This window comes from Chrysoperla carnea, chromosome 3 (assembly GCF_905475395.1).
Source record: "Chrysoperla carnea chromosome 3, inChrCarn1.1, whole genome shotgun sequence".
Classification (NCBI taxonomy): domain Eukaryota; kingdom Metazoa; phylum Arthropoda; class Insecta; order Neuroptera; family Chrysopidae; genus Chrysoperla; species Chrysoperla carnea.
The window spans coordinates 55,262,429-55,334,517 of NC_058339.1; the positions used below are offsets into that span (position 1 = coordinate 55,262,429).

Genomic DNA, 72,089 nt, shown 5'->3' on the forward strand with positions numbered 1-72,089 from the left:
TAACTCAAAACGATGAATCGAAAAATCGATTTTTATTTCTCATCAGATATTATTTTGTCCGTTTCAAATGATTTTGATAATGGAAAAAACTATATCTTTAATACTTTATATCTTCTCTTCTCTTTTATTATACCATGCATATGAAATATATAACAAGGTATACTAAGTTTAGTCCAAAGTTTGTAACGCTTAAAAATATTGATGTTATGCACAAAATTTTGGTATAGGTGTTCAAAAAATCTCCTAATTAGTCCATTTCCGGTTGTCTATCTGTCGTCTGTCCGTCTGTCATCACGATAACTCGAAAACAGAAAGAGATATCAAGCTGAAATTTATTAATTTATAGCATGCTGAGGACATAAAAAATGAGGTCGAGTTCGTAAATGAGCAACATAGGTCAATTAGGTCTTCGGTTCGTAGGACCCATCTTGTAAACCGTTAGAGATAGAACAAAAGTTTAAATGTAAAAAATGTTTCTAATAAAAAAATAAAAACTTTTGTTTGAAACATTTTTTCTTAAACATCACTGTTTACCCGTGAGAGCGCAAATTATGCGCAAATTGTATAGTATGTATTATATGGGAAAATCAATTATTTATGTGTGCCATGCATGTTTGTGTAATGTGACAGAGCATTCAACATTTTCTATACATGGTATTTCAACAATCAACTCAGTCATTTGTTTGCTTTCACTTGTTACTTCATATTAATTTCTAAATATCTCTATGAGCTAAAATCGTCGTGTGCTCTTCTTTTAATTGAATTATTTTATCAACCCCTATATTTTATTTTAATTCGTATTCAAACATGTCTTCTTACACAATATTTAAATGAATATATATTATGTACACATAATACATACGGAATGAACAAATCATGCTTTTTGTTCATATAAAAATTGTTTTCTTTTTGTAAAAATAAATATAAATAGTGAAACATAAATATGTATTATTTTAATAATAATTTATAATAATCCGTTTTATTTATAACTAGCTTTTATACATATGCAGCGATAGAAAGTTCTAACTTCAAAAATTATTAAATTATTTCCAAAATGAATGTTAATGAACGAATAATTGGTAAGATAAAACTTTAAATACAATAAACAACATTGTAACCTTCTTCGCGTAGAATATGCCCAGTTATATCTCTGAATCCACTTCTTTGATTTCATTACTATCTTTTCATCCTTATGAAGGCTTGTGTTTCCAGAGCTCGTTTTGCTTGTTATGCAATATTACATATGTAATACAAATCACATAATCGGACCCCGCACATGTTTTACTGATTCTCGAAAAAAGTCTTTTAAATGTGATGTCTGTGTGTGTGTGTGTGTGTGTGTGTGTGTGTGTGTGTGTGTGTGTGTGTGTGTGTGCGTAATCGCGTATTTAAGAACTGAAATTGATCGAAAAATTGACCGTTCCAGCATAAGCTACAGTACATGTGTGAAGAATAATCTATGAAGGCTAACAAGACCTTTTTTTTAATGTTTTTTCCCCTTTGGGAAGTTGGTCGTGTGGACTACAGAGGTCGCACTCACACGACTTCAGTACCAAACCGACTATGTACTGCTAATTTATTTTTATTTTTTATTCGATGATAAAAAATTTTCAGGAACCATGAAACAAGATATCCTTGTGAGCATTTTTTTTTCTGCATGTAAGTTTTTTAGGCTTGGGCTTTCAGACAATACGTGTTCCAATTATTCCGTGCAGAAAACGTAAGCTTACCTGAATTATTAATGATATTAAGTATTCTCATTATACTTTCGTTGCAATTATAGAAGAACAAACATATTGTTTTTTGTAATTATTGTTTTAAGAAAAGTCATAATATTTTTTTGTTTATACTTTAATGAGTTTATTTTTTCATTATATAATCAAAGTAAAAACGGAGTGGTGGACAAAACTGTTAAATCTTCAACCAAGCACTTTATATATTATTGTAAAATTTATTTTGTTCATGTGATAAATTTATTTCGGAAACTCACATTAATTAAATATATTTGATTTTGTGCATCAAAAAATTACTAAGCAATTCAAAATTTTCGCAGTTTCTAAATTTGGATTATCGAGAAATAGGAATATGCTGATTAGTAGTTTTTGAGATACACCCAACATACAATTTCGAGCAATATATATTTTTAAATTTTATGATTATCTATAAATCCTTCATGCCTTCATTTTTGACTCAAAAAATAACCAAATCGATATCACTAACTGACTGGATGCATTGTTTCAAATATAAATATCGTCCAAAATCCTTATGAAAAGTAATTTCGTCGACCGATCTCACGTCTTATCATTAAATTTCTGTAAATTGTTTGGCTTAAATGGAATTTTTTGGTCTTTAACTATGTTCTGATTTGATTCAAAGTCAAATCGAAATGTCAATCTATTGCGCTGCGAAAAATTGTTAAAAAGGCAGAATTTTTGTGGTTTTTTAAATATAATTTTCTAGGTTAATGAATTGACTTTCTTCCAGAAAATAAAAAATATGTTTCGTTCTTTAGGTTCAAAGTTTAAATATTAAAATTATGCAAATTAATGAATATACAAGGCATATTTTTTCATAATTAAAAAGATTCTCTTTTTCTTTGTCTATGAAAAAACATGACTTTTAATTATAAAAATTATTAGGATTATTGCTACTAAATTCCTTATAATTCTTGAATACAAATAACATAATCTCTTAGATAACATTAATGTAATGTAACACAACACGTTCAAATATTATTTGTAGTTAACTTTTTGATTTTTTTATTATCATATTTAATTCTTTTTAAATCAAAACAAGCCTTGGCTAGAACGATTCTATTTTTGGGCATAGAACATTAAAGTCATTAATTTTTTTGTGAGTAAAACATTAATAATATAATTAGCACTTTTGCTGTGATGGTTTCCTCTTAAATCAAATAGTTTCCTCTTAAATCAAATCAATAGTGGTTCAAAAAGTCATGCTTTAAATTTTGGCAAAATTAATTTCCACATTCAATTTTACTAAACTTTATGAATAAAAAAAATAAAATTCAAATTTTGGATCTCCTCTATTTATTTATATTCTTGTGCGTGCCCTAGTTTGAAATCTAACAACATTTACAACTTGTTAATCGCTCTTTTGTCAAAATTTGAAATTGATGGCATAGTTCTTATAAATATGTTTGTGAACAATCACTAGCTGCGCTAAACAGTCTGAGTTCTAGTTGCTTAAAATTGGTTTATTATTTTTTTAAAGTTTTTGGATGTATAACAATATTCGTTCAGCGTACATTTTTGAACGTAAGTTTTTAACAAGAATTTTTAATTTTATATTTGCATATTTACTTTTTCTTTTAGTTATTATTCTAAATGTTTATGACATTATTGAAAAATTAACTTATGTGAATAAAAAGAAAGCATTCACTGAATTTTTGTTGTTGTTGTAGGTACAAGATATATTGGCACAGCCGATATGAAACTTTTTCATAGTCAATTAATTATTTGTTTCTCCTACAGATCTTATCCAAGTAAAATATGTGAAAGAGAACTGTTTGAAAAGAATGCAATGCAGGTATTAAGCTTGCGTACATTTCTTAGACCCATTGGCTACATGTCGAAAATTTATGAGGGCAAGATAAATGCGCTTTCTGGGCTGTATTTCACTGCCCCAGCTGCATTATATTGCTGCATACTTTTGCTCAACAACCAACAAAGTTTCGAACGCTTTGTGTTGTTGCTTATTATATAGAAGTTGACAGTTACTGTCAGTTATAAAAATAGAGATATTCAATGGGCTATTGAATTGATTACTTCTAAATGACTACGTCCTCACTAAATGTTGAATAGTTACAAATGAGCCTTAAACCTAGAGGGAAGACTACTAGGGGGAATAAAATTTATCCATTTACCCTATGGATTTACTATCGATGAATATAGTTTAAAATGAGCAAATCATGAAATTGTTACAGAAAAATTAAATTTAGTGTAATAAAAATGCTCAGATAAATTTATACTTTTTCGCTCTTTTATATTAAAAAGAGTTCGTATTAAGAAAAGCCATTTTCATATATGTATAGGATATCGAACGAAAACGAAAATTTTTCTTTGAAAATTTCCATGGTCATTGCGGCTAAATGTCACAACTATTTTAATAGGCAGGTAAAAAGATATAACATAACAATTCTTCGTTTTGTGATATAGCTGCGATATAATAGAATTACGAATATTACAATAATATAGATTACATTTACCTGCTTTTAGTTGTCTAGAATTCTAGATCATAGCAAACAAACTTTTTTTGTTCGATTGGGATAAAATGTAATTTTTTTAAATATATGTATAGTCAATATATTCATTTACACTTCCATATGATCTGTTTCCTAATAATAAAATATTATCCTCCATTTTATTAGCAATTTTGCCGGAAAAATTAAATAAGATGAAATAAGAGCAAACTTAATATGTCTGGACATGAAATAAAATGAAACGAGACAAAATTTTAATTAACTAAAACCGGCGTGTTTTATTGCCAATAGTAACTGCGACCGTTATCATGCCATGAAAACGAATTATTTGTTTCCTGAAATTGAAGCCCTTCATTTCAGAAAATTTTGTATCAACAATATGGCTTTACTTGCCACACAGCACGTGAAACTATGGTTTTATTGTGAGAATTTCGTGAACAGTTAATTCCGTGCTTTGAGCCGGTGAGTTTTTCGCCACGATCTTTTGACAACAATCTTCTAGACTTTTTCCTTTTCTAGCTATATATCTGAAAGCCAGTATTGCTCTCAAAAAAAATAAATGTCAAGAATGTAATTATTCTTTTATTTAGTTTTGAAAAAAGTACCTCCCATTGAATCACTCATTTCTTTAAATCGTGTGACGTTTGAATATGGAAAAGTATATTAAGATGAAAGTAATGTGAGGTTTTCGATTAGTTCTTATAGAAAGATATGTTGCACACGGCTCAATTTATTAGTGGGCGGACAGAACTTACCAACGATAAAGTAGATACCTACTGAAGTTGACAATATTGTAAATATATATTCTAGAAGGCCATTAGATAGGTAATTTCAATACGGAAGTTTTCTGTATGAAAAGGTTACATGTTCTTTACTATAAAAACATTAAAAAAAATTTTTAATGAAAGATAATGTAAATGAGGTAACGAACGTATAAATAAAAGAAATAACTGTAAAACTTTTTAATTTTTAAAATATTCCCCCCATACACAGGGTAGATGATCATTTTAATATGTTATGTCTAATAGCTTTTTGTGTAGTTAACCAATCAAAAAACTATAAACAAAGGTTGGAAGGCTTGATGGAGCACCTCCTGTTCTGGCATATTATTGGACCTACTTCTCCGGGTTAAAAGTCAATTGCCTTAAAAGTCAATTTTGATTCGAAAAGGCAAGAATGATTGAAAAACACTTAACTAGAAAGTTGATCCTCATAAATAACTTTTTATTTTAATATTTTTTCGAAAACCACTATCAATCGAATGAAAACACGCTGACTAAAAACGCGTTAACTAAAAGTTGTCAAGGACAATAGAGGGCATTCACCTGTGTCAATAACTTTCACCTATCGATAAACTTATACGCGTTTTCTTTCTATTAAAGACAATATTGGCATAATTTTAGATCGAATTTCCTCCAAGTGCTAAGGATTTTCGAAAATGTATTTTTAATTAAAAAGTTTAATTATTTAATGAGGATTTTCTTTCTAATTTTAAGTGTTATTCTATCTCTCACCTTCTAAAGATCTAAATTGACTATTAAAGCAACAAAAAGATATAATCTATAATCTGATATCAGAACAGCTGTTAGAGACTCGCTTATAGTTCAAGAATGCTATAAAATACGTGATATAGTTTTGGAGAAATTCATTTCCCGACGGCTTCACATTCGTGCTAAAGATATAACGGTGCAATCAGAGTACCAAAGTCTTGTTGTTTTTAGTTCTCGGAGTGCATATATGCGTACTTTTACAAAGACTGTTTGCAAAGAAATTGTGTTGACTTTTATAACAACCTGTTTTTTAATTGATATTACTAATTTACTTGTTCTCAGTATTAAGAATACTTTAGATACCTAAAATAAAATATAATAAAAATATTTATTATTATTATTATTATTAAAGTGCAAATTTATTAAAGGGTTTACAGTTTTCCACAAAAAATGATATATTTTATAATGAGTTTTTTTCTAAACAATTTATGTCAAACGCTATTATAAAGTGCCTGTCCTGACTAAAAAAACGTAGATCCGGTGCTGTATCTAAATACAAAAGGGTTGGTTAATTTGATAAATTTCTGAGATTCTAAAAGCTAACAATAAAATTAATTTTAATAACTACTAAATTTCTATTAAATTTCTTCTTCATTATTTTTCAAACAAATTAAACAAAGAGCTTAAGCTCCTTATAAATAATGATTTTTACTTTAAAACAAACACATTGGAAAATTCTACGAAGTGAAATAATTTAACTGTGAGGGAATTTACCTAGAAAAACAATGAAGTTATTATTTTTTTTATACTAAAAATAAAAAAGATAAATACAAATATAATTTAATGAATCGTATTACAATCAATTGACCGGAACGAAGTAAAAAGAATACAAAAATAAATATCATAAAATTTTTCCAACTCATTTGTTGTAAATTAATTTTAAATAACAATTGTTTTTCGTTATCAAGTTAATCAAAAATATAAAAACGAAAATAAAATGGTTAGTTAGTTTTTCTCAACCTTACATCGGCATCTTTACCTATTGATATATACCTATACAAAAATAAAACCAATATGCTAGCACGGTGGTTTTACAGATAGAAAAGAAAAGCATATTGTTATTTTGTATGTTTGAGCTGTGTATATATACAACAATACAAGAAGCTTACTACAATCATGTAAGAAAATCATAGTCAATTTAACCACAAATACAGTAAAACATGTCTAAATTTATTTGAAACATTATCATTCAACTAAACGGAATTGATAAGTGAAATTTAAAAAAATTTAAAAACCCCCGACAAATGCGTTTTATTCCTTGTAAACCGATTTTTGGAAACTTAGCTATAAAATGTTCTCAATCGAGTCGGTTTGACTGTTTAGGGACCACGATGCCACTGAGAAACACACAGACACATACATTAACACTTTAAACTTATAACACTCTTTCTGAAATCAATATCAAAGTGATGGTCAAGGACATTACCTTTCAAATGAAACCAAAATAATTAAAATCGATTCATCCGTTTAGGCGCTACGATGACACAGACAGACAAACACACAGACACAAACACACATAGCGGCCAAACACCCCTTTTTTTAGTTCGGGGGTTAATAAAAATAAACTCTAACATAATAATTTATATACAAAATTTAGTAAACAATCATGAATAATAAATCATAACTTTTGCTCGAAGTTTTAGGTCATGAAATAGTAGATAGTGACGAAATAATAACAATTTCTCATGACAATTATAGCCGGGAAAGCATCCTTTCCTAGACACAGTATGAAAATTTTAGAAAAAGAGGATATTAATTTTAATATTGCCAAATCGCATGATTAAAAAAATTTAAAATTGGGAAAACAATGCCCGTTTTTTTAAAAAAAGGATGATGGCACACCCGCATATCTCTTCTGTTAATATTCGTAATTTATCACCATTGACCTTACATAATATAGGATCTTTATTTTTAAATGGACGATATTCTAGGTTGGTAATCATTTCGTTTTGATCAACCTAAACTTTTATTTTTCATTACTTTAATCTGAGAGCTTTTTTAGAAGAAATAGCCCATCAACATTTTTTTTTACTGTGCTATATTGATCAGAATTTGATTAAAACATAAAACTCGATCACCCGGATAACAAGAACAGTTTAAAGAGTTCCGGTGATGTTAAATTCGAAGCGTTAGGTTACACATTTCTAGTTTGTGAAATTTTCTCTATGTGGAAGTTTTTCTTGTTATAACTTTAGTATGCATCTGAGGTGACTTGGACTCATTAGATTTACCTCAAGAGTGATAAAAGAACACTAAGATAACAAAATCATGCTCAAAATAATTTTTGTTGAGATAAACAACTCGTTCAAGAGTTTGAAATAAAAATAAAAAAATAAAAGTTCGAAATAGAAATAATAATAAATTTAAAAAAATAATGACATTTCTATCGAGTTACTCCGCTAAAACTATTAAAACATGTAAGCTTTTGACTCCACCTTATGATTTAAGAGCATTCGAAGTATAGAGGTCTAGTTCATATTTAATGCAATCGAGTTTTTCGACTTTTCATTTTTTCAGCATGACTTATTATTTAAGAATAAAAATTGACTGTCATAATGTCATTATTAACTAAAATACATAGATTGTTTTATTTTATTGGATAAAACAAATCAAAGTCGATGGTCAAATAAAAAATCGATATCAAATTGTACATAAGCCTGGAGTTTCGTAGATAATTCTTTATTCCAGCTACATAAACAGCTTTTACTGTATTTACATAGGTATATTATTGCGCTCACAAAACATGTTTCTTATACAAATAAAATGTGTACATTTGTCGAATAACAAATAATTCTAATTACAATTTCCGTTTAAATTTTCGTTTTATTTGTGAAAATAAACGCAACAGTGCAAGAAGAAATCAGTAGAAAAATAGATATGTCAACAAAAATACTACAAATATTGTTGTATGTTAATATAATTTAGTATTTGTACTTAGTGTTCCCAAATTGGGTCATTTTGCAAGTAGTGCAGCATCCATTGAAAAACCAAAGCCATATAGTATTTATTGGTTCTGTAAGAATAAATATTTGTTTTAACTCAATTGAATTGTAAGTTGTTCAAGAAAATCATGAGGAGAATAATTTATAGTAATTGGTTCAGATTTTAGGTCGTTTTATTTTCAAAATACGTTTCGCTACAGTTTCATATACTAAGCGCTTTCCCTCGTAAGAATAATAAAAATTAAATTAACGGTAATTATAAATAAAAAAACATGAGTATTTTGTTTTTACAGATCTTTGAAAAAAACCAGTGAAAACAAACAATTGACGGTGTACATTGTTGAAATACAATGTACAGACAGTGATGATGATGCAATCGTTTGTTTTTGACGTCATGTAAGTAAAGAAAGATATCCACTCTTAGATACCCACAAATTCATTACTGTTATTCCTATATAATACTATAAAATTTGCAACTAATATGCATGCTCATGGGTAAACAGTAATGCTAACAAAAAATTGTTTTAACAAAAGTTGTTTATTTATTTATCGGTCACGGAACCCTAAACACGTAAAAACCTTCTCGATCAAATTATCTTTAAAAAAAAATAGGAATCGGTTCATCTATTTTTTAGGAGCTATGATGTCATAGACAGACGCACAGGTACATGGACAATTAAAATTATAAAGTTCTTTTAGTCGGAGGTTGAAAAGAAATAATTCGTTTATATCGGCACTAAAAAAGGTAGGCATATCAAAAAAATTTTTATTTAACTAAGTTTGTGAACTTTTTTGTTTATTTTAAAAATGAAAATGTTTTTCTTTTCACCACGATACAAAACAATAGTTTTTAACATGAAAATAATGCTTTGTAAATAAAAAGATTATTAAGGATAATTTCTTACTAAACGTTTTCAATTATATAAAAAACATTTAAGAAAGAGATATAATATAAATTTAAAAACGAATGTATAAAACTATACATAGCTAAATTCCAAAAGTTCGACTAAAAGACTTGAAGAAACTTTTACTACATCGATTAACATTGAAATATTTCGTGTAATAATAATAGTGCCTAATTGTTGACATAAATATTGCATATAACCCGAATCGAACTTGTTTGGTAATTTCTAGATAGAACACAATTAGATTAAAATCTATTCTATATATAGAACTTTTTGAACAATATCAATTTTATCAAATTGTCGATCATCTAATAAAATCTTATGTCTTTTAAAAAGTAACCGCTCTCTCAACAAAATTTTCGATATGGGAAATTGAATACTTTGTAGTACTGCCTGAACTTTGTTTTCAATTATTTAAGGTAGTACTATCGGTAATAGACTTTGCAGTCAGAATTTAATGAAAATTGGCATAGTTGTCCATTATTATATCATAATTAACCAGCTAAATTTTGAGGAGCCTTCAGAAAACTGAAAATCTGAACGTCCAGTTTTGTGAAATAAAATAAAATCTGTGATTTCCCATAAGGATCAATGTTAACATATCTTTAAAATATATTTTTTTCATTTCTCTGGAGGCCCCTAAAAATTTAACTGGTTAATATGATACAATAATGGACAACTCTGCCAAGTTTCATTAAATTCTGAATGCTAAGTCTATTACCGATAGTACTACCTTAACTCGGGGAAAAAGACAAAATTTTTAATGAAAAGTCACAAATTATAATTTTTTGCTTGAAATAGATATTTTTAATACTACCATTTTCAAGCAAAAAAAGAAAATAGTGAAAAATTGAGTAACAAGGAAAGCTAGTAGCGAAACAAACTATAAGAATGACATCGAGAACTTAAATTTAGACTTTTAAGAAAAAGAAAATTTAGAAAAGGTATGGAAAAATGAAAGCTGAATATCACAAATTTGAATGAATGTAAAACGAAAATGTAATATTTATAAAATGGTTGACTCGGCACTGAAAATCAATGAAATTTATGCCCCAATTTCCTAGATCAGTTTTTTGTATTTTATAAATACGTATTTCGACTACGAAGTAGTCATCATCAGTAAGAATTAGCTAGTCGTGATTACTCTTATTATGAAATTTATGAAAACACACAAATTAAAAATAAAAAGAGACCCACGACAGAAAATCAAATTGAACCGTTTCATTTGTGAAACGGTTCAATTTGATAGCTTCAAAACAAATGAACCAGTTTTGAGATTTGGGTTCTTAGCTATGTTTCAAGAAAATCTACTTATCCGTTTGAAGATCATGACCTCTTTTTTATTTGTTTTCGGACACGGAACCATAAACTCGAATTTGAAACATAGCTTAGAACACTCTTGATTAAATTACCTTTAAAAAAATATTCAGAGATGATCCGCAAAATTAATTCAGGGCAAATACCGAAATTTTTGGCGATTACAATACTTCCTTTACTTTGTACTAGAAAGTAAAAAATATTAATATAGACAATATAAATACCTACATTGTTATTAGAAAATAATTTATCTCAACTTTAATTAAAATAAAAATATTTACCTTTTCCCATATTTACCATATATTTTCAATACATGAAACTCTTCTCTTGGGTATAGTACAGCAGCTGACCGAGAAAATGTTCGTGTCTTGTTCTTTGCTAGCCAATTTTAAGAAGTGATGTAAAATTAACTAAGCCAATTTTATTTGATTTAAAAACTTTCGAGGAAAAATAAATTTAGCCCATTGTTTATAAAATGGTGTAAATTGGTTCATTTGTACTATTAATGAATGACAATAACATTGAATGGAGTTTTTTAACTGAAATTTGGAATCGGTCTTATATGAAGACAATGAGAACAAACTTTATCATTTTATCTAAAAAAATAACACTCGTATGTTGTGAATTGGAAATGGATTTTACCAAAAATATTGACAACCTCTTAGAAGTAATTTGTTAAAAGGCTTATAGTCCTTTTGGTTCTTTTATTTATACATTTTTTAAATAATTATAATGCCTTAAAGAGTGAAAACTAAGGGCGTGATATACGCCAGAGATCAAGCGCTTTAAGATCAATTTTTTTATTTCGACTAATTCCCTTGAGCTACCAAACTAATTACAGGCAAAATTCTATCCAATCATTAAATATATAATTGAATCAACCCATGCACACTATTTTTAACCTTTTCTTTGAAGTGTTTTAGTTCTCAAAAGAACAATTACTTTCCTCTCTGTGATAAACAAAATTTCAGCTATGTGTTTTTTTACCTGTTTCGAGGTCTAGATTTTTGCAATCTGTAGGCCTAGTTGACGAAAATCTAAACATGGTAAGTAAAAATAAACAAAGAAAATGAAAATTGAATATTACGGCAATTATACAGAGTGGTTCAAGTTATAGCAGCAGAATTGCCAAAACGGATGTAGAAAAATTGGAATAACGAAAACCAGCGGTAGATATATGCTTTATAATCTTTGGTCTAATAAAGAAAGCTTTCCCAGATATAAGTATATGGAGATATAATCGTTATAATATAATACCTGTTATAACTTGGACCACCTTACACAGGATGTGTTTTTTAAGTTGACAGTTAAATTAAATAAAAAAATAAATCAAAAACTTGTTTCTAACAAAAGTTTGATTAATTGAAAGCCTCCATCAATTCGAAATGCATGTACATTTTTAGGTGGATGGTTTCTAGTTTAAATGGTGGTCAACTTCATTTTTCCAATGGAACCCTATATTTTTTTTCTATTGTTTGAATCGCATTTTATGGGAGATTTTTTTTGTGAGCTGAGGAAAAATTAACTGGTATTTCTATCGATTTCTTATCCAACAACTATTGTTTTTTAAGAAAATTCGTACCTTCATACATTTTTTACAAATTTCAAGTTAAAAAAGACATCCTGCAGTTGGTCTATAGTAGTTAAATATAATTTACACCACTTTTAAACAGCGGCTGATAAAAAACAACATTTTCAGGCTGTTAGCAGCTGTACTATAAATATGATTGGTTGCTTTATAATAATAATAAATATAAAATGTACAAACTTTAGAGTAAGGAAAAATGAAAAAAAATAACGTTCACCAGCCAATCAACGTTTCGTACGTATCTATCGAGCTCCTCTTCAATATAATATATAAGCGAATTACCTATAAGTTGAGAAATTAAATAAAAAGCACGTATTAGGGATAACAGGCAATTAGGGAGACGATATACGTACCGTTCGCTACACCGTACGCTATTCCACAAAACGATACTTTAAGTTAAATTAATTGTATGTAACAAGAAGGTAAAGAAGAAAATGGTGGTGAGATATTTTCGAACCATCATCGATATTATCATCAAGCTCTCACCCCATTTACTATCCTGCCAACCCAACTGAACTTATGATCTTTACAATACATGGATTGTTATTAATATTATTCCTGAGAAATATGGTAGAAGGAAATTTTTTAGACCTTCCTTTTCCTGTTTTTTTTATACCATGTATCTATGAAATATATATAGGTATACTAAGTTAAGTCCCATGTTTTCAACACTTTTGCAATACGTGTTCATAAAATCACCTAACGAGTCCATTTCCGGCTGTGTGTCTGATTATCTGTCTATCTAACCGTCTATCTGTCCGTCTGTAAACATGATAACTCAAAAATGAAAAAATATATCGAGCTGAAATTTTATAGCGTACTTAGCACGTAAAAAGGGCTTTAGGTCCGTAGGATGTAAATCGTTAGAGATTGACCAAAATTTAAATGTAAAAATGTTCCGTATTAAAAAAAAAAAAAACTTGTGTTTCAAAACATTTTTAAGCAAACATGTTTACCCGTGAGGGCGCAAATTAGGCTAGAACAAATATAGTATGTATACATTTATTAAAGTATACATGCTTTGTATATATGTATATGTTTGTTTATTACGACGTTCACTGAGGAAGTGGGAAGAGATACATACTATTTAAACAATTAACTTAGTCAATTGTTTGTTTTCACTTGTTATTTTGTATTTTGTTTTAATTTCAAGTTATTTTTGCACCAACCTGTTATTTTCTTGTTTGTTTATTAATTTAATATAACTTGTTAGATAGATATGTGATGATCAGAAATACGTAAAGCAAGTACAATTTTTAGCTAAATTTTTAGGCTTTATTCAATATTCTCGAATTCTGACAAATTCGATAATAGACTAATTACATTATTTTTGCAAAACCCATATTAAATACTTTAAGAAATGTGATATGATATGAAATATGATTTCTTTCAAACAATAATTTTTATGCCGTGCTTTTGTTTTATAATTTATGATTTTTGCGTATAAAAAGAAGAATATTTAATAAAATTTTCTAATTTTATCAATGACGTAATATTAATAGGTAATACCCCTTCCATCAAACTTTTATTCATACATAAAAATTCTTTGTTTATTAAAACTTTCAATAAGATGAAAATAATTTTCTTATAATTTCTCAAAAAACTTCCATGATGTTAATTGTGAACATTATCATAATAAAAAAGAAGATTGGTAGATAAAAAACTAAAAATAGTAAAGCTATAATTGATATTTTACCACATTGGTATCTTTATCTTTTAGTGAAAGATGAACCATATGATTATATATTTTCAGGGCAAAACAAAAATTTTCGAAGGGATTTAGGTACCAAATAAGAGTTCAAATGCCCTAGCGGAAGAAATCTAGACCCGTTGAAAAGACTAATTCCATTAAAATTGCTTTTATGAAAGAACTTCTTTCAACTATCAGATTGGCAAATCCCCTTCCCCCCAACGCAGCTGGCAGAGATTTTATTACGTCCTAATTTTTTTTAACTAAAAAAACCGCGTTTTATTCTTGTTAATTGATCGTGCAAAAAAGGACATATCTCTGCAAGTTTATATATGACGGATTGTTTATAACATTCCCACATTAACGGCCAAATTTTTGGCCTTGTTACAATGCACACCTCATCAAAATCACCCTCAAAAAATATAAAAGATAAGTATAATATTTTATTTAATTCAACTATTGCTCCTCCAATAGGTGAAGCATGTCTTTGAAAATTATAACTTCTTTTTTGCTTACTAACTGTAATTACTGCTCTAAATATAACAATTTTTGCGTCCCTTGATTGGCCAAGCTTTTTTTGTAAAATTTTAATAACGAAAGTAAAAGCGAAATATAATAGAATAAAATAGAAATATTTCATAATAATATGGAAGTAAAAAAGTATTCTATGTAAGATTTATTATCGATATAAGTTAAATATGTCATAAAATATGTCATACTTAATATAAAAGATGCTTTCTTTACGAAAATTATTGCTATTAAATTATTTTTTCTATTAGTTAAGGAGCTGGCATGCATTACAGTAAGATTGTTGGTTATAGTTTGTTTTACCTACATTTGGTTGGGAAACGACGTTTTCTAGATGTTGAGAATTTGGCTGCTGGAAGGAGGTATATAATTTTACCTTAATCGTGAGGGCAGAAAAAATTCCATATTTAACTTTTTAATTATTATTTTTAACCGCAAACCGTTCAAATTAAAATTTTATCAGACAAAATATCGCAGAAACATAGAGTAGAAGAAACAAGAAGCTCTTAGCCAAATCAACGTACCAACTATCACACTGTTAAGATTGTTTCATGAAACTTCATGCCAGCTCCTTAATTATACGCACAGAGTAAACGAGTAAATTTTATAAGCGTCGATGCTATTAATAATATTTGTCAGCTAACAACATACTTTTTCATTTTCTTATAAATTAGTAATAAACAATGACATTAATATATAAGAATATAACAATAGGCTCTATATACATTTTAATTTCAGCAAGAGGCCTGTATGCTGTAAACTTCTTTAAGTAGATTTTTATCTTATTAATTCATTTTCAATTCAAACTTTCAAAGTTTTTCGTAATCGAGCTTGATAGTAAATACCTACATGTTTTTCGGTTCCTTTTTTTCTCGTTTCTTTAATTTTTAATTGTTTCCAAAATGAATTAGTTATGGAGATAAACTGAATGACAGTCAGATTTGTGAACTAAGTCTGGGTCCTACTTTAACTGTTTTCATTAGAAATAAATTGTACATTGAATGAAACAGAAAGGATTTCTAGGATGTGGGATGTGAAATTTTTCGAACTTTTCTGTTAATTTGTCTTTATTTCAAGTCGATTAGTGAAAATATCATCTTTCGAGCATTTATAGAACACATAATCATTATTTTTGGGTGATCTTTCGCGCGCTCACTTAACAATTAACAATAAAGCACTTTAAATGGAATTAGGCGCAAAATATTTGCGGTATGTTGTTGAGTAAGCTTTACAATACAAATAAAAATTTTATACATATAAAAAATCTGATGTTATAATCAATTTTTGAGGGATAAAATTGTTAAAATCGCGTTTTTTTAAATTTTACGAATTTTTTATTCAAAAACTGGAGGGTTTAGAGAATATTTTATAATTTTATGTTAATTTTGACCACAATTATATGATAAAATTTTGTCCTTAGTGATTCGTTCAATATTATTCATTTCTTTAAAAAAAATTAGCTTAAACATTATCCTACCGAGTTTCCCAGCGACACACTGTAAGTTTACGCTCAGGAGCAATTTTTAGGGTCTATTTAAGGTGAAGACACCTCCATATTTTCGTTATTTATAGGAATATTAATTTGAAATTTTGCACAATTATCCCAATATTTTATAGAAAGTAAGGAAGCATACCAAAACTATAAAAATTATTTTACAACAAATTTGTTTAAACCACTTGAAAGTTTTTTTTTTTTTTTTTTGAAATGAGTGGTTTCATGAGTGGAAATATTTATTTTTCACAAAGTAGTAGAAAATAATTTTTATTGTAAAATTTATCATAATTTATGTACTATTTATTCTTAATCAGGAAATTATTGACATGATTTATAAGGCTGAGAGTGGATTCGTCGTTCTAATAATTCTTTAAAAAATTAAAATTACTTCGTTAAAACGCCGTAAAAATATACCGTCGTCACTTACCTTTTCTAAAGTTTTTAGGTACTTACCTTTTTATGAATACTTCAAGCCAACTTCTGAAATCGATAGATTGAATACTTCAAGCCAACTTCTGAAATCGATAGATTCTTTTCTTGATTAATTAAACCTTTTCTCTGAAATTGTTGAAAAGTATTTTTAATATACATCACCTTTTAATTTTATGAGTAAAAAAAATTCTTTTCACGAAGATATTGAAATTTTAAAATCAATATTATTTATTATTTTATTTAATTATATTTTTATTTTTTTTCATTAAAAAAAACTTTTAACAAAAAGAAAACCGACTTCAAAAGAAAAACTTTTTCAAAACAATTTAATATGCACTAAAAAGTAACAAAATAACGATAATATAATGTATTTAATATTATTGTTATTTTTGGAGTCGGTGTCAGCCAAGAAAACAACTCTGACAGAACAGTTTGCTACATTCACTTGGTTGACACCGACTCCAAATATAACAATAATATTAACTACATTATATTATCCTTTTTTTTTTTTTTACTTTTTAGTACATATTAAATTGTTTTGGAAAAGTTTTTCTTTTGAAGTCGGTTTTCTTTTTGTTAAAACTTTTTTTATTTTTATTTTATGATTTTTAGTGAATCTGAAGCACAATAAATAATTTGTCACCAAAAAAAGAATCATCGAAATCGGTTGGCGTGATATTGAGTTATTTGTCCTCTTGTTGTGCACACTTAATGCAAATTTAAGACTTTTATGGTTTTCTCATTAGAACTGGACTAAAATGAAATGGGACCACGCGGGAAGCACCAGCTTAAAAATAGACCGGTTCAACCAGTCGAAAGTTCTGAGGTAACACACAAAAAAAAATACAGTCGAATTGATAACCTCCTCCTTTTTTGTTTGAAGTCAGTTAAAAATAAAAAGAATATTTTCTTCATCAATTATGCAGGTTGTCATGGTTGCTAAAACAATTAAAATCCCTGAAATACATGATAGGCGATGAGGGATTTTTTTTTAATTATTAAAAAAAGAAACAAACATAATTTAATTATCTCATTTTATTAATATTTCTTTTTTTTTACAATTATTATTATTTTCATTTTTGGAAAGTTTTATTAAGATTTTCAATTTTTAAATTTAATAATGATATGTTATTTATTGAAAAATGTTTTTTTTTTTAAATATTTTATATTTATTTCCTTGGAAAATTTAGTACGATGTGTGATAATATGGTTGAAAGTTTTAAAATCGCATAAACAAAAACAAAATTTTACTCCAATTTTCAAATAGCAATCAATTAAAATGTACACATAAGAACGTGTGGTTCTATCTTAGTTGTGTTTTTTACATCAATCCGAGAAATGTGATTTTGTACGATATCTTAGAAACTATGAATCCTCAAATAATCCCGATTTTGGTAGTTTTTAGGTTTAAATTATCGAATGTACTGAGTTATGGAAATCAAAAATTAAATAGTTTACTCGATTTTTCGCGATTTTCTTGCTTTTCGACTATTTTAAACGGGTATTACCCCGTAAGAATATCACAAAAAACGTAGTAATTTTTTTTATTTCTGATTGGCATAAAACTCTCTAAATGAGTTAATTTTAATCCAACAATACACAGATTTATTTAATGGTTGAATGCATAGTTGCATATATTCCAAAATCTCATGTACAAAGTGATTCGCCTCTCTTATGAATATCGCAAAAATCGGAAAAATTTTTTTATTTCTGATTTCACTAAAACTTTTTATATGGTTTTTTTGAAGAAAATACTATTTGAAGAAAACCGTGGATAGACTAATCGCTCAATTAGATGCTCGATAAAAAAATCAATAACATAATCGATTTTTTTTATAAAGAGGATAATTTCTTGACATACCTTAAAAAATTGGTTTTTGACTCTCAGTTAACAAACTTATAGCGCATAGATTGGGGTATAGTTCATCTGTCATAGATAATTCCACGTTTAAAACTGGTTTTAAAATCTGGATTTTTTGTAAAAATGATTTCTTTTTAGCTAATAAAAAATTTTAGCGAATATATGTTAAAACATTCAAACATTTTTTCACGCACTTTGTTTTTGTCAAATACAAAAATAAACATGAGTTAATTAGCAGGTAAATATTTCATACAGAGAACTACTTTATAATCAATCAAAAATGTTTTAATGATTGATTATTTTATACAAAAATTGATTAATGAATTACTTTTATCAAATAACATTGTTATGAAGAAGACTGATGATTGAAAATTGAATATATATTTATATTTTTTTTAATTAAATCTATAAATATACATTTTTTTTTAATATTTATTTTCTAATTAATTAATTTTTTTTCGATAAATAAATCTACCCTGTTTTTATTCCTACCCTAATTTAAACACTACTTATACTGAAAATTGGTCATTAATTAGGATTATAGATTCTAATTTAAAAAAGTAAAAGAACATTTATATTTATAGAATGTTTGTATGGAGTAGAAATGGGTACCTAATTTGAATTTTATTGTATACCTTTTGCCTTTAAAATAAACTAGGTAACTTCTCAATATTGTCATCATGGAAGAGCCAGGTAAAATAAATTCGTTGAATTGACTAAAGCAGATCATTTGAGGATAGTTTATAATAGTACACACATATACTGCGGTCAGTCAAGCGAACGATAGAACAGGGGTCAGATATATGCTATCGAAACGGTGCAGTTTTTCCTGGTGCTAAAGTGAATTTACTATATCTGAAAATTGCAGATTGTATATTTTATATTGCATATAAATTATAGTTATGATTGTCAGTCAGTTTAACGTTAGAACAGGGCAGGTCAGTCAGCCCTTATTTATTGAAAAATAAATAAAGAAGAATCATTTATAATTTCCGTGGTATTTAAATGAAATTATTAAAGCTGAAAATTGTTATAAAGATCGTACATTACTGTATATCAATTTTCAGCTTATCAATTCATTTAAATACCACGGAAATTATAAATGAATCTTATTTATTTATTGTTCAAAAATAAGGACTGACTGACCAGCCCAGTTCTAAAGTTGAGCTGACTGACTGTCATAACCGTTATCTATGCAATGTACAAGCTGTATAACAATTTTCAGCTTTAGTAAATTCATTTTAGTATCACGTAAAACTGCACTTTTTCGATAGCATATTTCTGACCCTGTTCTATCGTTCGCTTGACTGACCGCAGTATGTGTGTGTACACAACTACTATAACCAATCGTTAAATTTTCAGCTTTAGTAAATTCAACGAATTTTTTTTGGCCTGGCACTTAATCCATCACTTCATTGCTATGACTTAATTTTAATTCAATTCAGTTTGGCAAAAATAAAAAAATTGAAAGTATTTAGAAATTTTTGCTTAGGTTAAAAGATTGTGTATATAGCATTCCACGCAAGTAAATGTTTGTAGGAAGAAGAAACACTCCTGCGATGAAAAATTAAATTACTGTCATTCAAGGAAGAAACTTAAATTTTATTAAATAAATTTTTAACGCCTTTTATTTATTTATTTATTTTTTTTTTTTTTTTGTACTGTAACATTTTTAGTTAAATTTCAGGAAAGTATGAGGAATACCTACTTGTTTAAGAAAAAACGGTTACCTTGTTTATTTTTCGTTAATAAAAATGGGGTCAAACGAATGAAAGGAATGAATTTTATTTTTGTATTTGACAAGAAAATATAAATTGTACCTAATAATAAAATAAAAAACGAAATTTTTAACAATATTATTTGGAATATCTTCTATATACGAGACCGTTTTTTCATTATAATTTAAGGTAATAAAGTTATTATTTCATAAAAATAGAAGGTGATCTAAATATGTTTGTTATAAATTTTCTCATTAGTATTTCTATAAAATACTACTTTTAGGTACAATAATTATCAACTATTCACGGTAAAGGGAATTAATGCGATAAATACCATGTTGCTTGTATTTGGTTAATTTTATTTGATTTTAATTTAGTAAAGTCAAAATAAAAATTGCTTTAAATTTATCATTATCAAAACAATAATTGTAAATATATCGATATATCATATTTTAAATATCATCATTTGCTTGAGTAGATTATTTTAAAATTCGTTCCTCTTACTGAGTAAACTTGCTGCCTAAAACCTATCGTTGTTGACTCAAGTTCGTTTTAAGTTTATGTTTTTCTAATGAGCATATCTAAGATTACTTACTTTGACACTAAAGTAATAAGTCTTAATAATTGTAATAAATTCAATATAATTACCCGATTCAAGAAAAACAGACAACTGCAGGCGGGAATATGTATCTTTCGCATGTTTTCGTTTAATTCTGTTAGAAATGAAATGCAAACTTTAAGGGGCTAGGGGTTTTTCTTAAATTATAATATTGTGAAAATTTTCTCTGAAAACTTCAAGAGAATCTGAAGAATACTTTTCGAGTAACTAAACAATGATCGGCGGTCTCCCTGACACTCGACAGCAGGTGGCCGGCGGCTGTACATAACATACTCTATACATAAATCGAGTGTAAAACTTCAAAAATGTTTTTGAAATCGATTACCACTGTCATTCAAGAACTGCTCGGTGGATTTGAATTGGAACTAGTACATGATCGAAAAAAAAAATTGTAGTCATACACTTATAATAAAATTATTTTTTATTATTTTAATTATTTATTATAAAAAAAATTGCTTTCTCGTGCCTGCGCCCAAACCGTTAAGAACCCCTAAGCTTAATTAACCCCTAACATATTAATTATAAAGTGCTATAGCAAAGGGATAAAGTTTTTATTACACTTACAAACTTTCCATTTATTAAATTAAAAATTTTTTAATTTTCGTTGAACAAAAATCAGATTCGATGAAATATTTTGTTTTTCTTTGTGTTGTTCATCAAAAGTATGTTTTACACACTAAATAAGTATACCACATTAATTTTGCAAGTTAAATATGTTAAAATATGTGTCAAAATAACAAAGTTGGTTTTACACTTACTCGAAATAAAAGAAATCAATGGAAATTACTACATTATTCAGATCACCTTATACTTTTTTTTTATTATAATTTCAAATGATATTAAATTTTTTTATTTCATTTAAGTGTAGAAATGATGCTATTTCGTATAAGTTTTTATGCTTCTTATTATTAAAAATTTAGCAGTATTTTTTTCTTTTTTCATTATTTGCATTTGAATTTTTTTTTGGGGGTACTGTAACGTAGGTATAAGTTATTTCTATTCTATGTTTTAGGTTATTTTGTTAATTTTATTTCTTCATAATAAGTATTTGTAAAAAATTAAAACAATTAACAAACTGGAATTAATTTGAATAAAGTAAAATTGGAATATTTTAATGATACCATATTTGGTTCTACAGAGTGTTTTCTAGCTCGGAGTCGAAGACCAGTGGTACAGTGAATACAATTCTAAAGCGAAAGTTTAGAAAGTAGATTTTGGTTTGACATACCATTAAACGCATTTTGTTAATATTATTTTAAATTCCTTTTAAATTTTAGGAATTTGTCCATTATTCGAGTTAATTGTTAACATTAACGTAAAAAACATGCATAGCGGATAGATAGTAGTTAGTTTTTACTTTCTACAACTTTTTTGTTATAGAAATTTCGATTTAATTAATATACGAAACACTCAAAGCTAAAAGAGATAATTCTCTTTCGTGCATAGTACATCTAAATCTGAACAGAAACATTCGTTTTAGAACTGTAGCGTCTATATCACTATGCACTGCGATTAGGACCGCTATGGTACACCATACAGTTTTTTTTTTCTAGAATGGCCTGTATAAGTTGTCAAGTAGTGATCAAATTTGGGCAAAACAGTACTATAACTAGACAATAAAGAAAATGTTTTTGTAGTTTCTTGATTGCACCAAATAATATTTCAATTTAACTTGAGCTGTATTTGACTGTATAAGATTTAAATACATAATAAAACAAATGCATTTTTAAAACTGATTATTTCGAAGAAAAAATTATGTGATCCATAAAATTTATTTAACTTTCTTTGTGAGAAGAATTAAAAAAATGTTTGAAAAATCTCCTACAGTCATATTCCAACCGAAAAAACGGAAGACCAAATAAACAAACATTAAAAATTAAATAACAGTAAGTAATAATTAATATCACATTGCAATAATAATTGAAAAATAACATTGTTTTGGAAGAGAACATTTTTTACTAAACATATTCAAGTAATTTTCATTAAACTTTCGTACCCTGCCGTGATAATTAATTAAACTTTTCATCTGCTCTGTAACATTTCCTAAATATAAATTTATATTTACTTATATAATAATTAATTTTATCATATATAGTCAATGACCCTCTACACTCTACGAAAACTGTGCTATTTTTAGTAACTTTATTTTTAGACCGTATGATTGTGACAAATTTGGGTTCTGCATTTTCTTCTACTTTGGAGCCGACTAAAAAGCGTTTCTTTATTAAATTCAATAAGAGGAGTGAATCATGTCAATTTATTTTATATTTTCGGGTCCTCAATAGCTTTTGTAGGTCTCACGGTATCCGATTAGCAGAACAAATCTAAAACACTTTTGAAACACAAGTAATTGTGACGTTTTCTTACTAAATCAGGTCCTTATTTTAAAAAACTTTTCTCCTACTTTATCAGTTCCATAAGCTCTACCATGGATTACATTCAGTAAACATGACAGGCAAAAAAAATCTACAACTAAGAAACGATTTTCTCGATATGTTTATAATTTTTCAGAATCGAAAAAATAGAGCTCCTTAACCTGGTACAATCTTACGGTCTGTGTAATATTAATAACAATTTTTATATTTTTTTATTGCTTCTTCGTTTTTAAAGGTTAATAATTATTTATGAGCTTTTTGCTAAATATCAAGAGATTATTATTTCTATAATATCCTGTTGTAATTTGACCCTAATTTGTATGAAGTTATACATAAATTTTTATCGATACGATTAAATATATTGTGTTTTTTTTTTTTTTTTTGGAATATTATTGGAATTGAAAGTTACAAAAATAGCATATTATTGTTAAAAAAAATCATAAATAATATTTATTTTATAAATAAAGTGATTCAAATATTTTTATATGATGTAAGTGTATTTTTGTATTTAATTTAAATCCTGTGTTTTTGGTAGGTATATTATTTCAGGAAGATACCTATATTTTTGGGAAAGTTAATTAAGGTTTATTAATCTCATTAAATATCAAATATGTAAACACCGATTTCAAACTGGGAGTATCTGGACCTAAGGGCTACCGAATGTTTCCTCTCACCTTCTAGCTTTGATGCTCCCTATCCGCAATTTCTTGCATGTCTGTAATACGTTTTTTTCACTTAATTATCGATTAAATATTATTTAAATTATTATTTAATACAATATATTTATAAATATTGACCTTGCGTACCACTGAGAGACTGTTTGTCTGAAAGCTTTTTTTATACTTTATACGTTGGACCGTTTTTGAAATAGAAGACGGAGCGCCCAGCTCTACGTACCTTAGCGGAGGATCAATATTGATAAATATACGGTATAACATAATTATTTAAGTAATATTTAATGGATAATTATGTGAAAAAACCGTATAATAGACAGAGTCAATCGTGAAGAGTCAGTCTATTATGCGGTTTTCTTCCTTCATTATTCATTAAATTCTACTTAAATAATTATTTAACACCTTATATTTATAAATAGTGACCCAGCACTGAAGTACGTTAAGCTGACCGCACCATCTTCAGCGCCCTCTATTTCAAAAACGGTTCAACAAAAAAAAAATATTTCGAACAAAATTTATAGAAAATTTTATTCTCTACAACTTTATAATGAATATTTATACGATTGAAGGCAGAAGAAACGAAGTCTTCCTAAAAAACTGATTTTCGAGACCTTCGACCTTGAATATATAACGACACGTACGCGTGACCATATGCGACTTTTGAGATAACATTTGTACTATCAAAACAAAGATTTGTAAAAAAATTCAGCTTATTTCGTTAGATTCCGAAGTGAAACCCTATAAGTTGATTGGAGTATACACAAATTTTCATTGAAAACCTATAGCTATTGATGAATGTTTGATTACACGTTTCAGACAGTAATTCTACATTATTGTTTTAACGGTGCTGTAAATGATTTGAATTTACTCGTTTATATAGGGTGATCGAACGAATAATTTTCGTCATCGATTCACATACGTTATTAATAACACGTCTTTGAATTGGCGCAAGGAAGTAGAAAATGTATTTTTAACAACAAAAGTATTTTTAATTCTGGATTTCTCTACTATCCATATTCTCAAACAAAATATAAAAATACACTCACATACCTTATTTGATTTGTGCATACTTTGTATATTACGTTACTACACAATTAATTGGATTTGGAGTTATCACACATAATAATTTAATATCTTTGTACACAATTTTTAATTCTTTTTTTTCTCTTCTTTAAATTGTTCATTATAATAAACTATTGTTTTTATCAAATTTTATATTCAAATTATACTTCACTGCAATAACAAACCCGTGCATTCCAAAATGAAGTAAGAGCTGACTGCCAAAATTCGAGTTTGTAAGACAATATTTTTTTGTATAATTTTTGTTCATCTGTTTAGGGCAACAAAATTCTGGGTTCAAAATTTATTTACTTTTAATTTGTTCAATGTTTACGATAAATTGTCTTGCCTTGAGACATTTTTAAAATACAAATTTTACCCTTTTTTTTAACTCAATGAAAAAACATACGTTAGCAATAAAAAATCTGCTATGTAGAAATTATGTTGTTAGCGTATTGATTCGAAATTTTACTGTCAGCTCTGACCCAAGAAGAATCATTTTACTTTTCTATTATCATAATATATATCAACAACAATTTTTGGAAAATGTGAAAAAATTGGGGAGTATTTAAATTATGGTTTATCTATTTTTATCTGGTATATAATCATAAATATCTGATAGTAAGATATCCAGTAAGCTTAATGATTCCCAAAAATCAGTGATATCAACTGTTTCATCACCGTACACAGCTAATGCAATTAAATGTTTTAATTGTGGATTTAATGATGTTTTCATATGGTGTGCTGTGGCATGATGTCCCAAATTCTGGAACTAAATAACAAAAGAGGTATAATATTTTTAATTGATAACAAGACGTTAAAAACAACAAATCATACATAGCCAAAAAATTTATATCCTGAAAATTAAGAATTAAATTAGTAAAAAAATTATCGGATTGCAATTAATTATACTTGATGAAGGATAAAACTTATTCAGAAATTTTTTACAAGTTGATGTTTTCACAACACGGATCTGGAGGTTGCGCCAGCTGTTTTTTTACGGACAATGAATAAGTATAGTTTTTGGTAGCAGAAACAATTTCATGAACGAAGTAACAAGTGAAAAAAATTTATTACTGTAAGAACTACAATATTTAGCATTAGAGCTTATTCGTAATAAAATACGTTACGCAAACAGGGAAAGGGGAGAGTATTGTCTTCAAGGATGAAGTGAAATGTGTGTTTCTTCAAAAAATGAGAAGGTCGCAGTCAGTTGCCAATTTCTTTAGCAAAAATTTTTTAGAAATTGGAGTATTTTTTCAAAATTTTTTTTATTTTTTGATCAGTTTAAAGTAAAAAATTACTCTTGTGATTTTTTTCTCTAAACGCTTAGTTTTCGAAATAAAAATTCATGAAAAATTAAAAATGCAATATTTGATTTTAAGAAAACTGTGTTATTTTTTCAATCTCTGAGGTAATTCGCTTAGGTAAAACAGCTCCTGCGGTACGGATTTTTTAAAATTTTTATCTTAACTTATTCTGTTTTTGTAAATTTGTTGATATTTATAAGAAGGGTTCAAAAACGATGTCATTATATGTGCAAGGGGGTTCAAAAATTACGACGTAGTGTAACGATGGAGAGAAAGAAAAGTCCAGCATGATGAAATTTTACGTGACTTATTTTTAATTGAATGTGAAATAAAATTTGATCGTAATTTAATATATTTTAAGTTATTCTTTAATATAAGTATTTATGTACTTCGTAAACTTTTTGTAGCAGAAAAATGAAAAAATATGTTCGTCAGAAGGACAATAAGTAATTAACATTATTTTCAATGCATCATTGTTTCTGATTCTCTCTTAAACTTATTTTAAGTCAAGATAATAAAATTAAATAAAAATTTTGAATAATTATTACAGAAAATGTTTAAAGTTTGTTCAATTATAATTATTATTGAAAATATTAAAAGTAGTTTCAATTAGTTTAGTTAATATCTTAACATATCACACATATCTATAATTTGTTATTTTTCATTAAATTAAATGACTTCTAAACTTCCTCATTTCACTAATGCTTATGCAATGGGATTTATTTCAATTTGTTGTGTGAAAGTTTTGATAGAATTTCACAAATAATCATAATAATGTATACATGTACAGTCTGTCTCACAACAAATTGTACTTTGATGAATTAAAGCCTAGTAAGAAGTTGAAAAGAATTGACAAATGTTTCCTGTAAATGGAATTAACACTTTTTTATAGTTATTCTAAATTCTAAAAACGTATATAATTTACTATTAAATTATATAGAAATTTCATATGTACTATTTAAAATTTTTGCCTCAATTTTGTACAAATTTGAAATGACTATGCAGTAACTAAATTAAACTCTTCATTATAATAATTCTTACAATGCAGTGTATATTTATTTGCACTCGCATCATATTTTGTAAACTGTTTTATTTTCATCATACCGCAAATCTGCTTGCTAAGTTTACAAGGTCATGGAATTTACACCAGTTTACTTATTCAAACTAATTTTTATAAGTGAATCTTTGTATATTATTAACGAAAGCATGCAGCTTTCAGAAGTGAAAAATATTGGCTTAAGCAAACGCAATGTAGGCCAGAATAGTTTTTTCTTTTCAGCTTTAAATCGAACTATTTGGCGAACTACCTTAACGCCCAGACCAGAAAAATTCTACTTGGTGGATAGTTGACAGCATGTCCATATCAACAACCTTCCAAATTACTAAAATAGATACCAAAAATTCTGATCGCCCACAGCAATAATTGGTTTACACTCTGTATAAAATGTATAATATAAAGATTATATTTACCATCTTATTAATGTATTCTAGTCAGATTTCATGAATATGGATCGACGTTAATTTAATGTAAATTTCATCTTAAACAATCTCTATAGTATCCTAACTGAATCGTATGTAGTGCTACTAGGTATAGTCGTAGTCGCAGCATATATAATACTTACTTACTACTGTACTAACTGGTAGCACAACATAAACAAAGTTTATTCAACAGAATAACTATACTAAAGTTTGGGTTGGTACTTCTTCTCTCATATATTCGTATCACAAATAAACATTTGAAAATAACACACATTCATACATACTACAATTATTATTATTCTTAGAATGAAACTCGTTGTATATTTGAATTCGGCAAGATTGTTTCTAGTCTTAACGTAGTTTGTTAGCATCCTACAATATTTTCAAATGTATTGGATTATGTGCGCGGTAAGAGTACATAGGCTGGTAGTGAAATGAGGCTTAATCATGTTCTAATAGTGCATCCCCGAAGGTTTCACACACACAATTATCATATACATTTTAATCTCTACACATAAATATCTCGCTTTGTTGTCAACCAAAAAAAACTCAAACAAAAATTGCAGAGTTCAATCAAATTACATCATGTTCTGACATTAGTTTGGACCTAGTTCTTGGAATTTCTTAAATAGCCAATTTAGATCCAGTAAGAGATGCAATAACCTTTTAAATTAGATAGTTGATCCTCATTAAAAAAAAAAAACTGATAATTTTTGTTTAAAACATTTTTTCGAAAAACGTTACATTTCGGGGGAAATACGACTTAAAAGTATATGGTCATTGCATTTAATCGAAAAAAATGCGCTTGTAGTTTATCGATAATTGTACGTCAAAGTCATGGACACAGGTGAATTTTCTCTATTGTCCTTGACAACTTTTGGCTAAAGCATTTTTCCGTAGTTAGCGTGTTATCTTTCGATTAAATGCAATAATGACATATTTTTAGTTACAATTAAATTAAAATTATTTAAACACAAATTAGTAGTTTTTTTATGACGATCAATTTTCTTATTTAGTGTTATTCTATCTCTTACCGTTTAAGATCTTGATTGGTTGATTGAAGAAACCCACAGAACTAAGTCCAATCTGATGTCCGAACATGATGTCCTCAATCAAACTCTGCACCTTTTGTTTAAATTATTTTTTGATTGGTTAACTACAAAACGAGATATTTAGGTGTATTGATTAAAATGACTCACCCTGTATACATATTGTTAACTTTTTGGCTTGTAAAATTTTCATAAATTGTTTAACTTTGCGTTATTATATTTCAACACTGAAAATGCCAATAATTACTTTTTCTTTTTTTAACTCAGAACAAATAAACCAATGAACAGTTAGTATTTACTTTTCTAAAAAACACATTTGCTCCAATGCTCACCATGTTAATGATCGTAACTTTAAATTAATTTGATCTCGAGTTAGATACGTTCAATCGACAATATGCCCATGGGATGACAACTGCTTCTAATGACTAAACGAAAACATATTTTCATCAACTATATATCGATTACATTTCAGGTGGAATATGTGTACAAGCCGTCGAGAAGACGTTAGGTTTATGAGCATTAATAATTACCATGCCGCGCGATCATAAGTGACTTCGTTAAGGCTTTTAACGAAATTTTTTATCAATTTCAGACCATTGCCGCAATACGATATTCATATGAAGTGATTGATAGAGTTTTGAAAAATTTCCTGCCAAAATAAAGAATCTAGAATAGTATTCTTAAACAAGTTTGAATTATATAGGGTCTTTCAATGGGAGTAGTATTTTTGTAGGTACTTTTTAAAAATGAAAGACAAAAAAAATTAAAAGTATAAATTGTTTTGTGTTTGATATTGAAGTTTTGTTGTCACAAATATCGTTCGAATTTCCATCGCAAGTTTTTTGAAATCCCCGTCTAAGATTTTAATTATACTTATTCCATGTCTTGAATTTAACGTTACGGTGATATTCAGGTCTTCAATTGATTGTACATTCTTCACATCATAAGCCCTTTTCAGATATATTCGCAGCAAATAAGGCCAAATGCAAGGGAGAGGGTGATCAGCGACCGCTCTCTAAGCATGCTAAGTGAGTGCTCCCTTAGAGCCTTAAAGGAAATGGTAGCAAACTGAAAACCACAAAAATAAATACAAATTTACAAAATTTGCCAAATTTTCCTTGAATTGATACTAATTTTTAATGTTTTTTAGGATTTTTGACAATTTATTTCAATCTTTAAGTAAGTAAAAAATTGGTGAATGTTCCAAGAACAAATTCAATGAGCCATTGACCATTATTTTACAAAACGCACCCAATATGTTTGTGGTTACGCGATAACGTTTAACATTGGACATCACTTGACTTATATTATTGAGAATACTCGATATCCATTATTATGATTATTATGAGAGAAATTGAATGAGTTTTGTGAGTAGAAATAATATGTTAAAGTTTGGTGTATAAAATGATAGATTGTATGATTGACTATAAATTAATATAATAATTCAGTTAAAACAAATTATATACCAATAACAACTTTATTCAGTAACTAACAAACTGATCAAATCAATAATTAATTATAATTATTTGGTAGGTATTAATTGCTTATTTATGGTTTTGTATAAATTACAAACTAAATTATATATGAAATCATCAACAACAAAAAAAACAAATTTAATTAAACTTTATCAACAATAATTTATATAATTTTAAAGCAGACGGTGTCTTTTAATAAAATTGAGTTTAAAAAAATGTGAATTAAAAAAAATACAACGTATGATAAAACTAGACTTTCCTAACTTAGACTTTTTTTTTAAGTTTAGAGGTAGGAGTTTTACTGCAAACAAAATGTCTTGACATTGTACACAGAATTTGATTTGAATGTTTTTTTTTTAGTTTCTGTAATAGAAATATTTAAGGAATTTGGATCTTTTAATTGAATTTATTAATATTTTCTTTAAATTGTGGTATTTTCTTTGAGTTTGTCTGAAAAGTTAATATAATATGAAAAATTTACAAAGAATCCCTATATATTATAAATGTGAAAGTAAAGATGTTAGTTTGTTTGTTACGCTTTCACGCTAAATTTAGCGAATGGCTTTTAATGAAACTGTACAGCAAAATAGCTCATACATCAGAATAACACAAGAGCTATTTATTATAAAGATATAAATATTAAAAACAAAAATTTAATTTAATTTGAATTTATTATTTTGAATTTTTACAGAAATCTTTATTTTATGGTTCAAAATAATGATCACAGATGGAGCAGAATGATCATCATTTTGAACCATAAATTAAAAATTTTCAAAAAATTTAAAACAGTAAATGTCAAACAATTTATGGCAGCTCTGGTATACTTAATGAATTATGACTGTTTTACAATTTAAAAAATTGAAAACTGCATATATTTTAGCTTCGTAAAACAATCGCTTCAAGTGTTTTTGGAAGGGGGATCAATGAGATCAAGAGAAGTAAAGGCTATAAAGCAGTAGTTTTTACTTTTAAGCCCAGTGAAGCGGGTGGGTATTAAGCTAGTTGAAGTTATAGAAAACCAACAATCAACGCAAGTCAAAGAATTGGTGTAATTGAAAATCACCGACATTACATTAAAATTTTAGTCCACAAAAAAAACTGTGTCTATATAATATTTACTTGTTATAAGAATATAAATAGTCAAGTAAAAGCAATTGTTCACTTAAGGCTTAGTTATGGATACTGACTTCTTCAATAGTACTTGGGTGACCCCTTTCTTTGCCATAACATCTACCTTGCTATAAGAAATTTTGTCATGCGACAGCCGGTGACTGAAAACAGAACTACGATAACAGACTTCAGGTCTAGAAATATAAAAAAGTCGATTTCCTTTTTTGCATAATTTTAAAGGTTAGATCCTTAAGAACACTCGTATGTCCTTAAACGGATTGCTCAAAAGATATTTTCGATTTTTTGGAGAAACAGCGTGTTTTCTGGTAAGGAAGTTCGAACTGAACGCTCTGAACTGTGAGTTTTTGCTGCTTCAAAGGGAGGCAAAACTCGGTTAGCAGAAATAACTTTGCAATACATTGTATATAAAGTAAAAAGGCCTAATGTGTGGATCAGGGATCGGTGATGAATTCAAAGTGAGTAAAATTATCATCCAAGTTACTCTGCCGAAATTATCTCTCAAACTTAAAACGCGTTTATCTTGATACTTCATTTTTCGAGGTGGTTGATATGAGTTCTACTTGATCGATTCCTTTGAAATTTGGTTTAAATCTGTGTCTTAAATTTCAACTTTGAGTATTTTAAAATTCGAAAATTATTTAATTTTTTTTACAATGTAGGCTTCTAGACTACAATACTCCCTTAAACTTGTGTTTTAGCAGTCGATAAATAAATAGATGCGTATTAGAAATCATAGTAATTTACAATAATACTGTTCAAATGTATTAATGAACTGTCTATTAAAAAAATCCTACCCTTTGTTGATTTAGTCATAAATAATTTTCCCAAAATGAAATGTAAACTTTTGGAATACCCAGTATATTACATAGGCATTGTAAAACTTAAGCCAGTATTTATATCAAACACTTAATAATATTACTGCATTGATTCCTTAAATATTTCCGCATTATATGTTAAAAACACTACCGTGTGCCATACCATGGTGTTTCATACATAAGAGACAGAAGAAAGGATGATAATAATTTACTGGTTATTATTCCTAAGTACAGAATGTAACAGAATAATTGCAAATAATTTTTACCTACATTGTATGTGTATAAAAGTCCTTGGCCAGAAAAATGAATCGTGAATATTTTCTGGACGCCACTCGAATCAATTTTTAGAGTCGTTCCAAAAACATCTATATATCCTAATTCTCATACTATCGATTAACTTCACTATCAATCAAACTTTATACTATCTCTATATATTATAAATGCGAAAGTAAGCATGTTTGTTTGTTTGTTTGTTACGCTTTCACGCTAAAACTAGCTAATGGTTTTTAATGAAACTGTACAGGAATATAGCTGATATATCAGAATAACACATGAACTATAATTCATAAAGATATATAAAAAAAATAAAATAATTTTATTTAATTTGACATTTGACATTACCATAAATTACAGATTTCTGTAAAAATAGTCGATATAAAATATTTCATAGCCATTTTCTCTGATATATTCAATGAATAATTACTATTATAGATTTAAAAAAATAGAAAAGCATTCATATATTTTACCTGTATAAAACAATCCTTATCATTATTTCGAGTGTTATAGAAAGGAAATAAGCGAGAGCAATTTTATCAATCTTTACTTCTAAACCCAGCGAAGCGGGTGGGTATCACTCTAGTATGCTTATACTATCGATCAAACTTCAAAACTAAAACTGTCATGTATTAAATCAATAGCTTGTGGCATCTAACCACAGTCTAAACACATTATATTTTATTAAGCAATTGTTCTGGATAAAATCTTAAATAGTGTTCACATAGAATTGGGATTTAATTATTTCCTCAACATGGGTCTCTAAAAATACGACAGTTACAATTAATATTTATTAAAAACAAAATTGAATAAATGTCAGTATTTACACATATTTTAAGAAAAGTTAGGCTGTTAATTTTAAATCTATGCATATCAAATTCTGACATTTGAAACACTAAATCGGTAAAGCAATCGTAAAAAAGTTTTTACATTCATAGTAAATGATTATCAAGAATTGTTTTTTTTTAATGAAAAAGTTTTAAAAATAGGTGTTTCCTTTTCGTACTTTTTTTTTTTAATTTTTAAATTAATTAAAGCATGAATAAATAAACTTTGATAATTTTCAAATCAAAATTATTATCCTGGGTAAAAAAGTTATTCTAAATCATAAAAAATATTTTTACTGGGTTGAAACACGTAGGCAGGTTTCTTGAGTCCGGCAGCGTACCATTTACTCACCAGGCAGGGTGAATTCAAGTTTCAGTTTCCGGTTAGTTTTGACCGTCACTTGGTGACGGTTTTTATTTCCAAAACTCGCATAGCGTTTACGTTAGCTGAGATATTGTGAGAGCTGTGAGCTAAGGTAATAACAAATTACCTCCAGTATTCACAGTTCCTACTGCAGTTCCTACGATTGACGGAATGGACAATGATAAAAATGTTAAATTTATTTGGAAAACAAAATTAAACTTTACCAGCTACAGTATTGAGAAATATTGAAAATAACGTTAGTCGAGATTCTGTTACACACAGTAAAATAAAATTACTACTGCTTCTTCAACATCTAAAATATACAAAATTTATTCATTTTATAAAGTCAATATTTAATTTAGAAAATTAAATTTATTTTCATCATCTGGTTTAATGTGTGATGGTGGTCGTTTGGTTTTAAAATTTTCCTCTCTACTTTTTCAGTTCACTTTTAATAAAACAAATGAAAATAAAATAATTGTTATCCTAAATAAATGAAAAACTTGTTGTATGTATGTATGTATGTATCTTAAACACCAAAGACTCACACAAAAACAAATATCATTTTAAAATGAAAGTTTTAATTCATTTTCATTTGAATTTCATGATTGTTGAATTTTTATATTCATTGTATACCAATATTTTTTTATCTTCATAATTCATAACCGGACATGATCTTGTTGTAATTCCAATCATAGAGGAGATATAAACATCGGAAATTGAAACAATTCCAGGGATACTTTTTCGATATGACTGCCTTTCAAAACATGAACAGATTAGATAGCGATTATTTACACGTTGCAACTGCTTTCATTAAGGTCGTGATTATTGGGAAGACTTAAGTGGCGTATATATCCCCTCCAATTGATTACAGGCGGACGATATTTTGTAAAATATCAGATAAATGAGAACTATTCATGTTTTGCAAAGTAACCAATGAAAAATTTTATGAGTTTACATATCAACCGTGATTCTGGCCATGAGATTGTGAGTCTGATAACAAAATCTCGGCGCAACCATCTTACAGCGACTTTTCCCATGCTTCTGCTGAACCATTGGAAGGGCAAGAATATAAATATTCAACTTTGCATTCTAAATTTATGTAATGTCCATTTAATTTATTAGTGTTTATAATTAATTCAAAGGTTTTTATGAAATTTATGACATACTTTAAAAAATATAATATAGTACTTTTATACACGCGGGTGTATTCTATTCAAAAGAGTGTGATAATTAGTGTATGTACACTTTTTTATAATAGGGGAGAGTGCAGTACCAAGGATACAAATTTACATTGATGTGATTTTTAAAGACATTTAAAAGAAATATAACAATAAAAATGATGTGAACTATTATTCTTAAACATTTTTTTAAGAATATATATAATAACAGCAATCGATAAAAAAGTGTTATTCATGATGAAGATTATAATGAACCATAAATCACTCTATAATGTACCTAAAATCACTACTCTGATTTTGCTTGATGGTACTACTATCATCATCCCCAGGAAACATTAAATGAAATATTTAATGTATATTAAATGAAATATTTAAAAGTTTACAAGTTTCTCTTACAGGCATCTTCTCTTAAAGGCAAGGAGCCGTTTCAACTGGTCTGTTTATTGATCCTGGATAAAGGAGACCCTCTTTTTTCACGTTCACTACTCTAGGCTATACTTGATAACCTAAAACGAAGGAAGGATAATTGTCAAATTTTGTGTATAGAACCTATTATCATATGCTTGGTACATCTCGTTGCGATGCCCAACGTAGGTTATCGTTGGTTTTTCCAAACAGCAAGTCAATAATCAGTGATTCAAAACACCAATTTATAAATAAATGAACAATAAATACAAAAATTTTTACTTTGAAGCACTAAAATATGTTCTATTTCATTTGAAAACGAATGCACATGGGTAATTATTCTCTAGATTGTTTCCCTCTAGTTGGTAAACTTTGCCTTTAGAATTGCTATTTTTATCTGTCCCGAAAATATAGAATAATTCAAGGTTCGTTGTGTCCGGGGTACTATACATTACTCTGTGTTTTAACCTTTTTTACACACATGTTAAATAATGCTTTATTTTTAATGAATTACAAAAAAAATCTAACTGTTCATGCAAAAAAGTTGTTTGTAATTAGAGAACAATTTGTAAAAACAAATATTTAATATAATCGTTCACACTTTCCTCTGTTTCATTATGCTTTCAAAAGATGACTTGAAGTATTTTCATTAGATTTGTAAATTAAAACCTCGTTGATGCTGCCAACATCAGTTCGTTTTCAGGTGCCAGACTGTATTTTTGTCTAGTTTCAATAAACAAAGTAATATCCAAATTTGAACTGTTTTAAAATTCTCTCTCAAAACATTACCAGCTCTTGTACCATTTAAAATTGAAACAATACCATTATTATATCCATAATAATTTATTGTTCATTACCATTATAGCCCTATAATAGGTACCTTATAATAGGTTATGTCCAGCTTACATACTGGACATAACAATAGTGTTATGAGTGGTATTGTCAAGTAAAATTGACTTTATTAATATCTGTTTTAAACAGCGTATATAATTGAAAAGTCATATGCAAGATATAATTGAATTATCATAGTTCGAATGCTAGGCTATGCTGCTACTATACTGGTTTTGCTGCATTTGTTGAAGCTTGAAAATTATTACCGTTGATGACATATTGTACAAAGGTTGTGGTCATTCACATGTTAATATACATAAAATATGTCATTGATTTATTTTCACGTGTACACCACGCATCTGTAAAATTTTTATTAAAGTAGAGTATGAAACTTTAAGAATAATATGTGCAGTTCTTTACGAATTGTGGTGTAGTTCTACTACCGACTTGTGCACTACTGTATTAATGTTTGTCGCAGTCCTGAAAGTTAAACAAATTCAGGACCTTTTAATATAGGCCCTTGTCCTAAATGTGCGAGAATAGATGACAAGATCTGAAATCAAAATTAAAATCGATAAATAAATATAAAAGATATAAGCAATTAAATAATTTTTTCTTATTCTTGCAAAACAACTTTATGGCAATTGCAAGTTTTATTATCCTTTCTTTCTATTAGTAGGTACATTTAAATCTTTCATATTTTCGTAGTTATTGATGTTATTCAAAAATTGATTTAGCTTAATGTTTTGGCGAACGTCCTTGGAAGCAATAAACAAAATTTTGGGACAAGGGCCCATTGTACATAATTTTTATGCAGTAGAAAAAGAAATTCTTAGAAAACTGAGAATGAGTAGTGTAAAATTTTCTGTTTTGTTAATAATAATTTGATCTCTTTTATTAATAATAATTTTCTTCGTAGAACATCACAAAAACCTAGCCATTTGTGATGTTTAAAAAACTGGATAAGAAATAACAGCCATAGTTGTGTAAAGTTAGAAGCTATGTAAATGAGTACAAGTTTGCCATGGGAAAAATGCGCTTTGTCACAATAATTGACATGATAATATCGTGTTACAACTTCTATATGGAATTCGATAAGCTGCGTTGATTCTCGGTATTACATAATCGACGATCTAGAATTTTGAAGCAACGTGTTTTAAACAGAATGAAAGAGTTAACGAAATAGAAGAACTAGAAAAGTGAGCTTTGTTTAAATCTCAAAAAGCGAAAACTTAAGAGGTGTTAAATATATATCATCGCAAAGAACACCAAATGTCGAAAAGTTGAGTACTACTGATCAAGCTCTTTAGCATGGCCTAATCCAACCTCAAAAATATTATTTCTGCCACTAGTCAGAACATTGTTGGTCCACAAATTGTGAATATATTTAACGTTAGATGTGTCTAAGAGGCTGAGTACACGTCTTTCATGAATACCTCAAGAATACTTCTTATATGTGCTACCCGTGAATGGAACGGGTAACTTTAACTAACTATAAGACACAATGATTGACTATTTCACGTTAGCATGTAAAGAAACTACAAGTAATTGCCTATATTTATATTATCTGGTACAGATATGATTATTTATTGAAATATATAATATTTTAATAAAATTTTGTATTATATTAAGTGATAAATTTCATAGAATATATAATATGTGTGAAATAATATCAAACAATTTATATCTTTGGTATAAATTTAAAATGTCTGTCTGTAATATAATAAATTCATCAATAAAATCCTATACATGACAGTGTTATGTTATTACATATATCACTATATTGTACTTATTACTACTAGTCCAGGTGCCTATCAACATACATTGCCATTGATGAATGAACTTCTATAAATTGAAATGTTGCTTAATAATCCTATTGGTCCGCTTAAAATAATGTTTTTACGTAAATTTATTTAAAGGCAAAAAAATAACTATAAAAAAAATATGTATACATAAAAAACGATTTTTGGCTAATATCTCGGAGACCGTCAATATAAAATCAAAATTGTCTTTAAAAAAAACACAATTATGGCTGTCTTTCGCCCGCCATCTATTGGTTTTCGCAAATTTTCTAGAATTTTTTTTTGTTTTTGGAGATATTTTCATAAAATCACTAGTTGAAGCTACCTGCAAATTTCTAACTCTCTATCTTTTATAGTCTTGGAGAAATTGGACATCATAGTCTAGTCCTAATTTGCACCCTCACGGATATACAGTGATGTTTACGAAAAAATGTTTTTAGACATCAAGAGACATTTTTTTCATTTAAACCTTTGTTCTATCTCTAACGGTCTATAAGGCGGCTAATACGGACTCAAGACTCAGTCATGGGAACTGTCGAAAAATTGAAAACCTAAATATATAGCACGAATCATAAATAATTTAAAATTTGTAAAACTGTGAAATTATTAGCGAGGGTATCAAAGCTATTATAAATAAAAATAAAAATATAATTACTGGGGTGGGTTTCGAACGCAGGCTTTTTGAATGATCGAAGATAAAAAAGTTATTAAGTTAAGCATAATTAAGCCATATCTTCATTTCTAAAGATGTATTCGTCAATGGCAATATATGCTGATAGGCACCGGGACTATGTAGATTATGGTTTATAGTTAAACATAAATACTATTTATATAGTTTCTATTATTGGTTTCTTGTTTATGTATTTAGATAAATAATACTAAAAATTTATAGAAATTGAAAATATGTTTTAAGGAAAGTATATTCTTTTAAGCTCCTATTTAACTAAAAATCATACGTTTTAAAAGAACTCTTTCTTTGAGAAATAAATTTTTAAATTTTAAACTACAAGTTTTCTATTTTAATAGAATCTAAATATTTTATCATTCATGGAAATTCCTTTATTCATTTGGCTGAAAATTGAGTAAGTAAATAATAGAATTGAAATTAGAAATGTTTATTTATAAACTTTTAATAGGAATAATGCATTTATTTGCTAGGTACCACCAAATTTATTAAACTGACTTGTTCGAGATACAGAAGTGGGTTTTTCTTTTAAGTTTTATGGAATTCTTAGGATTTCTTTTTGTTACAATAAATGTTCTTGATAATAAATTAAGAGCTGTAGTAGATTTGAGCAAGGAAAAAATGAAACACCACCATCTGGATTCTCCGAAGGAATTCCTACAAGTGACGCCGTCAGGTTTTTTCAATTTCACAAAACTACTTCCTTCATCAGCCCTTGTATTATGAGCTAATCAACAATTGGACAAAATTTCAGTTCATTTTAATTATATAAATTATTATTGAACCATAACTAAGATACACTTAATGTACAATATAACTAAATCTTTTATCTATGACTTAATGGTTGTATCATAATCTCAAAAGTTTTATGATATAAATTCATTCTTAAAAAAAATTATGTTAGATAAAAACTTTTTTAAAAATATTTAAAAACGTAAAAGTTGATAAAACGATAAAAGTTGAAATAAAAATTATACCTATGCGATAAACTGTATTAAGAAATAAAAGTTATTTGAAGTAATTTAAATTATTTAATTTAAGTAGTAATATGAAGTGTTTTTTGTCTGAATATTATCGAAGTATCTTATTTCACGGGGAAAAAAATTATTATCACTTTTAATAATAGAAAAATAGCAATGTACACAGTATTTTTTTGAGCTGTATATCCGATTTCAAAAATAGCTGATAAAGGTTGTAAAGAAATATCACGGAAATGAAACTTCTTCCTATAGCAAGAAAATATATACTCACTAGCTGAACCCGTAGTTTCATAAGCTAAGAAAATTGGACATATTTTTCGATTTGAATTCCCAAATACAGTGATTATTTGTTTGTTTTGAAATGTAATATAAAAATTTTCAAGAAAATGCGTCTATGAAGAAAAAATTCGCAGATAAAGTAAATTGTATCGAACGAATAAGTGAGTCAAAAGTTGTTTTTGTAGACAAAAAATAAGAATATGTAAAATAAATAGGTTTTTCCATTTAAGAAACGAAAGTTAACTTGGCTTACCATGGAAGCGGCGAAGTATAAAAAAATAAATAACGTTTTTTCGTTCCCATAAAAAATAAGGCGGCTAGAAAGATGGTTATTATAAGTTTAACGATCAGTGAATCTGTGAATCTGTATATCTGTGTGTCTGAAAATGGCATCGTACCTCCTAAATGGACGAACTGATTTTGATTTTTTTTTCAAAAGTAGTTTTATTAAGAGTGCAATTTAACGAAGATAAAAACTAGAAAAGCGACCAATAACATCATAAGACTGCGTAGATTTTCTTGAAACATTCATCCGTTTAGGAGCTAAAATACCACAAAAGAATCGATCAGATCTAATTTTATGCCGTCATTAAATTTTTATTTTAATATTGTGTTTTTATTTTCCATTTCATTTTTTATAGTGAGTGATTCATCGATACATATATAAAATAAAAAGTATACAAACTAAAATTTATCAAGTCTTACACTTGATGTAATAATTTCTTTACAATTTTATGGCATGTGCTAATTGAATTTTAAATATTTCAGTTTTGTAGGCATATTAAATCCAAGTAAATATACATTTCTCACCAAATAAATCTTCCAATTACTTGTAAATGATTGATTGCCTATTATTGCTCATGTATATTTAATGTAGGTAAATTGAATATTATATTATAGTATTATTGGTCAATTTGGTTTCAAACCATACTACAAACAAATTTCCATGTTATATAATTACAAATCAGTCACTATATTGTTATATATTATATTGACTTAATTTTACACAAATGTCTAACATTATAGACATTACTATTATACATATTCAATATATATAATTGTATTTGTATGTAGAGATATATAATGTGTATTCTAGAATACAATTATCTTTATTTAATAGATAATTTTGGCTTAAGGTGGTTATATCGGTATACCAAGGAGAATTCTAAGCATGTGATATCCAATTTCAATATACAAATTATATTCTATGTGTATATAGGGTAGTGTGTAGTACCTCGTATGTAGTTTACTTTATAGTTTCTCGATGAATATATAAAGACAAAAATTCCTTCTAGAAGCCAACCTTCCGGAGAGAATGATTATTCATGTGAATTTTTGTAAAGTAAAATATAAATAACATTTTTTAGTTTAAGTAAAACGTTTTGCATTCCAAATCACTGCTTTTTGGTGGGTAGGCTTAGATAGGCCTAGTACAGCGAGTTGAGAAAGTTGGACAAGATGCAAACGAATTATCTCCGAGACTAAACTTTGTTAGATATTACATGAAATCCTTAAGCCATCAGAATCTATAAATATTTGTTTTTGAGCAATTTCGAACGAGGCTAGTTGAGAAATTTATTAATTAACTATCTTTTAAAATAAATTTAAGAATTTTTAGGTGATTTTAAAATGCAAATTTGTCATATTGTAGTTTGTAAAAATAACGTGGTATGTCGAAGAAGTATAGTTTGAAATGACAGAAACTCATGTAATCATCAAATCTTTAAAATAGTTTTTCTGATCAATCAACCTACTGTACCAATGGTACTAGAAAGGTATGCACTATGTTAGCGTAGAGATAAAAAATGAATTGAGTGCAAAAAAAGAAGGGTTATTTATACTAGAAATTTTACGAGTTTCTAGGTTTCAATCACAAATATTATAGTTTTCTGTTCCCTAAACTAAACTGTGAAACTAAACTTTTTACATTTATTTGAAATTTTTGGTGTAGGTACTTTATAAATCAAAGTAAAGATAATATGTTGAAAAAAGCACTTCGATTCCATTTCGATGCAATGTGTAGGGTCCTACATTATTATCCTATATCGAAATTTATTGAAATCACAAAAAATCGTATGTTATAAACTGATTATTTCGTTTGTTATATTTTTTAAAAAGGCTTAAAAAACACATCCCTATCCCTATTTATTTGTATTTACATTACAAATGGGAAAGTAGAGTTGTTTGCTCGCTTATTTTTCAATTTTTTTTTTTTTTTTTTTTTTTTTTTTGTGTACAATAATATAGCTCAAGCATCATATAAACACATGATCTATAATTTATTAAGATAAATTAAACAATAAAAATAATAATTAAATTTAGTCTGATTTTTCACTGCGCCATGTATGAGCATCATTTTCAAGCTAGTATCAAGCTAGTATAGATGTAAATGTTAATTTTGATCTCTGGTACTAAACTTTCTCCTATGTAGAAATATTTAATCTATTTGTGTGTGTATTATATTGTTCGGTATATATTCTCTATCCGATCATATATAATTATATTAAATGTCTCATGATTTGTGGTCATCGAGTATTCTAGTTAATTAAATGTCAATCATATTATAAGCTGGTTGTGTTGTTTTCTACAGATATTAATTATAATATGTTTAATTTTGTTTATATTATGTGAAAATTATACATTTAAAACATTTTATGTAAATATAAACGAATAAAACTTTAATAATAATAACTAAAATTAATTATATAAATTTTAATGTAGATATTTTTTTATTGAATTAGTCAAAAGAGTTAGTTAAAGATTGAATTGTGCTGAAATAAAGGTTGAAAGCTTAAATTGTGCTATTACTAGCTTGAAAAGTTCCTAAGTGCAAATTTGCTAAAACTGTCAGCATATTTTTATATCAATAATAGATAAAATCATTTCAAGGAAACAACGAGGTAATTAAAGTAACTTTGCGCTTTCCATTCAACACTATGTCCATTTTCTTTTCCTTTCGTGTGGGTAAAATGGACGTTTTTCTTAAAAATAAAGCATTTTCCATTTTGAATTTTTAAATTTCGTGACTTAAAATTTAAAGATCTCGAAATGTTCCTGGGAAATGTTATTTTTAAATTCTTATAGACTTTTTTCTAGTGTTCGCTAGTTTACGGGGAATTTTTCCGAAATAGAGGAGTTTACAATACAGAAAATCAATGAGCTCGAGGCAAAAAATCATCAAAATCGGTTCATGTCGAAAAAAATGGTGATAAAAAGAAAAGTTAAAAAATTACAAAAACAATATGTTACATGAAAAAGTTACATATAAATAGAAATTATACAAAAATTTGATATAAAACTTTCTGTAAATACTTGGGTAAAAATTTTTACGATAATTTGGTATATAATAAGGCCTTTAATTTTAGATTGTATTTTGCTATAATCGGTCGATTTGTATTTTTTCCATAATCGAACGGACTTTGAATTTATGAACTTTTCGTCCAATGACGGCTCTCCTTATCGTTCATTCAATCAGAAGTTGAATTGTCAATATACAGGCCATCGACAAGCTTTGGCCTCTTATACTATACTTATTTACCATTTAAATTTTATAATTATAGAAAAAAATGAAATTTTGATAAAAATTAAAGAAAACTTACCATAGACATATGCGCCATAAATGTTAAATCTTGCAACAATTGCGACGTTTTAATACGGCAATAATGACGTAAAGTGGTACCACTACATGAATTAAACAACAAATCATCAGCAGTTGTTATAATTTCACCATTATTATTATAATTATTATTATCTAACGTTGTTGCTGCACCAGTTGTTGTATAATGTGCTTGTTGTCTAGTTCGTGTTATTGATAAACTCGTTGATGATGTCTTAAACAATCTTGACGAATAATTAACTGCAGATGTCTTTAATGTATCGTAGACAACCACTAACAATGGATCGTAATCACGTCCCAATGTACGATTCGTATACAAACCTAGTTTCCAATTGTCATCACCTGATACACCACCATTTGTATTGATATTCGCTGAAGATGATGTTGCTCCATGTGAAGATGCTGATGCTCCATGTGAAGATGATGATGCTTTAGTTTGTATACTTTTTGGTTGTAATGTATAAGACCCAGATGTTGATAATGTTATATTATTTATCACCTGGGAGCCATTTCGTGATGATATTACAAACATTCCCAATGTTATAATTATTATAATATACATTGATATATATTTCCATGTTCTTGTTCTTGCATGTATTGTTGTTGTTGTTGTACGATTATTGTTTGTCAGCAATAATGATGTTTTATTGTTATTTAAATGTATATTTTGATTAGGATTTCCATTATTTTGTATTGTTGATGATGATGAAGTCTGTAATTGTGATTGCTGTTGTGTCATTATAAATAATTGTTTGTTACGATTGTTTAATAGTCTGTTTTTATGACGTGTTTTCATTTTGGTTAAATTTTTTAAGTCTTTTATTATTTTAGTTAATTAATTGACACATGTTTTTAGTAACTTTCAAGTCTTAAGAATTCACTAAGATTTTAATACTGATTTAGTTTGGATTATATATTTTGTAATGTACACATAATGAATATTTCTGGAATATAAAATAATTATTACTTGAATAACTCAGTCGGTTGAAAGATTTCCGTCTGCTATGTCGTTAACTTGCTATTTGAGGCGCACATTACCCATAATTAAGCCGTTTATAGTTAAATTTTCAAATTAAGATAATAACCGCAAATATTACTACCTGTGTTTGGAACTAGAAAAGTGCCCAGCTAATCACTTCACAGATGGGCACCTTACATTTCTTAGCCATTCGAGTGAGCAACAAGTCATAAAAAAAAATTTCAATTTTTACGCCTTAATTTTGAGTACCTGACTATTCAGGATGTCTTAAAGAAACAATATAAATATTATCAAAGATAATAAATGAGAACTCTAGGATATTTCGAAATAAATTTATATTTTCGGACCCATTTCCTAGATCAATTTTTTTATTATATAAATACGTATTTCGATTACCAAGTAATCATCATCAGTATGAATTAGCTAATCGTAATTACTCTTATTGTGTATGCTACTCGTTGCTAATTTGGTGGCAAGCTGCACCACAATAAGAGTAATTACGACTAGCTAATTCATACTGATGATGACTACTTGGCAGTCTAAATACGTATTTATATAATACAAAAATTGCTCTAGGAAATTGGGCAAAAATCGAAATTTATTTAAAGAAACAAGTTAACCACTTAATAGAATAAAATCGTTTTTGACCAGAAAAAAATTTAGTACCGAGCTATCGCTATGAGATTTTTTAAAAGTTAACTCATATTAACCATAAAAGCTATTAGCTATAGACGCATAGTTTACTAAAGCTATAGACCACAGTTAACTGAAGCTGGCAAAATTTTTTTCTTAAACGAAAACATTCAACAGAAATCTAAAGTCATTAAAGCCGTACTGTCTACTGTTTTCTTTACCACATGGCTCCCCTCGAATCAAATTTCTGGCTACGGACCTTAAAGAAAGCTTTAATTTTTTGCTACCAAATATCTGAATATGTAGATATTTGCATGAATTATTTGATTTTGCTATTCAAATAAGAAAAGTCATGGGTAAAAGGCCATGTTGTTATTTAGAACAACTTTCTAATTTAATATTTTCCTCTATCTCTCAACAGGAATGACCTAAGATTCACTTTTTTAAGACCTCTTAAGTCCATATCATTTCAAAGTGCTGATTCAGTGCAACATTCTTAGTTATTCTGGGTCGGTCGATAAGATATTTTCCCGTAAATCGGGGAGATTTTTTCCAGAAATATGTTACCACTTCTAGGGAATGGGAGATATGTATTGTCCGAAAAAAGGTTGCCACTTAGAGGAGTGAGGCGGGTTTTTTTAAGAATATAATTTAAAAGTAATATTTTATTGAATATAATAAGATATTTTTAACCCCAGAACTAAAAAAGGGGTGTTATAAGTTTGACCGCTATGTGTGTGTATCTGTGTGTTTGTCTGTCTGTGGGATCGTAGCGCCTGAACGGATGAACCGATTTTAATTTTTTTTTTTCATTTGAAAGGTAATTTAACGAAGAGTGTTCTTAGCTATGTTTCAAGTTCGAGTTTAGGTTTACGTACCCGAAAAAAAATGACGATGATCTTCAAAATCGATTCAGTTTGGAAAAACCATGACATACAAATAATTACTATGGAAATGAATAGTCAAATAAACTTGGTTCAATTCATTTCGAAAACTGAAATGGTAAACTGATGAGGTAAATTAAAACAAAAATTCAAAAGAACAAAGTCAACTCAAATATTTCAATTTCAATTAAAATATTTCGAAAAATTTGTCCCAAAAAATGATAGCTATCTAAGTATTCTTTTAATCTCATCTGATGCTCTTGGCCATCACTTTGATATTGATTTAAGAAGGAGTGTTATAAGTTAAAAGTGTGTGTGTTTCTCAGTGGCATCGTAGACCCTAAACGGTCGAACCGATTTGAATGAGAACATTTTATACGAAAGTTTTCAAAAATCGGTTCACAAGGAATAAATTGCATTTGTCAGGGGTTTTTTAAATTTTGTAAATTTCACTTGTAATATATACTTTACCCTTATATTATGTGATTAAAGTACATGTCTCAGCCATTTAAGTGGTAACATGTTTTTGGACAAAAGATATCCCATTTACGTGGTAGCATCGTATTGATCAATCCTGTATTTCTTTTGTAAAATGCTTTTTATACATTAATTGAAACACCCTATATAATAGATTTATCATAAAATAATAAAATAAACATGAATAAAATTGCGTATATATAATATATATGATTGTACGTATGTTGGTATATATAATATAAATAAAATATGAATAAACATGAAATTTGAATCTTTAATTACATAATTATTATCCACTAGTGTCATTATTTACACTGCTGTGGTTTTGGATACATAATAAATTTAATATACCTTTTTATATATTTATATATATATTTAGAAGATAATTCATTTTAAATTTATTATGTTGGAAAAATTAAATACTTAAATTATTATTATGTTTTATTTATTTCTGTAAATGAATAAATACTTCTGCTCGAGATACCTGTAAATTAATATATTTAAATAGTAGCTGTAACCCCGGTACTTAATATCTCAATTTCTCTTTATATCCCTTAAACGACACTCAGATAATTGCAATATTCAAGGGATCTGTTTTGTAATAACGACTATTGAACTTTTTAAATATTCTTGATTTTATTAAGGCTGTTATATTCAAATTTTTGATTGCACGCGTGTAACATTCTTTGAATGTCGTGAAACTTTATAATTTTTTTAAGAATCCTCTTAAGTGTTCATTTGAGGAAAAAAATTGATCAAGAAAAGCGGTTTTCCAGATACAAATGGTTAGAGTAACAATTGAATTTCAAGCACTGCGATTCATCACCTTTACTCTATGGATTTGAAATTTGGTAATGTTAAAGGTATTCTTATTCTACCTGCTCTAAGTACTTTTGTTTTTCGAAAATTCTGTTAATTTTCAAATTTTCTTTTTTCACACCCAGATACAGTGGAATAAGAAAAATTCCGATAGTCTCGGGGCCGGCAATAAGAAAAATGGCAAAATTTTCTTGTGTAAAAAATGAAAATTGGGGACATTAACAGAAAATCGAAAAATAAAAGTACCAAGAGCCGGTAGAATATGAATGTCTATTACCAATCCAAATTTCAAATCGATCGAGTAAAAGATATATATAATCGCAGTGCTTCTTGCAATTCAATTGTTACCATAATCGCTAAGAACCGCGTTTCTCTATAAGTTTTTTTCCACCAATGAATATTTAAGAAGAAAAATTATAAAGTTTCACGCAAATCAAAAATTATAAAGTTTCACACCAATTAAATAACGTTTAAAATTTATACATAACAGCCTTGTTAAACAGCCCAACATAATATTTTTGAAAATTTCTTTCGAATCTTGTATTACTTTTAAATTTTCAGACTGAATAAATTCAATAATGGATCGTTCCTCTATAAATGGCACAAAGTTTTCGAAAAATATTATAAATACCCCAAAAGCAATAAAATTGATATTGCTGGCCAGATCAGATATTATATAAGGTTATCAAATTAATTTCGTTAAATTTTAAGTTTAAAAGTGACCAAAAGTTAGGTTCATTACTTTACTTTAAAGTTTTACCAGTTAATAATTATTATCTAAATTTTAAGAATTTGAAAAAAAAATTTCCAATTTTCTACTCATTTAAACTTATTGTGTTCTATAGGTATAAAATATTTAAAAACAAAAGTAAATTTTTGAAACTTTTGCCATCAACTTTAAGTAAACGTGTGTACCTACATATTCAAATTTCCAATTTTCTATTGTGTTCTATAGGTATAAATTATTTAAAACAAAAGTAAATTTTTGAAACTTTTGTCATCAATTTTAAGTAAACGTGTGTACCTACATATTCATGCCAGCATTATGTAGAAACTTTATTTCGCCACAAACGAACCTTCCCTTCTCCAAATACACCAAAATTTTTTCTGCCGAGTCAAAATCTTATTTGTCTTAGTTACATAGATAATATTTTCAAATCATTTGTATGTTAAAACAGATGATTATTGTTGGTTTAAGAAAATTTTTCTAAAAAATTCAAGTACAATTAGTTATTACAAATGTCTACTTATTTCGTAATTTATATTCATTCCTCTTAGATACAACATGTTAGAGATGATGTTATTTTAAAACTGATAATTTTAATTAAAATAACTTTGAAATAAGCTTTAAGTTCGTTTGCATATTCATTTTATAAAACGTAAATAAACTTAAATTATTTTTTAGTTTAAAAAGTATATATTTATTTTATACTTTGCGTATAGTATTTCCAAGTATATGTGTTATATAGGGGAAAGTTGGATATATTGCACCGTCATTTCAATTGTATCGTTACTAGATTTTCTATCAAATAGTCTATTTTTTTTATTTTTTTACCATACTACAATTAAGCAACGCTGCAAAACAGAGGCTGCTACCGACTGTCCAAAATTCGATTGCATGGAATTTGATCTAAATATTTATATTGTTTTGTTAAAGCATAAATCATGAGTTGTAACATATTTTGAGTTGTCCTTTCAAAAGTCATGAAAATTCACCTTCTAGGTCTCCAATACCTGCTCTCTTTTTTAATCATACATTGTCGTATGTATAACTAGCTTTTCGGACTCTCAGGTAACGTTTTTTGCTGTGGCAAATATTTAGTGATGGAATCTTTTCTGGCATTTGATATTATGAGTTATATACATATCTTGATGCGATTCTGTAAAAATTTCAAAACCACAAATAAAAAAACAAAAATGTTTAATGCTTTGTTTTATAAAAAACAAAAATTTTTTTTAGAAACATTTATAGTGTTTTGACAATAATTAAAAGGGGTCAAAATGTTCTAGCTAATTTTAATGAGTAAAAACTAGTGTCAAAAGTAACTGTTTAAAATTAGTCTTATTTATCCCCTGTTTGAAATTTAAGGATAATACATCTCTACCGACTTTTGAAATGGACAACTGAAAAAATGTTACTGGCTCTAACTATTATAAGCTTGATCCATTAAATATTTTTGAGATTTGCTCAGGTAAATAACAAAAATCAAATGCTAAGATAAAAAAATATGAAAATTTTCACTTTCTAGCAGCAGTGGCGAGTGATAATATAATAATTTTCCAATTAAATTTTGAAGTCGGTAGCTAGTATATTTATTTTCAACCGTGGTTCCAATGATTATTTTTCCGGCGTATATTCGTAAGCCAAAAATAAGAAATTTTATTAAAAATGGCAAAATTTTGGTTAACCAATTTTTTTGGGTTATGTTAATTGAATTTTAAGAAACTAATTTGACTGCGTTAGATATCCAAGTGACTTAACTGTGAATATTATCCACTTATACAAATAAGTTTCTTTACAAAACAATATGTTTCAGTCTCAAAAATGGTACGATATAACCAACTCTCCCCTTTTACGTTTACTATATATAGTCAAAGTGCACATACAGTTTAGTTTTTACATAGTTTTACATGGAAAGGAAATAAGAAAAACATTTTGTTGGAGAGTTGTATCACAAAAAATTTTTTATAATCAAGTATATAACATGTTGAACATCTACAAACTATAAAAAAGAAAAAAGCCTGTAATTTTTTCTACAAATTCTTACTTGAGAAAAACGTAAAAAAATTTTATTGGGTAATTTTGATCTAAAAAATCTTTTACTGCTGAGAGATTTTTTGGATATCTCGACAAATATTCATCTAAATGTCAAATGAACTCGATTTTTATGTCTCGGGATCGTACTTATAACAGAAAATCCATACGCCTGTCACATGGATTGCTTTTTAGATTTCACGAAAGGCTTCTGAGATATTTACTGTATTGGCTGAAGAAGATTCGCCCAACCGTCAATTACTCTAGAAAATGGTTTTTATCAATATCAGAGGCAAAAATGTTTTCGTTTTTTGAAATTTGATATAGAACATGAAGTGTAAGGTATAGTTAAGCAAAAATGTTGTTTAACGCCTTTTTGAGTAAATTTTGATTGTTAGCATAAAATCCTTTGTACTTGCAATTTTTGGCTTATTTTACTTTCTAATAGCTCCGTCACCGGGTACGTAGAAATATTTTAACGTATGTTTTATTTTCATTTAAATTAATGAAATGCTAACAACCTTTGTCTATCGAATGAAAAATTCTAACAATCATCAAAAAAGCCTAACAAGGGTACAGTCTAAAACAAACAGACTCCAGGGGAATACAATAATAGGGATACACTTAAACCTTAAACAAATATTTTTTTTTAGAAAAACTGACACATCTTAAAACAAGATTCTCATTATTTTTTCGAATTCAAAAACAATTTGCAAAATTTATTGTTTTCAAACAGAAAAGAAAGTACGGGACAAATCTACTAATATAAAATCGAAAAAACTCGATAATCGCATTATAAATTTGATTTATATCTTCAATATATTATTAATATCTAGAAAATTATAAAAATATTAGAAGCGAAGAAAAAATAAACCATTTGTCAGTAATTTATTTTCAATACATATATACAAGAAAAATATCGGAAATTGAAATTATAGTTTCAATTTGCGCATGACGCATTATCATTAAAAAGTCATTAATTTTTATCAAGAATAGAAATCTGATGCTTGGAGAAAATTCATGAAAAAGGTTTTATTTACATTATTCAAATTTTTTAAATATTTTATACAGGAAGGCCCAAATTCAAAGTTATAGATTGAATTTTTTTATAAGGTTTTTGTTCAATTTATTTTTCTACACCTCTTTTCAGCATCGTTTAACTTTAAAGTCAATAATAAAATTCTAGTCACAAATTTTGGAAAATAAGTATGAATTAAAGGTCTTTCTCGTGTCATTTCTGTCTGCTTCTTTGGGCGTAGTGTATTTTAATAAATTTGCTCTTTACTTGAAAAAATAACTCTTAATCGTAAACTATTATTTTATACCTAACTCGAACGTTTATTTTTTACCACATAGGATATACAGAATGTAACAAAAAATGTGGTAAGATACATTTTTCAAGTCTGTGTATAATAGCATAGAAACAAACTATATCTGCTTGTTTTTATTTTACTAGCATAACATTCATCCCGCAAAATGAGCTTAGAATGTCATAATAGTACACATATTCACGTTAACATTGTCACCATGTTTACAAAATACGATCTTAACATCGCATAGTTGACGAGATAAAATACCAAATAAATGCTAAAAGAAGCGGAATTTGATATTGTGTCATTTTTTTGTTCCGTTTTGTTATAGAATGCGAATAAAAAGAAACACTATTGAATACCCGGTATGTTAAAAGCATGCAACTGGAATTACATTTTTCGTATGAAAATACGAAATTTTCCTTTTAATCAAGATTGATTTATTCTGGCCAAAGAAATGTGAACCTTTAAGAAGGTGAGGAGGGATGTAAATTTTACAACCATTGCCTCATCAATTAAACCATTAAAGGATAGCAGAGAGGAAATGATTTGCAATTATATTGGAAAAAGAAGAGATTTAACAGAAGTCAAGAAAGTTCGCTATCATAACAAGTGAAATTTACAAAAATTAAAAAACCCCGACAAATGCGATTTATTCCTTGCAAATCGTTTTTTGGAAACTTAGCTATAAAATTTTCTCAATCGAGTCTGTTCGACCATTTAGGGGCTACGATGCCACTGAGAAACACGCAGACGCACAGATAAACACTTTAAACTAATAACATTTGTTCTTAAATCATTATCAAAGTGATGATTAAGTACATCAGATGAGATAAAAAGGATACTTAGAGAGCTATCATTTTTTGGGACAAATTTTTGGAAATATTTTAATTGAAATTGAAATATTTGAGTTGAGTTTGTTTTTTTGAATTATTGTTTTGAATTACCTACTTATCTTACCATTTCATTTTTCGAAATTAATTGAGCCATGTTTATTTGACCATTCATTCTATAGTAATTATTTATATTTTACAATTATATGTCATGCCTTATAAAAACTGAATCGATTTTGAAGATCATCGCCAATTTTTTAGTTTTTTCGGGTACAAAACTCAAAGCTCGTACATGAAACATAGCTAAGAACACTCTCCGTTAAATTACCTTTCAAATGAAACCAAAAAAAATTAAAATAGGTGCATCCGTTATGCGCTAAAGTGCCACAGACACACACACATAGCGGTCAAACTTATAACACCCCGTTTTTAGTTCGGGGGTTAAAAAATGATCAAACCACCGGAGCCCTCCTTTTTATTAAAGGCCAGTGAGATTGTATTAAAAGGTCACATATTCCTATTGCTTATATTTATTAATAAACCTTCTATCCTGATATTATACTCGGTATTTGATAGTAAACCCTCTTGACTATGAATTTTTTATTTATATATCATTATAAACAAAATTTATTTTAATTGGCCAAGACAATATTACAAGGAAAAGATTTTATCCGTATTACTAACCAATGTTAGAACTGTCAAAACTGTCTAGGCAAAAATAATTCTATCCTTAGTGTCATGACTGCGCATACAATTTTGTCATCATGTTTATATACGTATAAAACTTCAGTGTTTTGTAACAACAAAAACACTTGAAAGAAATATATTTCAAGAGCTTAGAAATTTTACCCTCAAAAAAGTTTAGTTTCATTTAGTATTCCATCAATTTTTTTAAATGTTTGTATAATTTCGATACAGAAACTTGAATATAAACTTAAAATTAAAAACAACTTCTTTACAGAAGTAATGTAAAATGAAGTAGACTCACGATTTTTTTTAATCGAAGCCTGGTAAATTTAAGAAATGTATGTCCAAATTTTTATGTTAATCTATCACTGGCTAAGTTTTATAAAAATATCCAATTTGTAACAACTAACAGAGTCATGCATTTAAAGATATTGTATCTAATAAGTAAAAATACCCATATAGAAAGTAACAATTTAGATAGATTCACGTTTCAAAACCGATTTTTTATTTTTACTTTTTGTTTTTGTTTACTTTTTAATAATGTATACGATATTTATATACATCATGGACTCTCGATTATAATTGATGATTTTTAATATGATACATACAGCGTAAACTAAATATTGACAAATATCTTGTCTAGTAATCTTAATTAAAGAGATTTGAAAAAACTACACTCGAACCAGGACTCAAAAACCCGGACTTCTTGGATTAATGTCAAGCGCCCTACCAATTAGGCCATTCGAGTTCTAGACACAGAGTGCAATTTTTTTTTCAACTCATTGAATACTTTATTCTCTATTGTTGATTAACCAAACTTACTATAGGAACGAGCGAATGAATTTGTAAAAGTGATCTATATAGATCAGTTTAAAGGACTTGAACCAAAATTTTATTTATACAATCAATAACTCTAAGCGGTGCAAAGATTTGACTAAATCTACACTCGGAGGGAAAAATAAACCGTATTGGAAAATAGTAATATACAGATTTTATGTAAACAAAAAGAATGAAAATCGAAATTTTAATATATTTTCCACTTGCAATTATAATGTAAACAGAAATTTTCGTGTGAAATATTTAATATTCAGTAGAAACTGTTCATATAAAAAATCCACTTATAAGAAGCCATTATCTTTAAGCATTTACATTTTTATCGCACCAACACACCATATACGGTTAACGATAAAACGTCTCCCCTGTTATTGAGTGATATATTATTTGTAGTAAATAAAATTTATTATCTCGAATCAAAAGACATTAAAAAGTCAAGGGTAAATAAAAAAAATGAAGAAATTATACCATTGGATCAATAAAAACCACACATAATGTCAAAAACTACACGAAATATTTTTATATAAATATGCAAAAAAGTCGAGAGATACACAAATTCGATAAGGAAATTTTATTTGTGCTTTTATTACAACTAAAACATTCATTACGTTTTCTAATCTTTAAATCTAAAATTAACATAACCTTAAAAATGTTATCAACTTTATTTTATACATGTTAATTACTTATGTTGGATAAACTAAATTGTAATTGAAATGTTCTTTTTAATTATTATTTCAATTGTGAAAAATTACATTTTCCCAATGAATAAACGAATGAACAACAACCTCAATCTATATTGGAAAAATAGGAAAAGTGTGTTTATATATATATAACAATAATATAAGCACAGTTTTATATATGGGTTGTAAAGGATGTTGTCCTAGATTCAAACTGATACGAGAAATAGAGGTCATGAGGTATTTATTTTTTAAAAAATCTCACCATTATTTTTTTTTTTTTTAAATTCACTTTGTAAAAAAAAAGTAAGAAAATTAAATAAAAAAAATTTCAATAAATACACAGACACGCTTAAAACACAAGAAAATTCAATATATTTTTTTATATTTTTGAAAACTAATAATAAATTTTATTGATAAAAAATAAAATATTTTATAACCTCAAAATATAAATAAAATAAAAAATCAATTCAGATAAAAATAAGCATGGTTTTTTATATTATATTTTTGTGTGTGTATCGTTATATTATATAAAGTTCACATTTATTAAATATAATTTTTTAAATTTATTTTTAGAATTATATTTATTATATATTGTATTTCAATTAACGATATAATCTAGTTTTCCAATTATAATATATGTTATATTATAACACAAATAATGAATTTAAAAAAGTAAAATTACACTTATTGTAGTAACTAACACTGAAAATCCGTCACTAGGTAGATTGGAAACATTGACCTCACCCCTGGCTGGAAAGCTTGTATAACGTGCAACGCCCGGACTACAGCGCATGTATTATATTCTGTTGTTTGTCGTTGAACTGAAGTACTTCGTATAACATCGTAATATATCGTTGGATATATAACGAGATCGCATAAGCTCTATGTTATATATTATTGAGGGAATAAATTTCATTCGATATTTTGTTAAAAGTTGGTAAAAAATACCACACTAATAACACTATAAAATAGTTTCAGTGAAATTTAATTTAATAATGAGGTAGATGACTGATGTCAAATTTTCCACATTACCTATAAAAATGTAAAAGTAGACCCTAGCAATATTTGAAAGTTAAATTAAAATTGATTAATAACGAAGAAGCATTCAAAGATTGTTGCCCATTTCTTGCAAAACTGTGTTTTATGTTAATATGTATGACGATACCGTGTAATGACGTCACTACTCTATATCTTCCTCTTTGATTAATTATGAACTTCAATTTTCTATCCATGAAGTGACAGTTCTTCATCTGAAGTCTTCATTCCTATTCTGTGTGCAAGGAAATAAAATACCATAGAATTACTTAAACAATTTTCCATTTATTTCCCGGTAGTTCGACGTTATTATTTAATACTTAATTCGTTCGGAAAAGAGTAAAGTTTACGGCAAAAAAAAACTACTTTGATTTTCTTACTATAAAATAAAACTAATTATAAATAATTATACTTTAAAATATTTTTATTTCAATATATTTCTAATTTTTCAGAAGTATACTTTTATTAGAGTATACTCCTAAACAATACAACTTAACAAAAAAAACCCACCAAAAATGCAATGAATTGTTAGGACTGAAATTTTTGTCTAACCACATGGCTAAAGATTCTTTTGGTTAGCAATTACACTCAGTAAAAAAATCCGATAAAATATTTTAATTTCTATACATTTAGTTTACACGCATTTAAGTAGACATTGCCTGTGCACTAGAAAAAATGACGGATTACTGAATGCCTACTACAATATATATGGTGTTTTATTTAGATTTATATAGATATATATTTTGGAATGTTACGGAATTTTTTGCTACAACAATACCTTTGTATATGTAGCCAATGAGATGAAACTTTTTTTTCTTTCGCTAAATAACTGACTGTTTTTAATTAATTTTAATGATAAAATTTTTTTTGAGATATTTCATTAATATTTTATTCAACAACAAAAACCGAAGCTTTTTTCTTGGATTCTTGTGTGAAGATTGTTCAAAGTGTCTTTATAGAATACAAAAATTTTCTTTATCAATTCAAGTAAGTATGCAAGTAGTATTCAAGTTCAAATATGCTTTTTGAACTATTATCCTGGATACCTAAAATGGTTCAAAGTGAATATTTCTGCTTAATATGTTGTCACTTAAGTATGCTATAAACGTAAATAAAAGTATGCTAGAGTAGAGTTCACACATGCCATTTTAAACTTTTAAATTTAACAGTTTAATATTAAATAATTTTTGAAGAAGTACCAGAAGTGTAATAATTTACACATGCAATTGCTCGATGTCAAAAGTAGAAGATATTAATAAAAGTAAAAATTGAGAAAAATATATTTGGAAAATGGAAAAATTCAACCTAGAAGTCCCGGACATCAGTTAAAATTATATAATTGTGTTAATTAACATAATCAAACAACATAATCAATCTATCAAACAGATGACAGCTGGAAAATGAGAAGAACTGTATTGATATTTTAGAGATTAAATTTTATCTTATTAGATACAAAAAGCTGAAACAACGACTTAAAATATAAATATCAGTTGATGTTTTAAACCTTTAAGTTAAAACAATCACGTTTTTTAACATATTTCAAATAAAATAATAAATAAATACGATTTACTTTTACAAAAAAAAAATAAACATTTTCTGTATATTAAATTAATTTTTGCTTTTTTTTTTTAAATGTTTATTCATAAAACGTAAAAGCTAATATATAGTCCAAGAGAAACATATATTATGCATCAAAAGCTAAATCTACCAAATTTCAGTATTTTGTAGCTTTTATTTTATTGAAAAAATCGTTTTCACCAATCTTTTAAACACACCAAACTTGAAACTTATTTTTTTATGAAATTCTATTGATTGATAACCGAAAAGTGTTCATGGCTATTTTAAATTTAATTAATTTTAATCTATGTTTTTTTCATAACGGTATTTTGGGGGAAAGTCTTTAGCAATATTTCGTAGTTAAGTTATTTTTCTTCCGATACCAATTTAGATTCTTTAAATCTTAATTGTATAAGTTTAGTAGTAACTATATAAATTTATTTTTTGGCTAACATATGAAGAAACTCTAAGTCAGAGTTATATTCCCCTCAAACTAAATCTTGAAAATTTCTTTCTCTCAGAAAATAGAAAACTCTTTTATATACTATTTTCCATTTTTGTTGGACTAATAAATATGGTGGTATATTTATTTGTAGGTATATGAAACACTTTTCTCTGTGTTATTCGCAACATACTCGCATATACATACATACACAATAAATGAGAATTTGTTTGTTTGTTGTGGCTTATGTTTAGGTAATTTGAAATTTTAATTAAATAAATTTATAAATAATAAATTAGTTATGTAATTTATTCATATATTCAACATTTTATATGTAACACAGAAATCTCGTTGAAATATCTATCAATTGAGAAGACACTTGATTTTTTCTATTGTAAAATATTAAAGTTTATACATAAAAAAAATAGAATTCAAACTAAAAATAATTTAAAGCCAATTATATGTTTGAAAGTTTTGAAAATGTTTTTGACTGTCAGATTAAAATTAAGATGACTTTGCTTGCGTCGAAATTATCAAAGAGTTCGTTCACACGATATCTAAATTTCAGTAATTATTTAACGTATTCAGTACCTAATTCAGATCTAGAAGAGAGCGTGAAAACTTGAAAATGATAATCTTATCTCAACTACTTAAATTTTGAACAAATTTTGTCATAAACTTTTGTCAGGAACTAGCTTTACAAAAATTTCATAAATAATACATTTTGTATCATTGATTCATTTGTAGAGCCTAACTTTATCGAGCTTATATCCTCTATATACCACTCTCAATATAGGCAATGCCAACTTTAAAGGCCCACATACTAACTTTCAATTTGCTTGTCTTCGCTTAGCTCGCTTCGTAAACTACATCTTTACTTACATCTCCTTGGAAAATAACACGGCTGACTTTAGTCTTAACAAGTGAAAACAAACAATTGACTGAGTTAATTGTTGAAATACCATGTATAGACAGTGTTGAGACGGATAGACGGACAGACGGACAGACAACCGGAAATGGTCTAATTAGGTGATTCTATGAACACCTATACCAAAATTTTTTTTCGTAGCATCAATATTTTTAGGCGTTACAAACTTGGGACTAAACTTAATATACTATGTATATTTCATATATACATGGTGTAAAAATCATGAGCACATGTATACATTTTAACATTTCTAACTGTCATTTTTGCCACTAAGGGGATGAATCTCCGAAAATCATTTCTTAGTGCACACTTACGTCATTTAAGAAACGTTTGTACTTCTAGACCCAGCGGTTTCAGCGGTTTGCCCTGATCGATCAGGAAGTCAGTCTTTTATTAATATAGATTACAAATTCCATTAGATTATTTTTGCGAAAATCATTATATTTTAACTGAACCCATCTTTTTCTGAATAGCAAAGGTGTTAAGAAAATTTTTAAGAATCATGAAATTCTTCATCAAATCAGTTTGTAAAACACTCTTCTCTAATAATCTGACGTTTTATGTCCATGTCCAGGTTTATTCAGAAATAAAGAGGCATACAACGTATCGAGTTCAAATAGTGTTTAATTTTAGCTTTGAAAATAAAAAGCTTTTGATATAGCAGTGATTTGTTTGTATACAACAGGTTTGAAACGATTTTTATATGGGAAGGGCTTTCCAGTCATTTACGAAAATACTTGACCTGAAGAAGAGAATTAAATGAATATATTCCTTTATCAAAATAAAATCCATTATCAAATGAAAAATAATAAATATAGAATTATGAAGAAATAATAAAAAGGCTTAAATATTTTCGGTTAATCCAAGAGAAATGGATCCGTATATATGCTAAAACAGTGTCATTAAAAACAATAAGCTCACTATTTTCAAATGCGACGTACTTTACTATTCAACATTAAGACTTACTTAGTAACTTTCGGGATTTTTTGCCCAGATAGTATCGTAGGACATCGGATGCACACTGAATTCATATAATTATGATTGTAACATGTTTCCAAATAAATATTATGTGCTTTGTAATAATATACGTTCGTATATATGCACATGTATAATGAACATACTGTATTTGAAAATTTTCATGTTTATTTAGTGAAGTTCAAACAAAGTCCAACTTCCTTCCTGTCCAAAACTACTCTTCCATGTCGGTTTTAATATATAAATAAATAAAAATGATATAATATAAATAAATACAGACAATTTTCATTATTTTGTAGGTGGATTAAACGATTCAATATTATTATATGAACTTTTACAGAAATTGTATACAAATTTAAGGTTTTCATTATAGAACTTGAACATTTAGTTTTTACAGGTTTATTGTTTAGTTCAAAAGCAAGAGGAAGGAGATGAATCTCAAATTCAAATAGTTTCAAAATTAGTTTAAGTAATGTGGAAACCCTTCGTATAGCTGATGATCAAAAATCTGGAACAAAGAGTAAAATATGTTTGTATGGATTTCCAACGTGTGTCCGAAAGCATGACACTACAGGTGATGATAATTGTAATGAATCGAAAATAAGACAAATCATCGTAAGTATGAGTTTTGAAGGTTCAGTTCATAGCCTAAAGTTCGATTGCAAAAATTATATCACGATACTTGCAATAAATTTCCACAAACGTATTTTCAAACTCATGCTACACGGCATCATATCAGCGAAATAATCGCTAGAACTGCTTATAACGGTTTTTATCTTACTTTTTAATATTATGAGACTGACAAATCATAAATAGACGAAAAGTGCTTATAACCTTCTGGGCCACAACTAAAAATTCATTATGGATTATAATAATTACAATAATGTCGACAGCACTAATTCTGATTAAACATCGAATAGTATCTGAATAAAATTACTGCCTCGGATAAATTTGCAGCTGTTTGTTCTTTTATCCCCCGAACTATTTTTATCCCCCGAACTGAAAAAAATAAGTAAGACCGCTATGTGTATGTATCTGTGTGTGTCTGTCTGTGGCATCGTAGCGCCTAAACGGGTGAACCGATTTTAATTTTTTTTGGTTTCTTTAGAAGGTAATTTAACGGAGAGTGTTCTTTGTTATGTTTCAAATGCGAAGTTAAGGTTCTGTACCCGAAAAAATTAAAAAATTGACGATGATCTTCAAAATCAATTCAGTTTGTAAAAGGCATGATATATAATTGTAACATACAAATAACTACCATGGAAAGGAATGGTCAAATAAACCTGGCTGAATTCATTTGAAAAAGTCAAATGGTAAGATAATTAGCTAATTCAAGACAATAATACGAAAGAACAAAATCAACTCAAATATAATTAAAATATTTCCTAAAATTTGTCCCAAAAAATGATAGCTCTCTAAGTATCCTTTCCTCTAAGTATTCTATGAATGAGTAGATTGAATATATCTAAGAAAAATCTCGATCGAATTGTCTTAGGAGCTAACATCAGACCTGATTTTATGGCATCGTAGCTCCTAAACGAATTATCCAATTTTGATGTTTCAAGCAATTTGCTCATCAGTTAGAAAATCATCACCTCTTTTCTAATTGTTATCGGGTACAGATACCTAAGTTCGCACTTGCACAGACTTGCAATACCCCTATTTTAAGTTGGGGGATGTAAAACGAAAAGTACTGATTGTATTGTATCGCAGGGAAGTAATATACCATATAGTTAATTTTCTAATTTTCTAGAACCTTATTAACCTTTAATATTCTACAAACACTTTTTACGATAATATTATTGGTACTTGGGTACTACGTACACTATGTGTATAGTTTTTTTTTACCTGTTTATGTATTTTATTTCTGATATAAATAAATTTATAAATAACAACCATTGCCTTGTTTGTTTGTTTGTTTGGCTGTTTGTTTATATATTATAACTGTTATATCTTGTATTTCCTCTACTAGTTTTTTGTACATGTGTATACAGTTTGTATCAGCATCTGTACACGTCATATCTTGGATTGCTAGTTCGATTCCCACCGCCGCTACCCGATTTAATATAAATAATATGGATGAACTAATGTGGTACAAAAGTCTTCTTTGGATGACGTATGCATGAAAGAGGTGCACTCAGCTTCTCAAAATAAATGAGAAGAAGGAACAATCAATAAAACAGGTATCGCAATGTATCTTATGGCTTAAGAATGTCCAAATCGGTCATCCTCGGCAACTTAATCTAACCTTATTTATAGTATGTTCGATGAAGGATATCGATAATTTGTAAGGAAGATTCCAAGGATACGGTTGAAATATGCGTGAAGGCAAACAGTCTGTCAAGCTTAGCACAAAAAAAAGCGTCGAGTCCGACCACAGATCACATTAAGGAAATATAAATGGGATTATAAAATGAAGTATAAATCTAGCAAGATGGAGATAATTGGGTCGTGGAACAAGACTTGAGGTTCAAGATTGATAACAGCCGAAAAAAGCGACTAACGAAACACAATTAACGTTGGAAAGTTAATAGAAAAGAAGGGGATAGAAAAATGCATGTATTTAGGACTTCGGTAACTCCGGTTAAAAAATCCTACTCGTCGAGAAAGTAAAATAATTAACATGGCCAAAATAAGACAGTCCTTTGATAGGACTACTAAGTCCTTTAATAAATGTTAAAAAAGTAATTTTACCAAGCCTACAAATATATGCTACTCCAGGGCATATATTTAAGGGTATGCCATCCTAATCTTTATTAACAAGCTTATTTTCTAGAGCTTTGTAATTTCTTGGCAACATAACTTAATCAAAATTTTGGGTTTGGAAAATTTTAATTTCTGGGCATGCAAACATTTTTGTGTTGGATGAATTGTTAGCTTTAACTTAGAAAATCATTTCTGTGCCCCAGTACTCCGTTTAGGAACACACTGTGTATATGGTACGTATGTTTATGTATTTTTTTGTTGTACCGTATTTTTTTTATAATACAACAATGTCATAGTACGACTTGTTAACCTACGATACACGGAAAACTAAGATTTGTGTATGGGCTATATAGAGCTTGTTAAAGTACATTTCACTTCATATTTAATGATTTCACTGGGAAGTTGGGTTAGGTTTGTATACATGCATAATATATGTTGGTAATTTTTTTAGGCGAATAAAATATATGTGAGACAGTTCGTACAATTTTCTTTATTTGGTTAATTATGGTGATTCACCCTTCACGAGGGTCACGCAGTTTTCTTGACAACTTGATTAATTTGAAATACTAGGCTAAGAGTGCTTACTTTAATATTAAAGATATTAAAATTTTCAAAAAAAAAATCAGACAAATGTTTTAATATTTTTAGCAAGTGAATAATATTTTATCTATCAATTTAACCAAAAATATTCCAACGTTTAATACTTTCCAGATTTTTTTTGTTAAATAAATAATAAATAAAATTGTCCGAGAAACTCTCCGTCATAGAAATTTAGTAGCAAAATGTCAAAATAATGTTTTTAAAACCATAAAATATTGACCATATTTAAAAAAAAAATTTTATTCTGCCAAAATACAGCACATTTTCGTGCGTATGTATGATGGTTGCTATTTCAAATAATCTGACCTATGAAAATTAGGAAAATATAGCAATAATTTGTAATTACTTCCAACCTTAGATAGATACTAAAACAAGTCCAGTGCACACATAAAATTTGGCAAATCTAATCTAACTATTTGTACAAAGTGATGTTTCCGAGAATTTATTTTGTGATGGCTGAATTCACTCCTTTTTTCATAATTTGAATAATGTCCGACCCGGTGTTAGCAACAGTATAAAAAACTTTATTATGTTGCTAACAGGGCATAAAAAATTACTTTAAAAAATTGTCTTGGCCTAAAAATCAGCAGATTGTTTCAAGACAATATTGAGCGTAGTAGGTGCCAGGTTAACTTCATTTTCAACATGAACAAATTCGTTCGTAGCACAGGAGCTGCGTTAGCTAAGCGAATTCTCTTAGAGATTGAAAAAATTACACATTTTTCTAAAAAAACAAATATTGCATTTTCATTTTTCAAGAATTTTTATTTCGAAAACTAAGCTTTTAGAGTAAAAATCACCAGAATACCCTTGTTTATCGGTCGATTTTTGTCAATAACGAACTTGACCTCGTCAAATACCAAAACCCTTCTTGATACCTCTTGATAATTTTGCCGATGGTCATTTTTGACATCTAGAAAGGAGGATCAATATACATTTGGAGAAATTTTTTCAAAATTCCATCATCAGTACAAAAGCAAACGCTAAAAAGTATCTCAAATTCAGTTTTCATAAATAGAAATCTACTGTGAAATAGAAAAACATTTCATTGTCAACTAAGTATGATTTACATTTGAAGAAAATATCATATAGAAGAATTTCTCATTTGAAAATGCTTTTACTTTCACTTATTAAATATTCCATAAGTGTAAATCGGCAATAAATAATACAAAAGTCGTACTATTGCAAGTCAATAATGAGTATAACGATTTTATAATATTCTACGAATACTCCGAAGAATGAGAACGCGGGGAAAGTGTATTCTATATATATTATATAAAAGAATTATCAAACAGTGTTTTTTTTCACGTACTCTTTTTATTTTTACATCATTGAATTTCACGCATTGTTTCACGCATCACTTTCATATAAATTTCAATTCTTTTGTCAAAAGTGATTTTTTAATATATTGATGGTGTATATTTCATAGGTATATTGTGTTATGCTTTACAATATGAAGAAAAAATAGTCAAGCCGCTTAAGGCTAAAAAAGTACACTATATTGAGTATTCTGCACAAAATTTCTTTTTAAAAAAACTCTATCAAATTAAATTAGTACGATGGTTTTTGTTAATAATTAAACAACAAAACATATTTCCACGGAATATAAGTAAAAGCCATCATGGAAAAACCACAAACGATTCGATAAAAACTTGAAATTTGAACAACATTCTTTGAACTCAAGTTTCAAAAGTTTTAAGCTCGCCATATATACAGTAAAACTAACTTATTTGTACGAATCAAATAGTTTTGTTTTAATCTACATCCAATATCCAGATAAAATTTTATGATGTGGGTGGAGTCCGTTACTTCGTTTTTATCCAAGCGACGACAGTGGAATCAATTTTACTGCCCTATAAATTATAATTGCTCACTTTGCCGCTGCCTGGATTTGAACATGCAACCTCTCAGTCAGTAGCCGAACGTTTTAAAGACGATCGCATATTTTTATTTTCAGCAGTAATTGATTTTCTTCAATTTTTTAATCGACTGGACTAAATAAGCGCAAAACCATTTTGAATAAGTAATTTAATTTGTAATAAATTGTTATTTAGCCAAGCAGTTAGAAATAAAGACTACACACTATGTGCATGCAATTGAATTTTCTTTTTTTTTTTTTTTCTTTTTGTATATTTTATTTATTTATTATTCCTAACATAGTGTTTAAACGAATTGTGAATTCTCTTTCATTTAATAAATATCCTTTTGTGTTAAAATGTGTTTCTCAATGAGAATTCCTATATTGAAATTTTTTTTTTTTTTTTGAATTATTTAGAAGAAAATAACATAATAGATAATTTCTTATCATAAACATTTCCTGCTGGTTTTCTCTTTTACAACAATAATCAGAAGTTTTTTAATTCCACTGTGACATAAGATTCCCGGTAATTTAATTTATTGTACCAAGATGAATGACGTAGCTTAAGATTTTGAGCCAGTATGTGAATTCATTTTTTATTTTCATCGGAAAGGGTGAACCAAAGGGTGAGAAAGACTTTAAAAGACATTTTGTATACCTTAATTTAATCGGTAAGTACGAAATAAAATTGGTTTGTATATTCGTGAAGGTTCAGAAATGTAATTTTTTCAACTATAAACCCAATTTCGGATTACTGCTAGATAAATGGGAGTGGTCTTAATATGGGCTTTGTTATACATGAGAAATTTTTTAATTCACATGAGCCGGTCTAGAGCGCGGATCTCTGGTATTGTAGTCCTTTGTTTTGCCACCAAGGTTCTACACATAGTATGAATAATTTTTAAATACTTATTGTATGACATGGATGTTTTTATGATGTTGAAACGAAACACTCTCTCTCTCTCTCTTTGTATCTTCACTAACTTATATATCCCTTTGAACTTGATCGCACTTTTTGTAACAAGCTTAATCGCCCATTTTCGTAACATTCTGATCATACATTTTCCAGTTTAATCCCCTTGTCAAGCGTGCCTAAAGTAGTTTTACTTCAAAAAGGGCTTAAGTTTTCAATTATTGTAGGTATAACGATTATACTTTTAATTATGACTCTTCTGCATTTAAAGGCTGATACGCACAATAATTAAGCAACCATTAATAAATTTGGTATTTTTCCTGTTGAAAACGAGTTGTAACAAGTGAAATTTACAAAATTTAAAAAACCCCCGACAAAGACGATTTATTCCTTGTAAACCGATTTTTGGAAACTAAGCTATAAATGTTCACAATCAAGTCGGTTCGAACGTTTAGGGACTACGATGCCACTGAGAAAGAAACAGACGCGCAGATTAATACTTTAAACTTATAACACTCCTTCTTTAACCAATATCAAAGTGATGGTCAAGGACATCAGATGAGATGAAAAGGATACTTAGAGAGCTTACATTTTTTGGGACCAATTTTTGGAAATATTTTAATTAAAATTGAAGTATTTGAGTTGTCTTTGTTCTTTTGAATTATTGTTTTGAATTTCCTAATTATTTTACCATTTCACTTTTCGAAATAAATTGAGTCAGGTTTATTTAACTATTATTTTCATAGTAATTCTTTATATGTGAAAATTATATGTCATGCCTTTTCCAAACTGAATCGATTTTGAAGATCATCGCAAGTTTTTTAGTTTTTTCGGGTACGGAAACCTAAGGTCGCACTTGAAACATAAGAAAGAACACTCTCCGTTAAAATTTCTTTCAAATGAGACCCAAAAAATAAAAATATATTCATCCTTTTAGGCGCTACGATGCCACAGACAGATAAATACACAGACACACACACATAGCGGTCAAACTTTTGGTCAAACACCCCTTTTTTTTTAGTTCGAGGAAAAAAATTCAGGAAAGTTTCTGTGTGGTTTTGTTGTTTAATCTCTTATTTTTTCTTCCTATGACAGAAAATTAATGCTTTTATCAATACATTTCACAATCAAAATGGGTCACCATCAAAAATCTGTAACGTTTTATAATAAACACAAGGTTCATATTAATAACATTATTAATATGAACATCAACTTATTTATAAAGAAGTGAAAATTCGTTTAAATCATATTAACTCATTCAATTTATAATATACGTACGTTTGAAAACACATAGGCAACCAACACAACAATTTAATACACTCCAGTTGATTCGTTTAAATTATTATATTTATTATAAATATGAAATAACAATATATTATACGGTATGCGTTGCGTTTATTTATATGTTGGATAACTCCATTCATTTAACCTATAAATGCAGGTTTTTACGTTAAAATTAAAGAATGTCGTTAAAAATATACTCTTTTCAGACTGTAAAATTTTTATCTCGCACTAATAAGAAGAAAGATTTGTATTTGTTCGATTATTCTTAATCCTAATAATCATCTCATGGCTCTCAATTAACATTCTATGAATTGACAACGTTGCATTTTCAGGGACGTTAAAAAAGTGGGGTTTTCGTAATATATGAATAGTTTTTGAGTAAAAAAGGTTTTAGTAAAATTTTTAATTAAAATTAAAAAAAAAAAACTCCGGATACATAAAAATTATTTTATCCGTTTACGAGCTACGATTCCATAGACAGATACTTCAAATACATAAACACGTTGAACACCACTCATTTTCGCTGGGAGTTAATTAAATAAAAAAATGAATTTTAGTAACATTTTTACACATTTCTCTAAGAAGTGTCTACTTAAAAAAATTGTAAAAATCAAAGAAATTATTTTCTCCAGTTTTCAAGAAAAAAAGGTCGCTATCAGCTAATTCGAACCTGTCGAAAACGATACCACCGATTAAAACACATTTCGAGTAATAATTCTGGATATGTCGGCTTAAATTAAAAATAAAATTAACTGACTGCGTCATATATTGAAAGAGACTTTCAAAGTAATGTAATTTTTATAATTTTTTAATCAGAATAACCGAAAAGAATGATTTTTATAAAATCTTTAAAAAAAATTTTTTTCTCTTTTCCCAAGAATACCTTTTTAACTCCCGACCTAAAAAAGGGTGTTATAACTTTAGCCGCTATGCGTGTGTGTGTCTGCCTGTCTGTCTGTGGCATCGTAGCGCCCAAATGGATGAACTGATTTTGATTTGTTTGTTTTGTTTCAAAGGTAATTTAATACAGAGTGTTCTGAGCTGTGCTTCAAGCCCGAGTTTAGCGTTCCGTACCCGAAAAAAAAAACCATTATCTTCGAAATTGGCTTTTAGGTAATAGGTGATTTAACGGGAGTGATTTTAGATATGTTTCAAGTATTAGTTTAGCGTTCCGTACCCGAAAAATGTCGGAGATTTTTAAAATTTTGTATATTTCACTTGTCAATAAAATCAGAAATACAGCATTTTGAAATTTTTTCAAAATTCGACATGCAGAGTATTCTAAGGTTTCTCTACCATTGTCCAAACGCTCCGTATCTTCCGAGCTAGAGTTGGTGATGGCTCATTTCAAAGTTTCTTTTATTACAATTCCAGTAATATATGTTTTCAAAAAATCAAGTAAAATGCATGTATAATGTAGTAGTCAAATTACCAAAAAAAAATTATTTTTAAATGATGAAACAACAAGTTAGTAATGGTTCTAAAAAACTTTCGTAGTTCGTAGCACATTTTTAATAAATATTTGAAATTCTGTTTACCTACTAGAGTATAAATGCAAATATCAAGATAGATATATAATATGAATATAATATGTTCATGTGTTATGAGAAATGAAAACCATTGCGCGTATAATAATATATATTATGATATTTATAAAATGTGTGTATATATTATATTATATTATAATCTACTATATACACGGGTAAAACGAATGTTTGCTTCACTTCGCTCGAAAAGTTAGATTACATTGTTCGAATATGATAACACACGAAACTTAATTCCAAATAATAAGCAAGCATAATACATACCGAGAGATTTTGAAATCTCTAATAGGTTCACATTTCCATTGTACGTTAGAATTCAAAAGTTATCCTTAACAAGACAAATTTGGTGTATTTGCGGCAACAGGTTTTTTTAGCACGTCTCATTTCAATAAATGACAAATCCTCCTATATTTAAACCGAGTTTTTCCATGTTTTTATTAATTTTATAATTATAAAGATTTCCCCCGGTGCTTCGCATATACAGAATGAAGTAGAGAAGTGTACGATTTGAAAATCGCTGAAAATAAAATCCCATCAATTTTTTTAAATTATTCTTTTAGAATTAATATTTAAAAAGCATTAAAAAAATACACAAACTTAAATTATGGTAAACTAGCTTTTACTCACGGCTTCGTCCGTGTTTTTGTCCATAAATAACTAGCAAAGATCATTAAAAAGTAAATAAAATAACATGAAACAAACAGGGTGAAGCAGTTACAATTTATGGACACTTGATTCAACCAATATTATCAGGCACACTTCTTACAAAAAAATTAATTTGTTTAAAAACATATAAACAATTGCTTTGAAAAATGGAAATAAATAAGAGAAAATAGGATTAAAACCTGCTTTATACAATGTCAAAATAATAAATATAATTTTATTTTTAATATATCTTTATAAATTATAGCTCATGTGTCATTCGGATGTATTATTGTCAATTTTCATTCAAATCCATTTTGTAGTGTTTTGTGATATCGTAACAAACCAACAAACATCCTTATTAAAACATTTATAATAAATTGGATTTAGAAACAGTACTTTTAAGTTAAAGAAGTAAGTTATAAATAAATCGAATCTAGCAACATAAAAACGAATAAAGAGAGAAACTATAAAAACGAATAGTTAAAGCACTAAAAAAACGGGACTGAAAATAGATGATTCAAGCCCTGCGGATATGATGAATCACTCCGACGTCTTCACAAAGTTTTACCACCTGGATGTATACCATCTTACTGGAGTTATTTTATTTACTTATAAATTATCATTTTTTTGTTTAAGGGTAGATAATTACATTTAATTTTTTTAAGACACTTTGTATAAATATGCATGCAAACTTACTAAAATGGTGTTGAGAGAATCATTCATGTTCATTATAAACACCAGTTAAGAGTCGTTTTGATACGATTGTTTTTAGTTCGTAAAATGTTTTGTTTATTGGTGCGATGAGTTTATATCCAGATATAAATTAAAATATGAACTAAATTCATTGAACATAACTTTTCTATGAGCGTTATGGAAATTTTTTAATAACAACCAAAAAAAAAAATTTAATATATTTTATGTCCGCGTTAAAGCTTAATAGCTGATATAGGCTGGATTTTTTTACTCTTAATTTCAAAAATCAACATCCACCGAAAAAACAAGGAAATTCAACATGATCAAAACTAAATCTCCCCACTCCCAAACCCCTCAGACGGGCAAAAAATAATTTTGTTATTTAGGACACTTTGTTGGATTTTAAATTATACCTTAAAGACTCTCGTTTTTTCTTCGATTATCTTGAAAAAATCCTAGCCTTCGGAGAAGAAGATTTATTTTAATATATAAAGTGAGCATCCTTCTTTCTGTTTTTTGTGCGATAGGTTTTTTAGTGGCGTAAATTTTGTGGAGTTGATTTTAGTATATTAACCGGTGATATTTGATATAATTCAGTATCTAGTACAGCAGCAAATAACCTCCCTACCAAAATTATGCAATAGGCCAGGCCATTAATAAGTCATAACTAGCTATATTACTCTTCTTTTGGTGAAGTTTGAAACATATTTATTTGTTTGTCCGTTTTCATTAAATTGTAAATTTTTCTCTTTCACAAGAATTCCTGCTTTACTAATTTATTTACTCATTTCATAAACCTTTATGTTTTTTGTATTTCCTTATGCGTATTTACGTACGTCCATAGAGTAAAAGAATTAATTGAGAAAGAAAATGTAAACTTCAATTTAATAAAAACATGTTTATTATGAATCTGAAAATCTATCCCTTTAGATTTCAAAAAAAAAAGATAATCTAATATGCAGTGATAATAATGAAAAGCACTACTTAAATAAAATAGCATCAGAATCTGATGTTGTAAATATTATTATGTGAGTATGTAGATAAACATTAAGTGTCTAGAAGAGACATGTAACATAGCGAAAGTTCATGTTTTAAAATCTTATTTAGAATTAAACGTAGTTCTATTAACCCTCAAATTATTCGGGTGAGGAGCCAAGGAAAAATTTCGGTGAATGTCGACATGTGGGGTAAATTTTTTACAAACTTATTTAATGTCTCGAAAGCTACGAAAAAAAAGAATTAATCGTAAGAACTGAGCGTGAGATTTCGACTATAAGGTAAGAGACCATTTTTGTCAATGCTAGAATACAACAACAATAGTAAAATCATTTAGTGCCGAGTCGTAACTGGGCAGATAGATATAGAGACAGCCTCCTTCACATCTTTCTTAAAGAGATTTTGAGGTAATTAGCGAACTTTTCCAAATGATGGCGTTGTGAGATCTACAGCTTTTCTTTTTAAAGAAACAGGTTTGAAGTTTAAATGAATAACTTTTTTTAAATCAATTTTTTACTGCTTATTTACTAATAGGTAGTGTATGTTTAAGCGAACAAAAATTTTTGTTCTACTATGTATGTGCTTCTATGATAGTTTCATGAATTTGGCTTTATTTTTCCGTTTCAAACGTTTAAGTATTTCAGGATTAATTTTAATGTTTTGAAAATATTTTTATTCGAATCGCCATGGAAATAAACCTAAAAATGTGTTCCTAACACGTTTGTTTTCGAGAAGTTGAAAAATAATCAACATTTCGTAAACGTCGTCATAAATCTATAAATATAAAAATAAACCCCTATTTCTCTTGGTAACGCAATACTTGAGCACGGCATTACCGATTTCATTCATTTTTTTCAAATATTTATTAATATTTTGAAGAAATTTTTTACATAAACAAAACATGAAGAAGTTTAGAAAATTTAATACAAAATATTAAATCCAAGAATTGGTGGAAACGCATATAAATATATACATAATATTATCTTACAATGTACTTATGTATTTATTTGCGCTCCCACCATTTCATTCTAAAACTATGTACAGGTACTTGAATTGTATTGAGGTTTTATTAATTCAGGTATTGTGTAAACAACATACGTTATGCTGATGATACAGTGCTGATGGCAGAAAATCCCCAGAATCTCCAAATGTTAGTGGATAAAGTAGTAAATGCAAGTCAAGAGTGGAACCTTAAAATTAACAAAAAATAAATAAAGTAATGGCATTTACACGGAAAAAAGTGACTGAAAATAATAAAGTGTAACGGTGTTTACCTTAAACAAGTTGGTGAATTTAGATACCTGGGGAAACTCTTTCTCAACAATAATAAGAATAGTGTTGAAATAAAATCAAGGATAGGGCGAGCAAAGAGTGCATTTTTGAAGCTAAAAAAGTTCTTAACGGATAAAAAAATAAACAAAAGTATACGTGTGCGGTTTCTAAAATGTTACGTTTGATTAGTTTTTCGTTACGCTTGTGAAACGTGAACCTTGTCAACAAATATAATAAAAACAATAAATTCATTTGAAATGTGGTGCTATAGAA

The 72,089-nt window shown here is 27.8% G+C and overlaps 1 protein-coding gene across 1 annotated transcript; it reads right to left on the reverse strand.

Annotated features, from left to right (window-relative positions):
- Positions 1-25,542: 25,542 nt before the first annotated feature.
- Positions 25,543-44,216, reverse strand: LOC123296119. The gene is made up of 2 exons (XM_044877581.1): positions 43,461-44,216; positions 25,543-25,747 (listed from the first exon to the last, which is right to left on the reverse strand). The coding sequence occupies exons 1-2, from the start codon at positions 44,214-44,216 to the stop codon at positions 25,556-25,558; spliced, it is 948 nt and encodes a 315-aa protein (XP_044733516.1). The 3' UTR covers positions 25,543-25,555.
- Positions 44,217-72,089: the final 27,873 nt, after the last annotated feature.

What these genes read in the sequence shown, in the direction of transcription:
- LOC123296119 (XM_044877581.1), bottom strand. Translation starts at nt 44,216, where the DNA reads ATGACACAACAGCAATCACAATTACAGACTTCATCATCATCAACAATA. An exon ending in TTATGGCGCATATGTCTATG is followed by an intron (nt 25,748 to 43,460) that starts GTAAGTTTTCTT and finishes TTTGTTATTTAG; the next exon opens with TTCCAGAATTTGGGACATCA.